This window comes from Gallinula chloropus (genome assembly GCF_964237585.1).
Source record: "Gallinula chloropus genome assembly, chromosome: 17".
NCBI lineage: Eukaryota > Metazoa > Chordata > Aves > Gruiformes > Rallidae > Gallinula > Gallinula chloropus.
In genome coordinates, this window is record NC_140102.1 from 13,945,910 (window position 1) to 14,016,336 (window position 70,427).

Consider the following 70,427-nt stretch of genomic DNA (forward strand, 5'->3'; position numbering starts at 1 on the left):
GAAAATGCAAGGATTCAGCCAAGCCCTGAGCTGGGGAAGGGAGGAGCCTGGGGGAAATGACTCCCATTGCCCAGCTCCTGCCACCTCTGCTCTCCCCCAAAACACCAAAAACGCAGAGGATCACAAGGATGGTGGTTTCATGCAGCTGCAAAATGCCCTCATGAGAAGGAGAAATGTGAAGTTCCATTAAGAGCCACTGCGGATTACAAAGCCATCGTACTTCAGGGGGGAAATCCAGGGAAAGGGGGTAAAAAGAAACGGCCACAGGACAAGAGCAAGAGAAAGAGGAAGAAAAGGAAATAAAAATCATCATCATCATCATCGGGACACAACGACAGGACAAGAGACAGAGCGCTTTCCATGGGCAGTTCCCCGCGGAAAAGGAGCCGCCGTGTCCGTGAAATACAAAACCCAGCGCCCTCCGGCTGGAGGGGCAGCAGGTGCTGGGACTGGTTTGGCATCCCCTTGGGGTGAAGGGTCCAGTTAGGAGCAGAAAACCCTGCAAGGCAAAGGGGAGAAAGGCTGGCCTTAGAAGGAGCAGCGAGTTGCGTCTCGGACTAAGGGCTTCCGCAGGGATCATGTTGTGGAACAAGAATTTACAGAGCCCTGGGCAGCTGGGGGAGGTGGGCAGGCACGTAACCCTTCTCCTGACCCAGAGATGGGGAACTGAGGTGCTCTGCATGCAGTGCAGACCCTACAGCACACATTGTGTCAGAGAAAAGCTCCTACCAACCCTCTGCTATGTTGGGAAACCCACTCCAGGCCAGCTGGGCACAGCCAGGAGAGCAGGGAAGGGATTGCACCCCAGGCTGCCCAGGGCCAGGACAAGGAGCGAGATGTGTGCTCATCCTTTATCCTAAATAATCCTTCTGCTCAGCCGGGGGAAATCCCACCAAGGCAGAGCTGAGCAAATGGCAGGACATGGTGCAGCAGAAACAAACATAGCAAATGTCAAGGTTTTCTTACTTCTTATGGTTGTTTTGACAACAGTGGAAAGAAAAGTCTCCAGATCCTTCCTAACCGGGTGTGCAGCAGCCTGGAGACCTCCGCACGCTGGGGGTACCAGCCTCCTGCACCCAGCCAACTCCCCCACAGCCACCCCTCGCCACGGCACCTTCCTGCCCCTCATCCCCTAGCACACTGGCAGGGGGGCAGGGGCAGGCATCAGGCAGGACTTGTGCTTTGCATCACCATCTGGATGGGCTTGTCAGGTCTGAGCGCAGCGGTACAATGGGTGCAATAACCCAGGAGGGATTTGTCCTAGTGAGGTGGCAGCTCTCACAGGGACACTGCCAGGCAGCGGGCTCCATGGCCAGAGCAAAAATCAAATGTCTTTTCCCAGCCCCTGCTATAAGAAGGACCCACGTGTGTGCACAAGTCAGAGCGCCCTTCCCCAGCCCACAGCCCACGCGCCCGGAGACAGCCGCAGGGGTTAAAATAAACATGTCAACTCACTCATCCGTATCTTTTTTGCTCTCCTCAATGAATGCAATAGACTCGGATCTAAGGCGGTTAGTCACTTCGTACGTACGCAGGGTGACTCCAAAAATATCCTCGTGGTACCGGCTGTCATCCTGAAACAGAGGATGGGAGAGGGGCAGTGAAGGGGGGGGGAAAGTATTTACAAGCTGCTGTGGCACCAGAGAGCTCTGGTGCTGTGGGTAGGTACTGAGTACACAGCACACGGGCTGGGGTTGGTTATGGGAGCTGGTAGGATGGGCAGGGTGGAAGGGCAGGAGCAAGAGGGAGGTGAAGTGACCTTCCCAAGGTCACGCTGGGGGGCGGTGGCGGAGTGGCTTAGTGCATTAGACCTCCTCAGGTGGCGGCAATCCGGGCAGTGCCTGGCATTCAGGGGGACAGGTAGCCCAAGGCCAGCTGAATATGTGGCTCTGGGCTCCCTTGGCTCCAGGATGGAGTGTGGGGATGTATCAGGGTGGAATGTAGTCCCGTAGGGATCAGGATGAGGTGTCCTCCTGGGCAGAAGCAGAGCCCGTGTCCCAAGCTAAGCTCCCTTCTGCTTCAGCTGCAGCACCTGCAGCAACGTGTCTGCCCAGGAGCAGAGTCCAGCAGAGGGATGTTGGGATGGGGACCCACAGACCGCCTTGTTAGCTTGCTGTAGTGATGGAGGGACAGCGGTGACTTAACTGGGTGCATAAGCCCTGCCTGGGCTCCCCGGGGCTCCCAAAAGAGCTTGTAGTTCTGCTCGGCGCAGCACCAGGCTCACCACAGGAGCAGAGGTCCCACAAAGCCAGGTCACTTCCACTGCACGCCCAAAGCTTTGGAAGATCCTGCTCCTGACCTTGCCAAGGTGCAGGCAGTGTGGGTGGGAGCTGCAACCTGCCCCCCACATTCCCCCCAGCACCAGTCTCCTCAGTGCTGCCCATTCCGCAGGAGGAGGCACCAGGTGCAGCGCCCGTGGCAGAGGCTCTCGTGTGGTGTCGCGTGGTGTCTCGTGGTGTCGCGTGGTGTCGCGTGGTGCGGACGCCACTCACCCGCAGCTTGCTGATGAAAGCGCCTGCCTCCTCCACCGACAGCTGGCCCTGCTGCTTCACGATGCGCTGAATGGTCTTGAGGACGTCCCCGGCCATGGTGACATCCCCGCAGACGTAGATGTGGCCTCCCTGCTCCTTCAGCGCTTTGAACACCGTTTGGGCCAGCTGCTCCTGTAGCACGTCCTGCACGTATTTCTGAGGGAGGAGGAGGAGGTGGGAACCAAGATCAGCTACATCCTCTCAGCCCCATCCACCTGCACGCTGTGGCCACCTTTGTGTGTGGCAGTGCAGTGCGACCGCCCCTTTGGGGGAGCATGCCTGCATTTTGCAGCACAGAGAAGAGACGGGGAAAAGCAGCTGTGCATCATTGAGCATCCACACCCTCTCCATAACTCCTTGCCAGGCCTGTTCAGGTGGAGGTGGGGATCTGGATCAGATCTTCATGATCCACCTCTGCCCACCTTCTCAGGAAGATGTTCCCTTGCCCTCCTCGTGTGCTCCCAGCTGCTGAGGGCAGCCCCAGCTCCCCAGGGTGATGTATGAGCCGTGTGGTCACATGTTGAGGCTGGGGCAGGGATGGGAGTTTGCCCCAGGAACGGGGCAGCACTAGGACACACTTGCACAACAGGAGCACCCCAGGGTGTGAGTCACTGTGGCTGTGCCAAGGAACCAACATCTCCACGTGGTGCCGCGGGCGCCCGGGGCTGCAGCGATGCCTGGCACCCACCTTTGGTTTGTCCGGTTCCCGCGAGTAGGCTGTGTACAGCTCTCTGAAGACTCCTTGGGTTTTGGCGAAGAGCGTCTCCTCTTTGTAGATGTGGTCGATCCTGGACTGCCGGCAGCCAAAGACCAGGACCATAGGACAGGGCTTCAGACCTGAGGGAGAGACGGGGGCGGCAGTTAGCCCAGGGACCACCGAGACCCGCTTTCGGCCAGCCATTGACCTCCAGATGTGGCAACAGCCCCCACACCCAGCGTCAGGCTGGCAGGAGCTTCCCTGGGCCAAACTGGGATGGGGGAAAAAAGGGTCCAGAAGGAGGTACCACATTGCCTGAGCCAGCACAAGGCCTGGGAGCACATGGCAGGGGTGCTGGTGCCAGGTTCTGGGGAGAAATTAAACCTTTTTTTCCCTTAAGTGGTCTAAATCATCAGTGGAAAATGCACATTTTACATAAATTTGCATTAAATGTTCTTTAAAAGAACCAACAGCTTCAGCTCTGCAGTTCTGCCATAAACACGTGGGAAGTTCTACAGGAGGGTTTTCAAGGAGAGTCTGGGCCGACCTCCGACCTTGCGCTTGGGTCAGCCGCTGCTTCGAGAAGCCCTTTGCCTCTGCTGGGGAAGCCTAGGCAGTAGACTGCCCCCCCACCCCACCACAGCCCCAATTTCCCAGGAGGGACAAGAGTCGACCCACCTTTGTGCTGGATTTCAAAAAGCCGCTGCTGCCAGAAGCTGCGGAAAGGGGCGATGCCGGTGCCGGGGCCGATGAGGATGCAGGGTACCTGCGGGTCCTGGGGCAGGTGGAACCCGGGCGCGCTGCACACATCAGAGACGCCAGTTAAACCTGAACAGGGTGCTCCCTCCCCTGCCCCTGCCCATGGCAAACTGCACAACCACCCAGAGAAGGAGGAGTAGAAAATGGGATGAAATACCAAAACCCAATGTTTTAGTGCAGGGGAACTGCACCAGAGGGGACCCGTTTGCTCACAGATCCAGCCCTGCTTTCTCCACACCCTGACTGCTTTGCAAAGAAGAGCTGAAGGCAAAGAGCTCGTCCTGCAAGGGGGCTCACCCCAGTTTTTCCACCCCCTGCCTTGTGTGGACCACTTACCCTCTCACAAAACAGGGCACTACTTCATCCGTCTGTATCCGATTGAGCCAAGAGGAGCAGACTCCGTGGTGGATTGGTCCTTCTCCATCTAGGAGGTGAGGGAAGGAGCTCTGTACCTGACACACCAGCCCATTACTCCGCTTGCTTTCCTTTCTGAAACCCTCCCTGCTACCTCCCACACAAAGCCCTCACTGAAACATCTCTGCACCCATGAACTTGGTAGAAGTTTGGCTCTTAGAAGGAGAAGTTCAACACTCTCTCTGTGGAGCTACCCAAGTTCATCCAGGACCCGGTCCTGGGATAGTTGGACCTCCACGATACTTAGGAAGCTCCCAGCTTCTCTTTGTTCCTTTTTGGCAGAAGCAGCATCATGCTGTGGTGCTTCCAGACACAAGCCCTCCACAGCAGCCCCAGATGAATGACCAGTGTCTTCCCCTGTGTCCTGCCCAATGCACAAGGAATGGGGCTGTGTCCACACACACATCATGGACACATCAGTGCTTGTCCAGGTACAGAAACCTTCTAGCTCTGGCAACGTGGACTTTGGTATGAATGGCCCTCACAGAGGTTGGAGTGACCGTTGCTGGTCTGTTGCTGGTACCTGAACCAGATCCAGCACGTCTGCAATCCGTGTGATGGGTGGCCATGGTCCGTAACATGGGACAGCAGTGTGTCATGGGTTCAAGGAACCCAGTCACTGCAGCAGGCAGAAAGGCCTTAAAATAACATCTCTCTCTCAAAAACCTTGTGCTAATGCTTCTTCCCTGCTCTCTTCACCAAGCCTGTCTCTACTGACCCCAGCATGAGCATGGTACCTCTCGTGCGATAGGAGACCACAGCCACGGTGAGGTGGACCTCGCCTGGGTACATCTCTGGGGAGGAACTGATGGAGTAGTAGCGTGGTTGGAGGAGGGGGAGTTGTGTGAGCAGCAGCGTGGAGGGCATCTGCACTGAGGGGAACTCCTCCAGCACCTCCACGATGGTGGGGTTCTTGGACCATTTCCATTCCTCATACTCCTGCAAGCCCTGCAGCCAGGGAAAGAGGGAGGGAAGGAAAGATGGAGGGAGGGGAGTGGTGCAGCACTGACCTCTTCCAAGCCAGATGCCTCTACAGATACCCCACCAGGCTTATGGCAAAGCTGGGGTGGGTGGCAGTGAAGGCAGGCAGGAGGAGACTTGCTGTCATGGGTAGGGACTCAGACTAACCCCAGTGGGGGATGAAAATGCCCTGGGGTTGTGGTTGTCCCCAGGGTCTTGAGGAAATTAGGGCTTGGGGTCTGAGGGTTTACCTTGCTGAGGACCTGCAGACGTTTCTTCTCCTTGTCGCTGGTGGCCAACAAAGCAAACTGCTGCAGCAGCAGGGGTGTGGGAGGGGTGGTGATGTCCAAATAGTACTTAAAAGCCTGGAAGATGGTGCATGGTGGGACACGGTTCTCATCTGTCCAGTTACTGATGACACCTGCCAGGAGGGAATGCAGCACAACCATGGGATCAGCTGAGCATGAGAGCCAAGGTGGACAAATCCTGGCTTTCATTCCTCCTTACCAGCACTGATCAAGAATGATGAAGAGCTAGAAAAAGCCAATGAGATATCCTCATGCTACAAGTGCGATGCTGTATGGTGAGCACAAATGTGAATCTGATACTCCACCACTTCCCTCACTCTGGGCTAGTACTGTTCTCCATCTCCTGCTGCACTGTGTGGGGCAGTCAAGTATCTAACTTATCCCCAAAATATGTTGTAGGTCCATCAAGATCCCTTAACTCTTCTTTCCAGTCCTAGGCATTGCTCTCTCCATGAGAACATAACCTACACTCTCTGAAGGACGAGGAAACATCTCCCCAGGGCCCTTCTCACTCTTCAAACCCTTGCTGTACACCCCCAATGCAGATGGCCAATGTCTGTGGGCAGAGGAAGGAGATGTTCCCAATCACAAATGCACCAGTGAAATGGGAAATTATTTACCCTGAGGGGCCACCTACTTTCCTGAGGAGCTACAAGAACCACTTTCAAGGGATGGGTGAGGAGGAGAGAGGCCACCCCTGGTTACCTAGAGCTGTGTTCCTCTCCTCCAGGAGCTCCACTTTCACCAGCTGGTTGGCTGGAGGGGCATCTTCAAGCCGGTCTATTAGGGCATTGACCAAGTCTTCATGGTTCCCTGGAAACACTCCCAGGTGGTCCCCAGGCAGGTACTGCAGCTCCTGGTGCCCGTTGGTGTGGAGGCGCAGGAAAATGGTCAAGCGACTGGAGGGACAGGAGAAAAAGCAGGATGAATGCATGGGGGTGGTTCTTCAGGGAGCGCCTGGGTGTGCTGGACAGTGGGAAGGTAGAAAGGACACTGCAGTGTCCACCTCCCCTTGCTGCTGACTCCCCTGCAGGGACCTTTCAAAAGGGAAAGCCAGCTTCACCTCTTGCTTCAGCAACCCTATTCTTTCCTTGCACACACCCTGCCACTCCACCTTCTCACCCTTGCAGACAGCAGGTTCATTTACATGGGGACAGGGATTTCACTGTCTGAGGTGGCCAGAAACCCCCTTCCCTTGGCTAACGTGGCTCCCAGCCTTGGTGAGGATTTACACAACAGTGGTACCCACATGGGATGTGGCACGTGGACACTTGGGCACATCATGAGCACGTTCAGCTCCCACAGTTCCCGGGGCAGCTGCATCTCCTACCTGGACTTTGGGCTCTGCAGGTTCTGGCGTGTGATGAGCCGGGCTGCGTAGACACGCTTTTTGTGGATGCTGTACAGCCCTGCAGAGGAGAAGAGCCAGTGAGGCAACGCAGCAGAGCGTGGCCGAGCCGGGCGGCTTCCGGCTCTTGCAGGGCTGTTGGCCATCGCCGCGGGTTCAGCCCTTCAGATCAGAGCTGCTGACACCAACCGCAGCGAGAGCGAGCTGTGGGCTCCACCGCCTGCCTGCCTCCCCCTCCTGTGAAGCTCCAGCAACCCCAGGGGATCAGAAACCCCAGGGAGGAACCAAACCTGTGTCCCTCCTGTCAGTGAGCGGGGAGGACCGCAAAGCCACCTGCACGTGATGCGGGGACGTGCCCTCACCTGCAGGCAGGCGCCTCTCGCTGCCAGGGCCACCTGGCTGGTAGCAAAGCGCCCGAGTTTGGGAAGAGAGGAGGCAGTGCGGCAGAGCATCAGCTGCGGGAGCCGTGCTGAGGGGCCAGGTGTCGGTGGGCTGGACCTGCCATCGCACCGCAACGCTCGGCAGAGCGGCATTTGGACAAAGCCAGCTTGGAAAGCGCCCAGGTTTCCAGCTCTCTGCTTCAAAAAATGGGGTCAGGAGGAGGGAGATCAGATTGTAGCCCAACATCTCTGCTGCAGGTACAGACAGGGATCGGGCAGAGGGGCCTGAGACCATCACAAACTGCTTCTTCGGTGTGTGAGGGAGGGGGAAAGCGGGACTGAAATGCTGGGAATTTAGTACAGGGTAAGGAAGGAGATCTGAGCCCGCTGTGTCTTCTGCTCCACCTGCCCCACATCTAGAGCCACTCGGGGTGACCTCGTCCCCATACCTTGTGTGAGTTCTGGGGCTTCAGCCACATAGGTCAGGCGAAACTTGCTCCTCTTCCAGCTCCGGTCGTTACTGATGAGGGAGTTGTTTGCTTTCTCGATGTTGACGTCATCCCCCACACAGAACACGTCACACGCTGCCTGCAGCATACACCAAGCTCTCAGGCATCTCCCTGTCACCCCTGAGCTTTCTGACTGAGCCCCACATCACCCTTTTCCCACCCCACCCCAGCCAACACTCGGAGGAGGTGGTCCCAATGGTGTAGGGCTATGCGAGTGGCCATGAGGATGTCTCATGTTGCCCTCCTCCCCCAGGCATCTGGGATAACAGGAATTCAACACAGTGCTCACCCTCTGGCACTCAGCACAAACCAGAGTGTCAGCTCCATTGAAATATGGAGAACCTCTTTATTGTGGGCCAGGGTGATGGATGGATGGATGTCCCAGTGTAGGGAAGGAGAGGTTGGGTTTCAATCCAGCTCCAACCAACAGCATTACTCTGTCTCTGTGTCCTTCTCCCCCCTGGAGCACAAGGGAAGCGAGTTACCTTGAAGACCTTCTTGGCCCAGGTCCTGAAGGACTCCTCCTGGCCACAGAGCTCATCCCCTTCTCCCATGCGGAGGATCCTCTCTCCACCCAGCTCCTCCAGGAGAGTGTCCACTGCCCGGGCAAAGGCGCAGAAATGGGGGTAAGCACGTGACCCCAGCCCAAAGACAGAGAACCTGCGGAGAGGTGGCACAGCTGTGGCTACTGAGCCAGGACACCGACACCTCCCTCCACAGCATCAGCACGAAGGAGCACGTTGCAGAACTCCATCCTGCTGTAGGTGAGAGCTGTGGTGGGAGGAGGGCTCTCTATGCATCAGCCTGCTGCTTCCCACCCCATCCTGTTTACCTGACGTTGGCCAGGGGCCCTGTGCTTTCAAAGTTGTCCCTGGAGTCGGGGCCATCGCTTGAGGATTTCCGTGCGTCCGAGTAAGAGGAGACGCTGTTGAAACGGACCTTGTAGCTCCTGTGAACAGCAACAGCATCAAGTAGTGATGGTGATGACAAACGTGTGCAAGGTTCCGCCCGGGCTGCGTGGTCAGAGGGGACCAGCCTGGGGGACATCAAAACAGTGCAGGCTCAGACTTGGCACCTCTGAGCCTGTACTGTGACCTGTGGCTAGAGCAGAGAAACATGCTCCCCCTGCCCGTAAGCCACTGCAGCCTGATATGGCATTGGCCCAGTTGGACCTGGTCTGCTCCGTGGGGTTCTCCAGTCACCTCCTAGTTGTTGCCCACCACATTATCCCCAGCAGTGCAGAGGTGGTAGGACCTTTGGCTTTACCTCTCCATCCCTGGCTGCACACAAGGTCAGGTACACACCTGAACAGAGATTCTGAAGGGTTTTCATTCATAGGAAGCAAAAAAATAAAATAAAAAAACCCCAGTGAGAGCAGAGGGGCTGACGAGGGGGGAGAGAGAGAAGGAAAAGTCTGACAACAGCAGAAGTATTTCTGAATTGAACCATCTTCAGAAATTGCTCTACTCAAGAGTTTCTAAATATACTGCCGGAGCAATGAAGCAGTGGTGTGTGGATGAGTCACAGCAGACCTCCTGCACACCACGCAGAGGAGACAACCCCCGAGCAAAATAGTTGCCAGGGTCACAGAGCCCTGTGCTCCACCTCTGCTCCAGAGCCTCGCCCTTTCTGCATGGACCTCTCGCGCTCTTCTGCTTCACTCCACCTTGATGGAGCCCCTTCTTTATCTCCTGTCCCTGGGCCATGTCCTCACCCCGGGTTACATGATGAAGGCAGGGCACTGGTTGAGGTGGGTGTGAAGCCCAAATTCCCCACTTGGGTGCTGGGCACAAGGTTGGGGCACCAGCATCTTCTGCTGGAATGAGAGGTCCTTGTAGTGTGGGATGGGTCTTAAAAGGTGAGCTGCTTCTGAACAGTGGGTCCTGAGATACGGACCCCTTGGAAAACCCTTGCTGTAGGACACAAGGGACCAACTACACAACCATAGCAAAACCACCAGGCTGTGGTGGTACGAAAGCCCCAGCTGCAGCACCCTGGCAGGTTCCTCAAGACACTGTGACTTAGAGAGGCCACTGTGGGGTCTCAGCCACCCTCAGCATCCCTTGGTGGACATGGAGCTGGGAGCCCGTGGAGTACATGGGCAGGAACTGTGCTCCCCAGACCTTTCCTACAGATGCTGGGCTGACGGCTCCTCTTCCCTAGAAGGTCTCTTCCAGGACACCTTTACTCATTGCAGATGCTTTTTTTCATCCTTAACATCAACATCTCTCCCTGCTAACCAGAGCCATGACCTTGTGGCCTGTCCCAAGGGGGGGCACAGGGAGTAATTTATTCCCTCCACCTCTGCAGTCACCTTCTCCATATGTGAAGTCTGCTACTGCACTGCGTTTCTGTCTCCTTCAGATAAGATAGCTCTCATCCTTTTGATCTGTCCTCACAGGTCACTGTTTCCAGTGCTCTGACCACTTTCACTGTTGGGCAACCAAGCCAGGGGCCATCCTGGCTCTTAGAAACTCCTGCCAGCCCCTTAAATTACATTAGAGGCAGCTGGGGTGGCCAGCACTGAGCTTTTGTCCTCCTCAGATCCACCTGGTTTGCCAAGGGTGGCACCTCCACACCCAACCAAACGTTGCATTGAAGACCCTTGGGGTGAGAACATTGCACAAAATGCCCCTTCTCCTACCAGACACCTCCAGGGCATCCTGTGTGTCCTGTTTTGTCAGCCATGCCAGTTAAGGCACGAGGCCATTGGAAACCTAACAGGGGTTTGGCTCACAAGCCCCATGGGGATCCAACAGATGACTTGGCTACGCAGCAAGGAGACCAGAACCGCTGTGTCACCAGCAGCGAAGAGGCACGAATCTGCCCCTGCCCTGCCCAGCAGTGTTTGCCGCTGCTCTGCAGCCCCACAGCTCTGCAGCCCCACAACCCCACAGCTCTACAGCCCTAGAGGTCCACAACCCCACTGCTCCACAGCCCCACAGCTCCACAGCCCCACAGCTCCGCAACCACACCAATCCACAGCCCCACAACCCCACAGCCCCGCAGCCCTAGAGGTCCACAACTCCACTGCTCCACAGCCCCACAGATCCACAACCACATCAATCTACAGCCCCACAGCTCCACAGCCCCACAACCCCACCACTCCGCAGCCCCACAGCCCCAGAGGTCCAGAGCCCCATAGCTCCACAGCCCCACAGCCCCCTGGCTCTGCAGCCCCACAGTTCCGCAACCCCACAGCCCTACCACTCCACAGCCCCACAGCTCCACAGCCCCACAGCCCCACAGATCGCAGCCCCACAGCCCCTCTCTGAGCTTCTCAAGCAGCAAGCTGGGGCCATTAAATTGCACTGCAGCACTGGCCAGCGCTAATTCTGCCTTAGTGAAGGAGCAGCCTTTTGCCAGTTGCAAGTGTTGCTGTGTTGACTTGGGAGATGCTCCAGAGCACTGTCCCAATTAAAGAAAATACATGGTACTTCAGAGCTAAAATAAGCAGGGGCCCCAGATGATCGACACTTTGCTGGGTGCCCTCACTTCCCAGCCTCTGGGACGTGCACCAAGATGCTCGAGGCTCATCTGCCACCCATGGGGGATTTTCTACAACTCCAGAGCCTGTCTCCAAGGTACCAGACTCCCTGTGAGAAACATCACAGCCAGAATTTGTAACGGCTCTTATTTTCCCTAGAAATATTTTTCACACGATCCAAGAAGTTAAATTTGGTTCTCAAGCCCTCCCCCACCTACATCCACATAGCTGGGAACTCCCTTCTACCTCCAAGTCTTACTATTTTTGTGTCTCCCAGGCAGGCCCAGCTCTCAGATGTTATGATTTTGGAGGAATCCCTGCTTTTATTTGGGGTTTTTGGTTTGGGGTGGGTTTTTTTTCCATAGATGCCTCCTTCTTGTGGCTGAAGAGGAAAGCTTTCTCTCCAGAGAATCACAAGCTGGAGTCCACAGCCTGACCCAGCACTTTTGTCCTCACTGGGACATCCACCCACTCCATCCCCTGGTTCTCCAGGCAGGTCTCATCCCTTGGACCTTTACAAACTCGAGTCCTTGAGGACTTCACCCTTTGTTCTGAGAGGAGGGCAGCAGAGCAGCAGGGTGTCCCAGCTGTGGGGCTGCCTGCTTGCTGGGGCTATGAGTGGGAAGGGAAGGGGTTTGGGGTGCTCTTACTTCCTCTCCTCCAGGTTGGAGTTGGGATTCTTCATCTCCATTAACGCACAGCCAAATTTCTGTGGGGAAGAAGTAAAAAGAAGCCATCAGTGTTGCCAGTCTTGGCAGGAAATGGAGCTACAACCAAAGCCTGGGCTGTGGGTCTGCTCTCCACCTCACTGCTGTACTGGGCTGGGTGAGGTGGCAGCTCCCCAGCCATGGGGCCAGCCCCTTTGATGTGATGCCAGCATCACTTGAATTCAGCAACGGATTAGTTGCTTGTCTCAGAGCAGGAAATAAGTAGATATCCCTAGCTCAGAGCAGGCTGAAGGCAGGCACAGCACCAGGTATCACGCAGATCCTGGACCTGCTTTGGGCCACTCTAGCTCAGGCTGAGCAAAAAAAATGACAGTCTTCCCTGTTCCCCACCACCTCTCTTCTGCCCACGTCCCTGTGCTCTGTCCTACCTCTCCATTCTCAGGTGGGTCTCCATTCCCAAATGTGCTTGTGACCACCAGGACCATGGTTTCATGCTCTAGGTGCACAATGTCATACTCATCCATGGACATCACCTGGAAGCAACAGAGGTGTTAGCACGGGGCCCTCAATGAGGAGCTCTACCACCATCCAGTCTCCTGGGGATGGGAGCAGCATCTTCTTGCTGCTCCACCAGCAGGTATCTCTACACAGGGAGGATGAGATCAAGGGCCTCAAGGGACACGGTCAAACCATGGGGAGAGGGAAAAGACAATGCCTGAAGGAGCGTGTGCTAGAAACGCTATCCATAGGCTGGCTTCAGTCCAGACCCACATCTGGTCCATCCTGGGAGCTACTGATGACCCACAAGGTCCATCCTGGCAGCTGGGACACTCCACATGCCCACACAACCTTGCAGGGGCTGGGAGCTAGCACCATACCTTGGCATCGAAAGCGTGCTTGAAGATCTCACACAGAGTTTTTGCATAGACCTGCGACTTCCCTGTTTCGGTGGCGTACAGGATGGTCGCTTTGACCCTCTTAGCCATGGCCTGGCCCATCAGCTTGGCTGAAAACTTCACAGCCCTAGGAAGGAAGAATAAATCCCGGTGAGAGAGCTCAGTTCCTTGTCACTGCCACCAGCCTGGACTATTCACATCATTTTATTTGTTATTAATGAACAGCCTGCCTCAAAAACTTGCAGCAACAGGGGGTTTTAATTGTTATGTGCCAAAAAGGGAAGTTATGGGAGAGTGTGTTCATCTTGATGTGTCAGAGAGGAAGACTGGATGTGGAAAGGGTGAGATATGAGGAGGAGAATGCTAAACCAGATGTAGAGGTGGCCTTTCTGCAGGGACACCGAAGCAGAAGAAGAATCCGGGGCAGCAGTCCCTGAAAGCAGCGGCCAGATAACCTCAGAGGAAAAGCTGGAGACCAACCAGAGCCCAAGCTATGGGAGAAACAGCGACTTCCCCATCCCTTCGTGCCTTTAAACCCTACCTGGCTGCCTTTCTGCAGGAGGTGCCCAAGCTGAGCAGAAGCACCCAGGCTCCACACATCACACACAGAGCCCCGAGACACTGGAAGGTCAGACAGGGCTGTCTGTAGTCCCTTTGATTTGCACTCCAGCGACGTTATGAACTTTACTCAGTGGAACAGCCCTCCTGAGGCTGAGAGGCTGCACATTTATCTGAGTGTTTGCAGGGCTGTGTCTAGCCGGCTGCCTCCCGTGGCTCCAGTCATGACTGGATGCATTTGCTCTGGTTTTCCCCACTGGCTCAGCTCTGACAGCAGAGCAGAGGGGCCCGGAGAGGTCACCACACTCTAATCCTGGCCAAGGTGATGCAGCACTAGAAATACTGACTCCTTGTCTATGCTAATGCTGCTGGAGGGGTTGGCATCGGTGGGAGCACAGTGATGGGGGACAGGGAATTATTATTATTATTATTATTATTATTATGCCATTCACAATCACAGAATTTGGACATCAACATTATTTTTCCTAATTTTGCAGCACATCTTCACCTTTTCTAACTGGAGCATCAAGCATGTGTCCTAGTGACCCTGCTTTGGCACGGGGGTTGGACCCAATGGTCTCTCGAGGTCCCTTCCAACCCCTACAATTCTGTGATCCTGTGATTCTGTGAAATGGGGCCACCAGAAGGGCAGATCTGGATTTAGCCTGGTGGTTTGCAATAGGGAATGAGCAGTTTTCAGAGGCTGAGAGACCACAGAGCATGTCCGTGGCCTTTGCAAGCACCAGGGCTGCTTGATTCACTCTGACAGGGTGATTGGCCGCTGCCCTGAGTGATCAGGTTCAGCAGGACCCCTGCATCCCCTTTGGATGAGCTTTGGGGAATGCAGAGTGCAGCTGGACTAGTTATACTGGCAGGAGAAGAGAAACCCAGCATTGCCCATGCTCCAAGTTTGCAAAATCACTTGGGAAAAGAAAAAGGGGGAGGAAAGAAGTGGTAGATTCCCCCCCAAGTTCCTGCTATGTCCACACAGCTCGCCTTGGGAGCGTTTACATTTGCTGCTACACAATCACACCGGGTGCAGGGGAGGGAAGGGGCAGGACAGGCTGTGGGTCTGAGCGCTCTGATTTGGGCAGAACCAGCCCAACCTGCCTGAGCAGACATTGGGATCGTGCTGCAGCCAGAGCCAAGAGCCACGCTCAGGACTACAGGGCTCCATCCACCACTCGTTCAGCTGATGAGCTCAGACCACCCAGGCAGGACTAACAGCGACTTACAAGAATAATTCCTCCCCCCTGCAGCAGGAACAATGGACTTTTGTGGGTGGTTGTTTTTTTAAATTACCTGCCATGCTCCCATTTTTATAGCATTGTCCATCAGTCACACACACACAAATAAAAGCATTGTTTCTCCTCACTCAAGGGCCTGATCCATCTCCCTGTGCTTTCCACCAGCCCCAGGTTGCAGCCCAGACCCAGGCACTGGTGTCAGCCTGAGGAGCACATTCATCAGCTCCTGATCATGTTTATGGATGCACTGTGGAAAATGGATTGCAGGAGGTGACAGCTGAAGAGTGGGAACAAACTGATAGTAGGGACTCAGGGAAACTGAAGCGTGGGGAGATGCTGTGAACAGCACGAGGCCACCTGGCAGCCTGCCCACAGATACTGGGGGCAGACCCAGCCCTCTCCGGTCTCACTCCTGAGCTCTGCTGCCATGGAGCCAGCAGCATCTTCAAGAGCCTCCCTGCCAATGGCCCACAGGGGAGAAATTCAGGCCAGGATCAGCCAAACAGTCCAAAATACACTTCATTCCTACACCCCTGCCAACTAGGACCTTTGGCAGGGGAGAGGAACTTGTGTGGTCCATTACTAAGGGTCACGAAGTGCAAACCTCAGCTCATCCCTGATCCACCTGCTGCCTGTAGGGAGATTTCTCTTTCCTACCTCCCCCTCCTTGCACAGTGGGTGTTCGGAGGTGCAGACACACACCAGAGACAAGTGCTCATCACGTGGCTAATGAGTTTGTGAGAAAAAAGGGAATATGGAAAAGAGTTTCACCTTGCTTGTGCACCAGGGCCCTGAGCAGTGCCAGGTGATCCCTCTGTCCCAGGAGGCTGTGAAAGGAGAAACGGGGAACACCCTCCCCAGAAGCTAGAAAGCCATTCCTGAGCATTGAAGACCACCCTACTGGAGAATGAACCAGCTTGGGAGAAGAGACTATATGCAACACATGGTATTCCCCTGGTCACACACCTTTTGGTGGTCTGATGGGGTGTTCAAAGGACTGTCTGTTTCTCCAAATGTCCCTCTTGGCTGCTAAAGCCTTCAAGTGGCCTGAGATCCAGGCTCACAACCCGTGATCCAGGCTCACAACCCGTGATCCAGCCTCACAACCTGTGATCCAGCCTCACAACCCGTGATCCAGGCTTGCACACATCCGTAGGGCAGTAGCATCAAACAGCACAGCAAACTGAGCTGTCCAAAATCAGGACCAGCCCCAAACACCCCAGGACATTGCAGAGCCCACCAGTACTTACTTTGCTAACTTCTTGAAGCCAATGGCCCTCTTCTTGGTAGGTGTCCCATTGACCCCTTTCCAGACATGGGTGTTCCAGGGGTCAGGCTAGGAGAGAGAAAAGGAGCAGCAGCTGATGGGCAGTGCTTAGAGCTTTGAGAAATGCTGTATCCATGGTGATGAGCCTTGAATTCCTCTAGTCAGGACAGGGAGGACTAGCTGACCTCTTCACAGCTCTTGGTCTCTTGTAAAGGCCCCTGCTCCTTGGAGCCCTGGGGGGTTCTTGGGGCGGTTGAGCGATGGAGTATGCTCAGAAAAATTGCAACATAATCAAACCTTGCTGGCTTGTAACAAGCATCTGGCCAAATGCCTTCTCACATCTGATTTGGGCGTTAATAGACCAGGAGAAAAAAGCAAGGAAGCAATGCCAGAAGGGGAGAGGTGATGGAAACACATCCTTCCCCTTCCCCAGCATGCAGGATTTTTTTCCTAAGAGGCCCTTTGGGAAGGGGAGGCAGCTGAAGCAAGGAATGAGCACGCAGAAGCTAATTCAGTGCCTTCGCTGCCTGTAATCAGGGCCAGGAACCATGGGGGTTCCTGGTGGGCTGGTTATAGAAATTAACAGACTGCTCCTGGTTTGGGATTGTTCCTTAAGGGCTCTTGACTAAAGGTCACATTGTGTGAAAGCCACAGGAGCAGGGATGGTTGGCTAATGAGGGTGTGTTTGCTTAGGGCCCTTTTTCTCATGGTCTGAAGTGTTAAATACTCCAGCACCAGCATTTCAGCCTGCTTGTTGGCCTGCTGGGCAGGAGCTGCTCCATCAAGCTGTTGGGGCCCCAAGCTGGCAGGAGCCATCCACTCAAACCTGCAGGCTGGAGGGAGGAGGGATGCAGGGACTACCCTGTCCCTTCCTCACCAGCCCATCCAAGTGCAAAATCAGGCACTTCTGAAGGGTGGAGCTCTGCTTTGTTCCCCTACCAAGGGTAAAAGCTGGGACCTCAGGTGCCCCATGTTCTCATGGAGGGTCAAAAAAGCCATCAGCCTGGGAAAAGGTGAAACATCCAGGGGCTTATTACACCACGTGAGAGGGAATCATCAATTACAGGAACCTCACAAACTTCACTGCTTCAGGGGGCAGCTTGTTGAAGGCATTAAGTGGTGTATCCTCTCCTTCCTGCCTATCCAGTTCCAGCTCCTGCTCTTGGCTGTACCTTGGGCACACAGCACTGTTGGGAGGGTGGGGAGAGTACCTGGTACTCAAAGGAGGGTGTGAGACGGTAGTTGAGCATCTCCTGATGGAAAACCGGAGTGATGCTGCCAGACATGGGTGGGACAATCCACACCCAGTCAGCAGGACAGCCTCCACGGCATCGGTACTCATTCTCCATGTGCTTGATAAAGGACTCAGTGGCTGAGTGGTGATCCACAATGGTCACCTTGTCACTCTGTTAGAGGGAGAAGACAGCAGAGCCAACAGGTGTGTGTTAACACTCTCCAGAAGACAAAAGACAAAATTTCACATTTTGCAGCTGTTTGACCCAAACATGCCTCACTCCCATGGTCTTACAGGATGGCACCTTTGGAGATGACACCAGCTGGCTGCTGACCCTGGTGTTCCCAAGGAGCACAGTAATGCCATCTTCCTGTCATTTTTCATGGGCCAAACAAAGACTAAGATGGCATCAACAGCATGGAGCATCCTCTGCTCAGCCCCTTGGGGAGCTTTTTCATGGTTTGCACAGACCAAGGAGCAGTTCTGATCCAGGGCTGGGAAGGACTCCCACCCTCTGGAGCTGGACTGCCAAGGACTCGGTTAGCTTCTTCACCTTTAAGTGCAAGTGGAAGGAGAAGCTGGGTCAGTTCTTGCATCACAGATGGGACAGAAGGGCTGGATCTTGCCCCCTCAGGGCACTCCCTCTGGACCAGCAGAGCTCAGATGTTGGTAGCAATGTCTTTGCAACAACCAGAGCACAGAGATCATTACATTTCCCTGAAGAGCCCCAGAACAGCCCAAAACTAGAAGGCATGGCACAATTTCAGCTGAGGTATCAGCTGCTGCCATTGTCCTTGGGCAGATGTCTCCATCCTTGTCCCATCCAATACTCATGTCTCAAGCCTGACCCAAACCCAACGGGTTAGGATGCTGTTACTCAGGTACCTGGAAGCTGTACAGCACAGCAATGTTGATCTCCACCAGGGCCTGGTCCTTCCACAGTGAGGAGGTTTTCCTCATATCCAGATTCATTTTCTTGGCCACTTGCTGTAACAAAACACGGTAGAAGGTGAACACTTCTAATGGCCAAGAACCAAGGACTGAAGATCTCTGCTTGGGGAGAGAACCCCAGCAGAGGGACTCACGCCCACACAAGATCCATAAGGTGCTTTGAGAAGTCTAAGAGGAACTCAACAGGCACCACACTCACCCTGCTAAATACCAGCTGGCCCCATAGGACACAAAAATCTTTGGATTCCATCACACTCTTGGCCATGTGGCTCCAGGAAAATGTAACTGCCCTACCTAAGAGAGACTTGGATGTCCTGTACCCTCCCACTCTCCCAGTGTCCTTTCTGCTCCCCAGTAACTTCACACACCCGCTGCACCCGAGCAGCACTTGGCCTCCTGGAGGAGGTGGAATATATATATATATATATATACACGCACACATACAGATATATATACACAGAACATACCTCCAGTATGTTGTAGCGAGAGTTGTCACAATAGTCCCTGACCCCGATCTCTGTGCCCATGTACCAGCCACTGAAGGGGCAGGCAGAAAACTCCAAGCCACCAATCTCAAGGAGCATGTTGGAAACTGCTGGCAAACCATACCACTTCAGGCCCAGGTCCTTAAACCATTCAAACCTGCCAGGATACAACAGGGTGAGGCAATCGATTAGACCTCCCCTGCCCAATGCAGGCTGGGGAATGGGGGAGGTTTCTGTGCTACCAGCCAGCAAGCTGAAGGACATGTGAGCAGAATGGTTCTTGGAGGCAGTGTCTCCCTTGGGAGTGGTTTAACAGGGTGGGAGTGGTGTATCAGGGGCATTGCAGAGTAAGCCCTGGGAGACTTCAAGGAAAGGGAAACCAGCCCTGAGACAAGGACACAACCAACCTGTTTATCACCTCCAAGTGCTGCCAGATTTATACATCAGAGTGGAGGGAAGCCCTGGAAGAGGTTCTTGGCTAAAGCACCCAAGCCACGGCAAGGAAAGGCCAAGCACACAAAGTGGTTTAGGATGAAACCAGATGAGCTGAGCCCTTCTGATCCCCTCTAGCAGTTTTGGGGCTTAGTCCGACTTACTTGGGGTGACGGATGGGCACTTCCAGCACAAGCTCTGGGGGAATTTCAAAGAGCTCTGGATCATTGCCATTGGCTTGGAGGAGCAGAGGCAGGATATCGAAGCGCCCGTGCGGTGCCTTCCACCCTTGCTGAATGCAGATCTACAGGCAAAACAAAGGTGGGGTTTAGAAGTCCCAGCAGACCACGTTTTCTTCCAGCATTATGGGAACGGAGCAGTGTCTCCTAACAGCATCTCTGCTTGGCCCTTATGGTGGAGAAAGAACTTCCATCCAAGGGATCTCCCCCGCCCTTATCTCCACTCCTGAGCCTCTCAGTATCTATTTGTTTCCCTGGTTCAGCTGAAAAAGGGAGTGATAGAATGACTTTGGTGGGCGTCTGGCCTCCAGCCAGGGTCAACCCCCCGCAGGCATGGAAACAGCTTCTATTCCTGGGGAACTCTCTGAGGGGGAGACAATCCCAGCTTCACTCCGTGACACTGCAGTGGGTGGGATACGCCTGCTTGACCTAGCATGCTCCTCACTCCGGGGATGGCCAGAGCTTCTGCATGCCCCCACAAGCCCCATGGCTTCAGCAGGTACCTCAGTCAGCTCCACGTTTGCAGGGTCTCCCAGGATAGTGCCATCGGGCTGTTTGTAGCCAGCGTAGCGGATGAGCTGGGCGTTCCAGATGCGGAAGTCGTGCTTGCTGTCCGTCCGCTGCGGGAAGATGGTTATGGCAGATCTGGAAGGAAGAAGCGCTGGATGGTGAATGCTGAGGACATCACAAGGGCACAGGACAGGGATCATCACAGGAACAGCAAAGTGTGGCCAGGGAAAGGTGCTGCCCCTGTCTGCCACCACCCTAAGCACCACCCTCTGCTTGTGCCTTGGACAAGCCACAGACTATTACATTTCTGTCCCCAGAAGAACTCATGGCCAGGTCCATTCTGGCTCTGGAATTTTGGGTGTTCCCAGCAATGCAGCTCCAGACAGAAGCTGGTTGCTAACTGGGGTTTCAGATAGCTCTGAAGAGCAGTCTCTGCTCTGCATTTAATGCAGAATATAGGAAAGGAGAAATAATCGGATAATTGGAAAATCTGTCCTTTGAGGTCCCACAGAGAGCAAGAAGAGATATTCTTGGGCCAGCAGGATGCCCTCCCCTGATATCAGGTCCCTCTAACACTCCCCAGGGCAGGTGCTGGCTACAACCACCCTGTTGTGCAGCGGCTGCTAAAGGAGACAGTGTCAGCAGAGCCCAGAGCTGGGTTCACACACATCCAGAGGTCGTCAGATATCAACCCTGGTGACTGACTCCCTGGTGGCTCACCTGAGGTTCCCTTTGTTGGTGGCATATTTGATGTGGTTGCAGATATAATTGAACATCCCATGGGCTGTGGTGCAGTCCCGGGCATCAAACACCTGCAACAGTGGAAGCAATTGTGATTGTACTACAGGATGCTCCAACTCCTAGGGCAGAGCCAAGCAGAAGAGACACAGCACAGGGAAAGCCATAGAGGCCACTGTGACCTGTTAGGTGTCCAAAGCTCCATGATTATGTGTTTCCTGCCTTTAGTAGATGTCTAACCCAGCTGCCCCTTCCACTTTGGGGTGAGTCATGTAAAACCTTCTCAATCCAGTGCTCCCAATCTGTTGCTGCTCCTGGCTTACCCACCAAAAGTTGTGGCTTCTACTCAAAGAGCGTTTTGTATGAAAACTCAAAGCTGAAATAGAACATGGGTCAGTCTGGTCTGATGGACACTGAGAGGAATCATAGACACATAGAATGGTCTGGGTTGGAAGGGACCTTTCTAGGTCACCTAGGCTACTTGCAATGAGCAGGGACATCTTCAGCTCAATCAGGTTGCTCAGAGCCTAGTCCAACCTGACCTTGAACGTTTCCCAGGGATGGGCCATCTACAAAAGGATAAGGAAACCTGGAAAGGAGGTCAACAGGAGGTTTGCAGGCAACTTCTTGCAGAAATGGTTCCCCCTCAGGGTTCAGATATGCCAAAAGAAATGGTGGAGGAGGACAACTGGGGGCGAAGGAGGTCCATCTTTCCATCCCCAGGCAGTGCCCAGTGTGAAGCAACTGTGCTCCAGGTTACAGCAGGAGACTTCATCTTTTGTACTGAGAGACTCCACTAGAGATCACTAACTCAGATCCTACACTATGCTTCCAGCAAGTCAAAAGGGCACTGAGCCAAATCTTCTCCTGCCAGCACATCTCTGTACCCAAGGGGAGTGTGTTCTGTTGCCTTTCTTCAGGCAGAGCAGTAACTTTGGAAGCAGCATGTAAGGTAGTGGAGCAATACCTGATTTTGGAAAATCTTCTCTAGAGCCCTAGTCTCCAGTATGCCCCACTCCAGAGAGAGACACCTCAGCTACACCTACCCCACAGCTGCTTCTCCAGCTCCTGCTGACTTCCCAGCCTGTGCACCCACAATGCTGTTGAGGAGACCGTAGCTGCTGTGAGCTGAACACCCTCAGCTCCACCTGCACTGTATTTCCCCAGCTATTTGAAGAGTAAGCTTTGCCTCTCCAAAACTCCAGTGCACCCTTTGGCAGGCAACCTGCCAGTTGTCTGATGTGGAGATGGTGCTCACCTGCAGCTTGGACCACTGAATCCTGCCCACGCAGCGCGCTGCATTTCTCCAGGCATGCTTGGCTCCATAGATCAGCTCTGTGTCCCGCAGCTGGTAGGTATCAGTGGCTTCAATCTCCTTGGTCACTTCCTCCAGCCTTTCCATGTGGGCCTTGGAGCCAGATCTATATGTGTGGGGAATGGCAGAGATGGCAGTCATCAATCTGGGCGCAGGGCAGAGGGAATCCTGCTGCTCTGCACCTGGGCATGAGTCCTTCCTTTCCAAAGGATGTGTGTGCACACACACACACACAGACACATGCTTTGCACCAGTGGGAGAGGTCAGTGGGTTTGCACAGAGGCACATAACAAATGCTAGGAATGAAACTCCCCTGAAGAAGCAGCTGGATGCAGAGCACCACAGTCTCACCCTGCTTTGACTCACAAAGATGAAAAATTAGGTGATGTGACGCCTCAGTTTAAGCAGCAACCAGGGTGTGTGGCCTTCTCCAGCCAATACTTACCTCTTTATGGAGGAGTAGTACTGGTCAATGAAGTCCTTAGCCAAGAGAAGCACCTCCTCTTTTGTCCTGGTATCTTCAGACTTGCGGACGTGCTGGCTTGGGGTCATCACTGAGCCCATGCAGATCTGCTCAGTGCATGCAGTGGCCTGATGAGACAGGAGGAGACAAGCATTTCTTGGGTTACTGCAGCACTTCTGGTTACATGAGCGGGGCTGGGGGGAAGACAGCACTCAGCTGTGCAGAAGTTGGTGGCATCTTTGACAAGAAAGGACAGTTCCAGCCTATTTGATTTCACAGCTCTCGATAACAGGGTGTAAGACAGCTCAAGCACGTGCTGCCACCCCTTGTCCCACCCGATACAACCGGGGCTTGCTAGGTTCTTCCCCCCCAACCCCTGCTTTTCCTGATTTATCACAGATGGGTTTCCCTCTCACCCAGCTTATTGAACCAAAGGTTTGAAATTCAGACCCCACTGGAGATAAGAAGACTGGCCTGAATTCATCGAGTTCTGCATTTCCAGGTAAAGCCATCTCAGAAACACCGTGATCCGCTCAATTATGCTCAGACAACTTTTGGCCAGTCCTATCAACACCACTCACCATCGCTGTCTTGAGGTGCAGAGTGTCGTGGAGCACGGAGCCTGTCTCCCAGTTCTTGATCTTGACAAACCGTGGGCATTTGGAAGGACTTCCATTGACTGCGTTCTTAGTTGGGGACTGCCGTCCGGATGGCGGTGGCTGGACAACAGTGAGGACCAGGCACAAGATTAGCATTCCTCAATGAGGTACAGAAAAAAGGTCCCAACACCAAGAGGCATCTTGTATTAGTGGATGCCTGTGCTTAAATCCTACTGATAATACAGTGAGACAAGTTATATGATCTATATATTTGGAAGCATTTGGGATCCTACAATAGGGCAACCAAGTCTCAATGCAACTGAGAAGTCACTCCTGTTTACAGGACAGCCAAACCTGCAGCAGATGAGTTAAAAGCAGAGGTAGAAGTGACTTAGGAGAACATGGTATTCAAGTTCCCCAGCGGAAGACTTACCTCTCTAAAATGTATTAGATGTTTCTTTTTAAGGAGCATCACCTGCTCGAGTTTCACACATGCCAAGCTCTGCCTCACTAATATGAGCACCACGAGACAGAGCTAACAGCCCCCCGTTCCTCCGAGCAAGGCAAAGGCACCTCTCCTTTGATATCGATGCTGGAAGATTGTCAGAATAAAGATGGACAAATTACACAACTGGGAGGGCTGCTGAATTCTGCATAGTTGGATTACCTCAGGCTCAGCTCCCCAGCCCTCCCTTGATACCTGCATCAGGGTGTGCTCATCCAGCACGTCTTGAGTTGCATGCCAACACACAGAAGAGCTTCAGCCAATGAGAAGAGCTGGCTGCAAGTGCTTCTCTTGGAGGTGTTTTCACAGGTAATATCTAACATTTCCACCATGACCCTTATTTGCCCCAAGCGCTGAAAGAGCAATCGATGTCTGCCAGCACACCATGGGGCAGCGAGATCCAGGGGCCCTGGAAAGCAGTGATGCTTCTTCTGAGTATCCAATGTTACAGGGTAAAATTCAATCACTGCAACTGCTGCAGGTTTCAAGGGGAGGCCCGCTCGCATCAGGCCAAAACCTGCTGATCTTTGGCACCACTTGAAGGCTTGCATCTCCATCTGGGTTTTGATGTAGTGTTCCTTCATGAATCCTTTCCTTGTGTCCCTTTCCAATCCACCTGCAAGGTTCTGTGAAGATGGCACTGCCTTCAGCAGAGCTGCACAGAGACTCACCCTCCTTTTTGGTGGGTCTCATGCCACAGCTACCGCTGATGGGCTGGCAGCAGTGGCACAAATCCAGCCTGAAGGACTGATGGAAAGAGAGCCAGCACGCAGTGGAAGAAGCTCTTGTTCCAGAACAAGCCCTTTGGCTGATGGGTGAACCCAGGAGGAAGAGCAATGGAGGCTACAGGGATGACAAAAGCAGAAGAGGCCCCAGATCTAACTTGTTTTTACACTGCTTTCCTGAAAGCATATGCTGGGAGCAAGAGACAGAGGATGGGGAGGAAGGGAGAGTTCTACAACCTGGCCCCTTGGTCGGACCCTCTTTGGTCCTCTAGCTTCCAAAAGCCGCTCTCTACACGCCCTTAGGCTCTGTGGCTACAGCTCTCTGTGACATTCCTCATGTCACAAATCCTGCCATCTTCCCAAGGAGCATTTTGAAGTCCTAGCCCCTGAAGCCAGATGACCACACAGTAGATATCAGTTTCCTCTTTCCCTGCTGTGGAAAACAAACTGAAGACCTCAAAACCAGTTGTAAATAAAAAGAACCCCCTAAACTTAATCCTGGAAAAGCACTAGTTTTAAGCTAATTTTAATTTGGGGGGAATCTGACCTGAATTATGGTAATTCTTAGTCTTTATTTTTTCTTTTTTTTTTACTCCTTCAAGAAAAGTAACTCATTTCTGAGCCACTAACAACACCCCATGCTCTCTGAACCAACCTGGGCCACCCTTACGACCAAGGGGGATAATCTGCCACCTTCATTCTGAGCATGATTGCTTACAGCAGCTCTATGAGATTGATAAAACAGGGCTGGAAACTGCTGCTCAAATCCACAAAGAAAACCAGCCCTCACCTGTACCTCCACTTGCCAGACAGAGGCTAGAAACACCAAGCAGAAAGTGTTTGTTATGTCCAGCACCACTTTTTTTACTCTGAACAAGTTTTGATTTGTTGAGGTGGCTTCAGAGCAGCTTAGGAGGTGTGCTGTCAAACAACATCTTGGTTGTTTGGCGGGAGCATGTCTGTGATCCAAGAGTGTGTTATCCAGACAGCAATGACCCCATCCCTGATGCAAGCGAACTCAGGGTTCAAGCTGGTCGACATCAGCTACTTAACATCTGCCTACTTATGTTCTACCTTAAACCTCTTTTAAGCTGCTCCCTTTCCCTCTTATCTTTTTTTTTTTTCCCCCTGCAAGAACAAGAGGTTGACTCTGCTGGGAGAGGGTCACAGTGCCCGAGTGTGCCCAGCTCCCCGGGGTTGCCATCCAGGCTGGAGAAGCAGAGGTGCCAGATGTGGAAACTGCATCGCAGAGCAGACATCCAGAAGATGGGGAAGAGCTCTGTGTGTGTGTGTGTGTGTGTGTATGTGCGTGCCTTCCCCGCACGGCAAAGCTGAAGCCAAATATTACCCCTGGTTCTGTCAGCGAGGTTGTGTGAGATCCTTTCATGTTTTAATTAGGCAGATGTGATATTAGCGACTCAAGAGCGGGACAAACGGAGAGACGATCGTAGCAGTCGGGGCGCACATGCATTATGCAAACATCTCTTCCAGGGGAGCGTGCTGGCACTTATCGTCAGCGCGCAGCTTGGCGAGCTGTCTGCAGCAATGATAGACGCAGTAAGAAACGCACCCAGCAGCGTCCAGGCGCCAGAACGGCAGGGACCATCTCCCTTTCTGCAGACCCAGGTGGGCTTTGCAGGTCTTCAGCCTTCCTCCTGCATCCCAGCCACCCTCCGGGCATCCCTGCTGAAACGTTATGGGAGGAGGAGGAGGTCTGCAGCGTTAGCCCAAGTCATAGATATATTGGCATGCTGACATTTCCTTCCAGACTGCATTAACCCCGCCAGCTCAAAGTGTGTTTTTCCCTTTTATAAAGCTGTAAATCATCCTTACAAGCATGGAGTTGGTACAATTCCCTTGCCCTGCTAGCTCCACGGACACACTCTCTCCCCGGTTCCCCTGGAGCTCCTAACAAATCAATCCATACGGACTGAAATACAAGTCAGGCAGGACCTGGGCTGGTACAGACACAGCATCTCTCCGTTGGTCAGGTTTAGAGCCAGGGGAATTGGGCTCTTGGGAAACAAGCAACACACGCTGCGTGATTTTGTGAAAAAGAAATAATAAGAGGGATAGGGATCGATGCCCAGCGGGTCTTTCAGCACCTTATTACGAGCCTCAGTGAGCATCTCCCACCTGGCCAAGTGAATCCACCAAATCCTGCTTTAAAGAACAGCGCCTATAAAAGCTGGCGCTTGGCTCGACTTGCCCCTGTGTTAACAGTATTTATTGCAGCTCACAAGAAGTTCAGTTGCCTTGACTCAGGGGAACAGCTGCAGGGAACATGGGGGGAAAAAAAAAAACCCAAACTGCCTCCAGAAGAACATGCATACCTACTTGAGGATAAGGAGGATAAGAAGAAAGCTGCACATCGAGTGAAAAAAAAAAAGGATATATTAAAGGGTTTAATAGCGGCTTAAGACTGGGGGTTTTGGCAGCCCTAACACGGAGAGAAATTAAGCTCTGAACACAGAAGGTTATAAAGTGCTTAGAGGAACAGGCACGTACACGCAAGGAGCTTAGCAAAGGAGGCAGAGAGACAGTGTCTTTCCAGAGCTGGGGCAAAAGGACCAGAGCAGTGACCTGTCCTTGGGCGAGATGGGCTCGTGATACCTGCCACAGTGCATTAACCACGCGTTGGGACATGGGGGTGCCCAGGGCTGTCTCTCCAGTGGCTGAGTGCAGCACGTTGCAGCTCTTGGATGCACCCATTCATGTGTGCCAACATAGGATGATACCCACTGCAAGCTTCTCTGTGCTGCTGGGAGACCTGCCCACCATCCTGAGCTTCAGTCAGGCAACCCAAGGATGGAAATCACTCCCAACTGCATCTAAGCACCCAACCAGCTTGGTTAACACCATGCAGCAAGTTTGGCATGGTCAGTAGCATCCCAGCCACCCTGCATGTGCATCAGCACCTGCGCAGTGGGTGATGGAGGTCCCACAAGCCTCCAACACTGCAACAAGTCACCTCCATGGGCATGAAGGGACCATGTCACCTCATGTGACCTCACCCCTGCTTCTGGCTTTGTGTCTTGCAAAATGCCCGTGGAACGAGAAAGCGTCTTCTGGCAGAGCTGTGGCCTGGGAGGTGCTGCTGGGCATCAAGGCCAAGCTCAACGCTTGGGCCTCAACCACATCATGAGTGGCACACCTGCTCTGTGGTGGTCTGCACGTGTCGTGTCAGAAAGGAGCTCATTGGAGCTGGGCAGAGGCATCAGTCCGAGACATCTGCTGAGGACACGCCTGAGCTGAGCAAACACCGATCTTCTCAGAAGTCTTCATGTGACTGCCAAGTCACTTTTCACCCCTCCCTTGGAAAACAGTCCTCACTATGTCACCCTGAGAACCACGGCAGGGCACAGAGACCAAATGGTCCCCAGACAGGTCCCCCGCGTGCTGCCCTGCTGCTGGGTAATCCCATCAGGGAGACACGTTGGCCCAGGGTGGCTTGGCAGTGCTCACGCATGTCATGTTTCCCCTGAGGTGATCTTTCTGGCCTGGCAGGGTCTGCCTGACGTCTCTGGCTCTGCTACAAACGTGGAGTTAATCCACTTTTGGCAGGGAAGCCTGAGAATTTATGTCCGTGGAGTATGAGGAGATGAAAAGGCACCGAACAATATATTCTCTGAAGTGCTCTATTGAATTACCATCACATGAATTGAAACGACGTTAACGATGCAACTCGGTGCTTTGTCACGAAAAGGGGCGACAGTCCCAAGGGAGGTTTCAGAGTCCTGGCCCCTGGCTGTGCTCCTGTCCCATGCCAGCCCCTTGGATGGAGAGCATCACTCTCCACTGACCTACACACTGCCTGAACTGCTGCCAGAATTCAGCTTCTGGACCAAAAGGTCTCCACACCCCATTGACTCCAGCTCTTGGGCTCAAAGGTCTTCAGGGCAGTACAGCTAGTCCTTGCAGGTTCTCTGCAGAAAATCCCATCTCCAGGATGGGTTACGTACTCCCAAGCCCCCTTCCCACCCAAAGCGGCATGAGTCGCTGGCTCTTACCTGCTCAGCTTCAGAGTAGGGGTTGTTCAGGACCACAGGCACGTTGCTCTTCCCCCACAGGTCACTGAAGACACGGTCGTTCTCCATCTGAGCTGGCAAGGCTTTCTGCAGCTTGTTTTCCCCTTCCCTGAAACTGAAGGGTTAAAAACCATTTGGGTCAGCAGGCTGGAGGGTGGCTGGATGCTGGGACCACGGGGCCAGGTCCTGGAGCCATCGCTCTTCCCGCAGGAGCACAAACTTGTGCATCACCACACGGGAGGGGACGAAACGCTCTGCCTCAGCCAAGGCAACACGTCACTGCAGTGAGGGCAACCCAAACACAACAGAAACAGCGCTGTGCAGTGCCTGCAAAAACACAGGAACCCCCTGCCCCAACACTGCCTCCAGTGGGGCTACATGCCAGACCCTCTGCACCCCAAAAAACACGCTGGAGCCCTGTGAAAGCAAGCATGGAGCTGGGGAAGAGAGAGCCACCCGCACTTCCAGCTGCAAAACCTCATAGCTAAACCTCATAGCTAAACCTAACCCAGCCAGGTTTGCAGAAGAGCTCGGTGTTTATAAGCAAAGGAGAGGGGAAAAAACCCAAGGAAAAAAAATAGGTGGCTCCCAGGAGGGAGAGACAGCTCTCTCTCCTCTCCCTGACCTTTAGAGATGCTGCAAATGCCGCCGAGCACAAGCAATTTTACTCAAGCAAACTGACAGATTGCCTCCACAGAGCCCGGGACGTTGGTAAGGCTGGGGGACTGAGGACATCGCTGGTGCTGGCTGCCCTGGCCCATGCAGCAAGACTGGTGTACCTCACAGTGCTCACACATTTCCCCCAGGGAACGTACCATGGGACGTCAGTGAGGCTGTTAAATCCCACCCAGGCAGGTGATGGAAAAGCACTGCCTCATGAAGGAGGAAAACAAAGGGGGTTTAGAGACATAATATTCAGAGAAGGAGGCTGCAGCATCCACACTGAAGGCACTGACCGCCCTGGTGAGGCCACACATGGGAAGGAGCTCCGTGGGTCAGGCTGCACAGGGCCACAGACTAGGACTGGCACGGCCCCACAGCTCGCAGCCACGCTGCCTTCGCCCTTGCTCAACAGCCCGCCGAGGTAATGTGCTCCTGGCAATTGTTTGGCTCCTGCTGTCAGTTCTTAAAACTCTTCCAGATGCCCACTGAAGTCAGTAATGAGCCTTCCCATTAACGGCGGCGGGCTTTGGGCACCAACCAAAGTAGGACACTCGCACTCGGGACATAATTTACACCAACACGATGCTCTTGACACCATCTCAGTACAAAGAAACCCAGGTTCACAACCCTCCTGGCCCCCTCAGCCTACATCTTGAAGTACAGCTGAAGGAAAATACTTCACATACAGACTGTCTCCCTGTGCTCTACATTTTCTGCAATTTTTCTGCTTTTTCAGAGCAACATTCAGCTGCCAAAATATGACACCAGGATCCTGGACACCTTCCAAACATGGGCTGCCTCGGGGTGTAAGTGGCCAGCTCGGTGGAAGTGAGCAGGTGCCATAGGGGCAGCTGTTACTGGGTTTTCTGTGCCCGCCCTCCACCCCACCCCAGGAAAAGGAAGCTGTACTTTTCAGACTTGGGATGTGAAATAAGGTTTCAACCTGATAAAACACAAGAAGCCCCACCCACTGCACTGCACAGCCACAGCCAAAGACAATAGGTCCCAGCTCTCTGCTACACAGTAACAATGGCCACACAGGTCCCAGGGCTGGGGACAATCCAGAGCCACATCACACCATCCAAAGGGGAAGCTCATGGTCTCTCACCAGGTCCAACCTGCCTCCGTCTAGAGGATTTCTGCAGCAAGACAGAGAATGAGCAGGATTCAATAAGTCCAAAACTTCACCCTAAGTCACAGCCAGCTGTTAAACCTCCCAGGGAAGAGGTATTTCCATGGCTGCACATCCCTGCCCTCTTGCCCTGAACCCCATCGTTTCTGGGAGAGTGGAGGCAGGTCAACACTGAGCCACCGAGCACAGGAGGTCATGTGCATACACAAACCATCTCCTGTAGCTGATGTGCCCCAACATGCTGCTCCCTGTAACTAGTCCAAACATCAAGATACAAGCGCTAAATCCATAAGGTGACAGAAGAAATCCCTCAGCTTTACTGGTGCCCAGGGGTTATCAGAGGGAACTTGCCTCCCTAGGGACCACAGTGCCTCTCCAGGGGCACAGATGTTGCCTCCTCACAACAGGAGAGGCTTGGGCAGACAGACCCCAGCATGCCAGATATCCCACAGGCACCTCCAAAATGACACTGAGCATCCTACTGCGGGTGCCTGGCACGACCCACTGCTTCCAGGAAGGTGTTTACAAGCCTGTCTACATGGGTGTCTGCCGGCACGAGGGAACCTTGGAGAGGAATCCATCACTCGGCAGCGGCAGCAGCTGGAGGTCTTGGCCAGGAGGCTGCTTGCATAATCTCATTGTCTGCACACCAGCAAAGCCATAAATGTTGTTACCTGTGCCAACAGCATGGAAAAAGACCAGATGCTTGAATTAAGTCATCGCCGTAGTTGGCTACTTACAAGTATAGCTGGAGCAGGTCTCTGCCTCCGTTCATCAGCCTTCAGCATAGCCCAGCAGCAAGACACCCCATCCTTAGGAACAATGATGTTTGGGCAGGTATTGGGGCTTGGATGCTCGGGATGCTCCTCATCCTATCACAAGTGGGGCCAAAATGGGTTGCACGTTGCTCTTCCTCCTTGACAGCCTAAACGGCTGCGGAAGCAAGGCAGCGAGGCGCTGCCCTCGCCATCACTCTCAGCTATAAAAACCTGGTCGAGTGCAGCTGTGACAAAGCCACAAGGCTGAACTCGTGGTGGCATCTCGTCTCCATGCCTGTGTCGTGCTGCTCGGTGTCAGGGCAGGAGGTCTGGCCCTTGCAGGGCAGCGGGTGCGTGCCCCTGCGCTGAGCTAGCGCAGACCTCTCCCGGGTGAGGCTGCCCAGAAGTATCCAGCTCTGTCTTTTTGGAGGAAGCCAGGGAGAGAAAAGCCCATTCAGAGCAGCCACAGCCTCAGCCCAGACTGGGGGGAGGAGAGGGAATAAAAGAAAATAAAAATCAATTGCTTCATTTTACAGATATTTCCTGCCCGATTCTTGTAACTGCCTTGTTTGTGAGCTCAGACAGGAACAGGGGCTTTGGGTCAGTTATTTTCCTCCCTTGGCCTGGCTTCCCCAGCCACCAGCAGATGTGGGGTGCCCTGCTGCCTTCATACCAGGATGCTACTCACACAAGCAAGGAGACTGGCCGGATGATGGCCAAAGCACCCAAGCTCAGCCCCTACATCAGGTTTCCAAAAGCACTTTTATCAATGGGAGAGCTAAAAGGGCTGTTCACAGGGGTCTATGGTGGGCAACAGGGGGGCACAGGTCCCCTGAGGGGGATGGCACAGGACAGCCAGTGTCTCAGCACTGGAAGGAACACTGAAGAGCTGTCCTTGGAGACACTTGTTTGGCTGAACTCTCCCGAAGCTCCGAGACCCAGAGGTCCCTCTCTGACCCGATCCCACCACCAGCTCTATTAAACACTCTAAGCAAGATCTCTTGGAACCAGAGCAGGTTTTTGGGAAGGGACCCTGTTTGAGTTCATCTTTTGTTCTGAAAGCAAAATTTGATACTTAACAAAGGAAGGAGGAATCCTGCCCTCCCCCACTGGTGCAAAGGCAGAGCCTCGGATGCTGCCTCACCTCGGGAAGAGCATCTGGCTGTTTGGAGAAATGAGAGGCACCACTGTTTTCTTTTGATTAATTTGATGATGTTGCAGTGCTCGGAGTGATGAAGCAGAAGGGAAGTTGCTGAGACAGCCATTTGAGAAATTTCTCCAAAGCTTTTCCAAAAAGAAAGAAGAGGGGGGAAAAAAGATTAAAAAAAAAAGAAGAAGGAAGTCTGTCACTTCGCTCCTTTGAATGTGCCTGGCAGAAGGAGCTCTCTGATCTGCCAGGCAGTGAGGAGAGGTACGACTAGCTGCTGCAATCCTCAGGGCTGGTTTGGATGATGAGGATGTGGATGATGTCCGCTCTCGTGCTGTGATGTCGGCAGCAGCCACGCTCCAGGCTGCAGCCACTGGGATTTGCAGGGAGCAGAGGATGGAGCAGAGCTCAGGAAGGAAGAGGGAATGTTGGAAGTCAGAGGAATCGTTCCAAAAGGTGAGATGTGCTCTCTGGAAGCAGGGCCAGAGGGTAATTGCAGGGCGATCAAAGCAAGAAGCCACTTCCTAAATGAGAAAGGGGAGCCTGAACAGCACTGAAGGAAGAGGACAAAAGCCACCAGCATGGCTTGAAGAAGGTCTTGTGCCCTCAGAAGGTCAGAGCATCGCTGGACTGTACCCAGTGCTGGGATTAGGGACTAATGAGCTGAGCAAACTACACCGAGCCCATGAAATACAAGGTTGGTATGTGGTGTTGATTTGGCATTGCCAGATAAACACCTAGGAACTGACCCAAGCAATTCCAAGGTCCTGTTGGCATCAGATGCAATTTGCAGCCACCATGCTCATCCTTTCCCAGCCGTGCCTGAGAGCACCCAGAGGTTTCCAGCCCACGGGTTCGTCTGCTGGAACCAACTACAAGGAGAATGGAAACAAGAAACAGCAGTAGCAAAGGGGAAGGGTGCTTTGGAGACGGGTCTGAGGGGCTCCACGGAGGTATGTTTGGGCTGAATATGCTGTTTGCAGGCACAAAATGCCTCTCTGGATTAGACTGATGTGGTCTGAATGACGAGGAGGAAGAATCCACCCAGGAAGAAGTGATGGGCTGCTCACTGCCAAAGCTCTCCTGCGTCACCGTTTTGGGGACCGGTGGTAACATGATAGTTTCAAGGCACCTTTTCATTTCAGAGGTTTTAAAGTTGTGTGTCCAAGTATGGAATAACGAAGGCATCAGAAATGCAAATGAACTGTTTTGAGCAACACAAAAGAGATTTTGGCGGCGGCGAAGGAGGTGGGAGGAAGAGAATTTTCTCTTCGAGAACTGCAAAATTATGGGGTTTGTTCCAATGCAGGATGGAGCCTGAAACCTTGAAACCCTTCATAAACAGAGTTCCTGCTCTCAGCACACTTTTCCCTCTCCAGGCTGCTGATGCTGCTTGTTGGACCAAAACTGCCATGTTTCCATCATGCTGTTCATGTTATGGAATAGACCTGAGAAGGAAAATAAATACTGGCAACTTGGTGGCGGGGAGAGGGGGGAGAGAGGGAGGGAAGATGGGACATGACAATCTCCCTAGAGCTCAGAGGGAAAAACAGACCTAGGTTAGCTGGCAGTGAGTGAATCAAACTCTATTTTTGTTTTCTAGCCCACGGTGAGCCTCATGGCAGAAATGCCAGCTCTCATCATACCTTGCGCCCCACTTCCGTGCTCTGCTTCATGATCGACTCCATCACAGATGGCTTGAGACGAGTAGCAGACATCCAGCCGTGGTCACAGCCCATCCCATGGGCACACACCATGGTCCCTGAGCACCTAACAGCTGGAAAGCAGCAGGGAGCGAAAACCAGGTCGTTGTAGGGGCAGCTCCTGAAGAGCGCAGACCGTGGGGGCAAGGGATAGGGATACACTGGTATTATTTTTCCACTGCACACCTAAAGTTCCCTGTTTTCCTTGCAAGTAACATTAGAAACATGAATTGCTTTTGGCAGAGTCCACCTTGAACAAGAAGTGTTCAGCTCCTTGTGAGCATCCTCGAACCTTTTTAGCCCGAGGAAAGCTGTCACAGCTCTGCGAGCCGGACTGGCTTTGACAAAGTGCTGCAGGCTGTGAAGGTCAGCAACAAGAGAAGATGGGGGAAGAACAGGATTGGTCCCTAAATCAGCATCACCAGCCGGATTGATGGTTGAGTGGTCCAGGCTGCAGCTGCCAAGCTCAACCTTAAGTGAGGTTTCGCACCCTCCTAGGAAGAGCTCTATTCCCCTCTTGACTGATGCCAGCTTTGCTTGCTTGCCCTCAAGCCTGGAGAAGTCACAGCCTCCAGCATAAGAGCTGCATCAATCTGACAAGGCTTGCTTATTTCTGGGGGCATTTCTTTGGCATCGACCAGCAGTCTCCACGGTTATCCGCTCCCCATCGCTTCCCGACCTTTCTGAGCTTCTCCTATGGACCAAGAAAACTCTCACTCTAAAAGACCTTCACGATGCCCCAGCTCCGTCTCAGACCAAGCAGAGGAGATGAATCATCTCCAGCGTGTCGCAGGAGTGGGAGGAGAGGTGGCTCTGAAATGCCCTTTACCCTGCAGAGCGGCTCTTGACAAGTTTTCCCTGCAGTATATCTCTATTCCCACTTCTCCTCTTGATCCCAGGTCTTCTCCCTCATACAGAGCCCTGCCGCAAGAGTGAGGCAGCAGCTTTTCATTGAGCAGAAGATTGAAGATTAATTTTGACCAACAAGTGGATTTGCAGTCCCAAGCTACATAGATTTTTTTTTAATTTATTTTTTTAAAGGATATTGAAAAATAAAGTGAGTGGAGTTTTGGTGAAGTACCCACTTCACTAATATTCTTGCTGGCTTCTGGTCCTTCAGTATAAGTGAATTCAAAGTGTTTTGGCTTAATCTCTATGAGCAGAAGATACTCCTAAAGGAAAAATCACATTTTTCATCCTTTCCCCCCAGCTGGAGCAGAATTTTCTTGGAGAACCCACAGTGAGTGGGATGGGATGGGGACCTGGAGCAAGACAGTCTGAAAGAGGAGGCTGTACCTGAAATCAATGCTTGGGGTTGTGCCATGCAAGGGCTTCACCAGAGTACCACCCTCAGCTCCACCACAGCAGTCTTAGCCAAACCAGAAGGAACTTTTAAGCCCCCCTGCATGTTTTGCTGGACCTGTAGTCAACCCCTTCAAGGTCTCAGTTATCTGGTTCCTTAAATCAGGTTCCTCCAGGGATGGGTTCATGCTGGGTTAAAGTATGCACAGCCCAGGCAGGTAACCCTCAGCCTTCCAGGGAGAGCACTGGGCTCGAGGGGTTGAAATCCCGAGACCAAAACCAAGGGTTTCTGAAAGGAGACAAACATGCTGAGACCCCCAAGCATGCCCTATCCCACCACTCTTCCCCAGCCACCTGCCCCCAGCACCCAGCTGGGTGGCTCAGCTGAGCGGGACCACCCCAATGGGTCTCAAGGAGCTGTGTCATGCATGGGAGAAATGTTCAGGGGAGCAGAAAGGACAAAGTGAAAATAACTGAAGATAAATGGAAAGGAGATGGAAGGCACGTGGCACGGGTGCTGGTTTGTGACGGGAGTGATGGGGAGCTCAGCCTGGGTTCTGCTACCCAGCCGGGCTGGAAACCCACTCTAGGGATCCAGCTCCTCTGCAGCAGCAGCTCTGCCTTTCCCCTCTCATCTCCAATGAGAAAAACCCAGAATACAATTTTTTTTCCCTTCCCCTAAGGAAGCAGGTGCAGCAAAGGGCCATGAGGTTACAAATCCCTCTGTCACTGAGCCGAGATCACCAGCTTCAGCAAACCCTCCCGAGGAAGCCTCCCGGTATCCGAAGGCAGAGCCACAACCTGCTGCTGAAATGTGTTCAGGGACTTGGGGAAAGACGATGGGAAAAGGCAACTTATCACTGCTAACAATGGCCAGGAGGTGAGAGAGATGGCACTAAATAAAAATCATAATTAAAAAATGACAATAAATAGCTGCCAACAATGTTCTTGCAAAGCCCAAAGGGCCATGGGGAGCTGCTTCGGCTCCAGAGCGACGGGCTCCTTCCATAAACACCTCTCTGGGAAGTGCTGAGGAAGATCAGGGGGCAACACAGCGTATGAGGAGCCTTGCAGAAGCAGGTATCAGGAATGAAGCAGGTCTGTCTACCTGATGGGACTTCACCCGTGGGGAGAGCACCCATCTGTCCCCAGCCCTGTTATACACGCAGAGACAAATATTAGCTCTGCTAACAGTGGAGGGGATGAACGGGCAGCTCCGCATTTCGGCAAGGGATGGCTGCTTCTGAGCTCTCCATGGGGAACGTTCCCCCGCCCCACCTCCCCCTGGCCCTGTGCAGACGTGCTCTTGGCTTCACCTGGACTGGGGCTCCCCTGTCCCCTCCCCAAAGCCGGAGCCTGACTGCCAACACCACAGAAGGTTTTGAGAATCATTTCTCCTGGGAAGTGTCACACTCTGCCCGTCTGACCTTCCGTCTCCCTCGCCAGCAGGTAATCGATAGCGGCTTTCAAGGGGACAGCTCTGAAGCAGAACAGCAAGGGCAGACAGTGCCATGAATCTTATTTGGCAGGTGGGGAAACTGAGGTACAGGATTTTGTTTAAATCTTATGACAGATGTGATCAAGAACACTAATGAGAAGCAAAGCCCAGTTCAGCCTGTGATCCACCACATCATGTAGCCGAGTTTTCCACGAGACATCACTCCTGCTGTCTCCCCAATGTCCAACACTTACATCTTTCTCCCTTCCACCATCTACTCCCAATTTTTCATCACTTTTATCTTCCCCTCATTGACCTCTTCCCCCTTTTTTGCCTGCCTTCCTCACTGTCTCCATCCTCCTGTGCCAGGCAGGGGACATTGCTGCAGACACACTCACTGACACCTAAACCAGCCGCCTTGGGTAGCCAAACCCAGCACATTTCACCAAAGGTTAAGAAAAAAAAAATGTATTTAGGGACCTACCAGTCCACCTGGACTTCTATATCTCTTGTCTCTACCTTGGAGGGTGCATCTCCACCGCTGTTCTTACTGCTGCTCTTCAGGAGATCCAGGACGGGCTCAATTTCTTTAAGCAGTTCATTGTCTTCCACGCCACCGTTGAGGCAAGGGTGACGGCAAGCACCCTCCTTCCCCTTCCCAGCGTCCTGCCCTTTGCTGCTGGTAACCACGCCGTTAACGTGGACCATCGGATCCACTTCTCGCCCGATCTCCCTCGTCCACAGGGAGCCCATGGTGCAGTCGGCTGCTGGCAGCGGCTGCTCTTTGCTGTGGAGACTCGGGTTGGACAAGTCAACCGCCTTTGGAGTCGGGCAGAGGGGTCTGGTGACACGGATGGTTTTTGGCGTCCCGTCGCCTGCAAAAGTGGTCTCCAGGTGAGTGGTGAAGCCCTCGGGTCCACGCAGGATGAGGACCACGTAGGTCTCGGAGGCAATGCTTCTCAGTATCTCCAGCGCGGTCTCATAGCTCATGTCCACCAGCGGCCTGCCATTGACGGCTAAAATGATGTCCCCAGCCTGTATGAGCCCACTCTGCTCTGCAGCCCCTCCCCGGATCAGGTCCGAGATGATGACAGGCGGCTTGCTGACGCGCTCCTTCACCAGGAAGCCGAGGCCGCCCACCTTACGCTTGAAGAGCCTCACCGAGATGACGTTCGGCTGTATCTGCTGCACGCTGAACACATTCTCTTCCATGGCAGTGCCCCTCTTCGAGCCTGAAGACCAGGACCTCAACACCCAGAGAGAGCAGAGAAATTCACTGCCCCAGTTGCTTATCCACAGCCGGGGTGGGGAGGGGGAAACTCTTTGGCTTTGAAGCAACTGCCCTCACTGCAAAACTCCTCGGGGCTTTGGCTGCAGGCTGGCTCCCTGCAGCATGCTCGCCGCTGCCTCTCTCCGTAATGCAGCCTGGGGAGAGCAGGGTGTATCACGGGTGGAAAGCAAGGCTCAGGGCAGGGCTGGGCATGGCACGGCCAAGCAGAGGCTGGGAGAGGCACATGCCAGCTTCCAGTCAGCCTCTGGTCCTGTGATGCGCAGAGGCAGAGGGGCAGCCCGCTTGCTTCACCGACATCCCCACGAACGGTCCGTGAGCTTCTTCACCTAGAGAGGAGGAGGAGGGGGGAGAAAAAAGCCAAACAAACAGAAAACAAAGGAGGAAGAAAAGTGAGATAGGGCAGGCGTAAGTGCCGGCTCGGCACGGGGCTCAGCACGCCACAGACACCCACATGCATCAGCCCGTCCCCACAGATGTCATCCCCCAGGCTGCGTTTGGGAGACAGGCTGCAGCCTCCCATCGCTCTGGGCTTTGTTTCCTCTGCTCCCCCTGCGAAAATCGGCACCATCTGTTCGGCGGGGGCCGTGAAAGCGCAGGGGGGGAGCGGGAGAGCCCTTGGAGGGGGCTGCTGGGCAGCCTGGCACAGACCCTCCCCACTTCACCAGTGGGTCGTAAAGCAGAAAAACCCGAAAACCAACCCAAACCCCGTGGGAGCAGCCTGGCAAACGGGCAGAGCCCTGCGGAGCTCAGAGCTCTGCCGGCTGAGGATCTTGTCTCCGCGCATCTCACAGAGTATCCAACAACCTGACGGAGGAGATGGATCGGGGTACACGTCCCTGCCTGGGATGAAACCTGTTCCATAGGTGCTGTCACACGAGCTGCTTCAGTGCCTCAGGAAAACAAGCAAAACGAGGCAGGAGAGGAGGATGCTCAGCTGCCCATGCCCTGAGTTACAGCCAAGCGCTTACGATGGCAAGCGCTTTTAAGCCCGGCGACAGGGATCACAGCCTCAGCCTCGCTCGGCTCCTCCTCTCCCTCTCCCTCTCCCAGCGTTTCAAGGCTGGCACGATGTCCCGGGGATACAAAGCTAGCACTCCCCTGTGCTCAGCCCCGACAGCCCGTTCTGAACAGCCCCCGAACAAACTGCCTCCTCAGCGGACGGAAAGCCACGAGAGGAGAACATGCAATGAGTTTACCAGCTCTCAGGAGAGCTCATACAGCTGGGCGTGACTTTCTACAGCCCTCGGGTGGCTTGAGGAGCCATGTCTCATTGACTCCTGATGGGACCCTGGTTCTTACAGGCCTACGCTTGTGTTTGATGACTTCAGTTCCCAAATCCTTTCCGCGTTCCCTTCCCATTTCTCAGATGCTCTGGAGAACATTTCTCTCCGGGACTGTGCCCAGACATTTAGCAGCAAGCTGAAATGCAGATGCTGACTTTTCTGTTCTGAATCTGAATTCCAGGGAAAGAGCAGAGGGCAACAGATCTGCAGGCTGGAAGCAGCGATGTGCCAAGGAAACGGCTCTCCTGTGTCCCAGGGGCAGCATGTTCAGGGCAGCATTGGCACCTTTGGATGCCAAGCACGGAGCCCACCTTTGCCAGGACCTCGCTTCAGCCCTTGGATGGGAAAAAAAGGGATCGGAGGAGCAGGGCAGTGACATAAGCCCCGGCATGAACTCACTTGGGCATTTTAATCCTCGTGTGACGGAGGCTGCTGAGCCCAGAGTGACTCTATCCAGGCAAGTAAAGAATAAAGCAATTAGAGCCCAATAAACCACACCAACAGATTTAACCCCTATTGCCCTTCTCCTGCTATCACAGCCCTGCAGAGCATGTGCAGGGTTAAACATCACTGCAGTATATCAGTGGGGAGCCCTCAAGGGCTAATTAGCCTGGAGGAGAAAGGTCTTGATTGCTGGATGACTTTCCACAAGTGCCCCTGACTCCCAGAGCAGGACTTCAGCCAGTCTGTGCTACCTCACAGGGCCTGGGCCAGCAGAGCAGGACATCTCCAGACCCGCACGCAACCTGGAGAGGGAAAGGCACATATCTGGGGAAGAAGGAGGGAAGCAGAGATCTGCTTCTATGTGGAAGGTCCCATCCCTCTCCTGCTTCATTTCCAGCCCCTCCATCCCTTCCCCAGCCAGAGTTTGCTTTCGCTGGTGGCACAGGACGTGGTGGCACAGGTGAGACCATGGTCAAGCAGCAAGACCCCTTGAGTTGCCAAACCACAGGGCCAGCTTCTTTCTCCCTGCATGGGCTCTGTCTGTTCCTTGCCCTGCTCCTGGCAGCCCACCAGCATCCCCAGGAGCACAGCACGGTCTATGCACCCCCCAGCCCCTCCAAATAAGGTCACTGTCACCCCAATGTCTGGGTGAGCCACTGATTCACACAGGACTCATGTCTAATGTATTAGCTGATGCTGTCAGGACGAAGGAAGCTTTGAAAGCAATTTAAGTACCAGGCGAGTGTGGGACTGTCAGCTCCCCTCCCAGGGAACAACCCTGTTATTTGCTCAGGATTAGTCACCGGCTACACAGTGCTCATGAACCCCTCAGGGTGGGTGAAGGCTGCATTCGCATCGAACCCCTCTCAGTGGGGCCTGGGCCATCTTGGGGACTGTCCCACCATCACCACCACGCTGGCAGGCATCCCTGGAAGCTCCCACAGGCAAGATGCTCTAGAGCCAAAGGAGACAATGTCTTTCAGCCTGGTGCAACCCCTTCAAAGGAGCTGTAAAGCTAGCAGGGGAGCAGGTGGTGATGCTGAGCCACTGGAAGGACAGGGCACTCACTCACCCCAAAAAGCTGAGATACCCCGAAGTGTTTAGAGCCCCTCACTCCTCCCCCGCAGAGCCAATTTCCAGTTCTTTCCTCCAACAAGCTAACAGCAAAGCTTATCATTTGTTATACGAGTGCAGCCCCAGCCTGCAAAATCCAGGGAATATTATTTCTGGGTGCACATCATTCCCCATTCCCAAAACCCAACAACACTTCGGGATTCCCCACAAGTGGGAAGAAGAGAAACAGATTGTAGGTGATACCTAAGCACCCAGCCAGAGATTCCTCCAAGATGGGGCTAGGTACCAGCAGGACTCTTACAGACACAGGGCTGGTAACATCCTCCCAGAGCTTGCACACTGTCTCCCATGGGTGATGGGTGGCTGGTTTGACCCCTAGCCTCAGCAGTGGGCTCTGCAGTGGCAGCCAGGCACTGGCTGGGAGACAGGAAACGATGCTCTTTGCCTGTTCAAGACTTTTGTTCCCCTCTCTCAAACCTAAGCCTTTTCTTTCCGATTTCTCAGCTGCTCCCCAGAGCAAGGACGGTCAGAGGGAGCTGGAGAGCAGTGGTGCAGGGGAGGAGGCTGACAAGCATCGAGCTTGGAAAAAGACCCTTAAGACCACTGACTCCAACCATTTTTCCATCTACAAAATTTTGCACGAACTCAGGCTGTGGGTGGGAGGAAGAGGAAGATGTTCAGGGTAAAAGAAGGCAGCAAGAAACACCAGGAAAGGCGGGGAAGACTTCCCTGTACACCCAGCATGGGTCAGAGCTTCCCCCATGTCCAGCTCCCAGGGTGTCCCAGGACAACTCCAGGTCTGTTCCCAGTGAGAGCACCTTTCAGGCTGAACCTGAAGCATTCAGCCCCACACGTGGCAATGGGGACACGCTGTCTGCTTGCAGTGCGGGCGGCTGAGCTGCGCTCAGCTCTGCCGAGCTCGGTTCTCCCTCTGAGCATCATTAAGAGCCTGATTTATGAGCCCAAGAGCAGCAGCACACTTGCCAGGTCGTACATTTAAAGCTACTGGAGGTGTCAGGTCTAACTCCTTAAAGCCGGCGAGAGCAGCGCGGTGAGCAGGGTTTCACCGGGGTGAGTCCTGCTCAGGTAGAAACAATTCCCTCTTGAACGACAGCCAGGAGATGGCCAACACCATGGGTAAAAACCAGGTTCAGCTCCCTGCCGAGCAACAACAAACACCCACAGGCCGTGCTGCCCTACTCCCTGCCTCAGTTTCCCTTCCCTTCTAAAGCATAAACCCAACTCGAATGGCAGAGTAGCACCCAACCCCGCGAAGCTGCAAATTCGTGGCACCCCAGCCAAGCACTACGGAGAGTGTTCACTCTGATCTCCACACCCACCCGCGCTGACAGCGCTTGTGTGCAGCCTTTAATCAGCGTGGGGAAGAGCAGGGGAACAGGCTCCCCTCCGGCAGCGACAGAGCCAGGCGCTCAGCAAACAAGCCCGACGAGCAAAGCCAATAACAAAAAGCTCCCTGAGTCGCCAGATAGCATTTCAAGCACCAAACTCCAGCACATATGTTAATTGGATGATTTGATTTAGAAAGCAAAGCGGAGGAGAAATAAATCTTAAGAGCTTAACACAATCTCTTAACTCTCCCAGCCAGGAGCTGCGGGCGACGGGGAGCTGGGATGTACCCGACACCAGCCCTTCGGTGTGGGCACTTGGGTTGCCCTTGCCCTCACAAATTGATTTGGAGTCCTGTCTTGGTGGTGGTAGCAGCTTACATTGCTCCGTGCCAGCTTTAAATGGACACCATTGTCCTATTTAATTAGTTTTCGCGGGATTTATAGCACTCGATGAAGAACCCTGGGGCTGATGGATTTATGCCTGTTTAATTTTTACGACCCATGGAGCGTCAGTGAATCTGATGAGGAGCTATGGGTTGCAACATATGCACAGCTACTGTAAACCTGCATGTTTGTGCATCTGAAAATGGAGCTTTAAAGTGATTCACTGGCAGGCAGCTCGCTCGTGCCAGCAGTTCAGTTCAGGCCGATGCTGCGGTTGTATCTGTGGCCTCCTTCTAATCCTGGGAATACACAGACAATGCCCCCAGCTCTCTCTCATGACCCACCTCCCACCAACCTTGCCAAAATCTGCCTGGGAAGGAGCGAGCCCTTTTTCCTCCACAGCCAAATGACATGCTCCGCTTCTCCCTTCCCATCCCCACCACATAATGCCGGGAAGCGGCTCTTTCACCCTGGCTGCGATGCTTTTCTTCACCCCCAATAAACCCGACTTACACATAGGAGTGAACTAAGTAAGAGGCACTTCTCCATCTGCACAACCCCCCAGGGCCAGCATCCAGCGATGCCGCAGAGCCGCTGGACCACTCCGCGCAGCCACGGAAGCCAGTGGGATGGGAGGATGCTTATGAAGGGGTAAAGTGCCAAGGTCCCAGCCCCCAGGACCCTCTCACTTCCCCCACATCAGCAGTGTGTGGGTGTTTGCACTGGTAAGAGAGCCGTTAATAAGGTAAATGCCTGCTCTCCAATGTAAATAAATCTACCCCCAGTCCAGAAGCGAGTTCATTTGCCTCTAATAAGGGGGTTGTTTTCTGGGAAGCAAAATAATGCATCTTTGCTCATGGCCATATCATCGGTCTGAAGCTGCCCCAGAGCCCCAATGACCAGCACATCTACCCAGCTCTACCCCAACTGCCTCTCCAGGGAATTAACCAGCCATGGAAAGCCTGGTCTGGCCGGAGCAAGCAGCCACCAGCATCCCTCCTGGACACCTCCCAGGCAAGATGATGCTGCGGGTCGCTTCCCACTGAAATACCCTGTTCTATTCTATGCTAACCACAAAGCAGCAGGGTAAGAGGAGGCAGAACCACGCCACAACTTTGCCGTAATTTAATGAAGTCCCTCATCCCTCTCCCCTTCGCCCCATCCGATGGGAGCCGCACCTTCCCGAGCAGACTGCAGGCGATGCATTTTAATGTTGCCAAGACAACTGTGTTAACAAAATTCCCCTTTTTCCCTTCTTTCTTTTTTTTTTTTCAGATGACAGAAACAGGGTTTTGTTTTAATTTGGAGTTCAAGGCTTAGCATATCTCCACGGCACTCCTGCCATTCCTCTTCTCCCGGTTCGCACAATATTTTCTTGGCGCCTGCGGTGTGCGGCTGAAACCCAGTTTAGATAAAACCGTCAATTGTGCTGCTAACCCCATCTAAAACTGATGTTCTTATTAGGGCTCGGCCCATCTGTAAAACATAAATTTCACCGCCATCAATTTGCCAAGAGGATTGGAATTACACCAGCAACTCCCGGCTGACAAATGGGGCCGGTGCTAACAGAGCACCGCTCCGTCCTAACTGACAAAATAGGTAAATAGGAAATAAATGAGAAAATGCCACTTGATAGATGGGCTCAAAATCCAATCCCTGCATGAGGGGGGGAAGCGTGGCTGGTTTAGGAGAAAAAAAAGGGATATAAAAAACGCAGCAGGTTGGCTGGAGCTGTAACAGCTCCAGAGCCATCAGCCGGCATCAATAAAGTCAGCGCAGAGCTCTCAGCTCCGAGTCGGTCTAGGAATTAAACTCCCAGCTCATTTCAGCAGCTCGTCCCCTGCTTTGCTGCTGACTCCCCAAAATCCCTGTGGCACAGTGCTAAATTTCCCTACTCTAACAAGCCGGCGGGAGAAGTAGCCCAATTAGGACACTAAATAGCAATAAACCTTATTGTCACCGACTCTCCGAAGGAGTGACTCACATCACTATTTAAAAACCCCGGGAGAGCAGCAGGCTCCTCACAGCACCAGCCGGGCTTCCTCGGGCTGGAGGCAGGAGCCTCCTGTCAAAATCCCCATGAAAACCTGCTGGGGAAAAGGCTGTGGGGTTTTCTCTGCCCCCCTGAGCATTGCTACCGTCCCTCTGCGACACCAAAAGGTGCGGGAGGACTTAGAGGCACCATTCCCTGCCGAGGGATCCGGCACGCGGAGCTCTCACCCTCTTCACACCAGGATCCTCAGTGACTGCACGAGGCAGAAAGCAGAGAGAATTTGTTCCCCTGAGTTTCTTTCCACACTTTTCCTACCGTTTTGCATTAGCACTTGTTGCCATAGTACCAACAGCAGCGGCAAAGTTCTCCGTGGGCCTCCTGGGACCTGTTCCTTGTCCCACGAAGGGCTCTGGCTCCAATTCGGGCAGGAATGGAGTTAGGGGTAGGGGGGGGTGGGAGTGCTGAATTTTCTGCTACCAACTTCTTGCTAAAGATGCTGCCTGTGACAGCAAGGACGTTCCTTAGAGGCAGCATCAGCCGCATCATCCTCACCCCACCAGCACCCCTGACCACAGCCCTGCTTGGGGCATGGTGGCCAGACAGCCACGAGCGCGTGAGAGCATGGAGTGGGAAAGGTCTCCAACGCTCATCAGTTCCTGGGGCTTTTCCCCTTCTCCCGTGGCACAGTCCCACGCTAGGGACACCGTTGTGGCCAAAGCAGCCCCAGCTCCTACCTTGTAAACAGAGGTATTTTATTGCCATGCCAGAGGAGAAGGTTTTGGCTTCCCATGCCCCTGCTTCTCAACACCAGCACCACAGGGAGAGGCAGCAGTGGGGCTAGCTGTCACACCAGGACAACAGTCCCAATTGACCCCAGTGGGATTTGAGCCCTTGTCACTGGTATTTCCAAGGATGTGTTCGTTTTGATGCCATTTGGGGATGAAGGATGGGTCCTGCTCAGGAAGGAGCGAGCTTTCGTGCCTTCCCAGGCGAGGAAGAGCTGCACGTTCCTGGCACGTCCGGAGACATAAGCCTGAGACTCTGCAAAATGGGATTAAGAGAAGCCTACCCTAGAAGGGCATGGCAAGATTTTGTTCAGCATTTCAGAACTGTCACTTAAAAGAGAGGCTGTGGAAAGAGCCGCCATAGCATCAACGCCTCCAGCGCTCCCTGTACACACACACACTACTCACAGGTCTCCACACCCTGCCCATAGGACCACTGTACATATATCACAGGGGCTTCCCAGACCACACGTTTCTTGTGCCCACAGCCAGACCCCGAGCACTCACATGGCATCACATCGGTACTTCTGGGGTGGCAGCCTGGGGTGTGCTGGGTCGGGTATCGCACACAGCCCATCGCAGAGTTAATTCAGAACAAGCAGCTGGAAGTCAACACGCTTTCATCCAGCTTCAGCCAGACAGGGGCTCACAGATCCTTCCCTCTTTGGGGGACAATAGGCTTATTTTTGGCTACACACGAGGGGTCAGATGGCGTGTATGGATTTGACTGAATGCACAGAGACAATCAGGACGGCGCTAGTAGAGCAGAGGCATTCTGGCTCCATTCAGAGCCTCCTCTCAAAACCGGTCCCTCGCTGTCGGGGTTGTATTTCTTCACTAAAGATTGATGGGATCAACAAGTATCAGACAATATACTCATTACTCAGGAAAGGTAAATGCTAATCTATGTGAGCCGAGCTCACGTGACTTATCAGTTACTATATATAGTTGTTTTCAGGAGCTGATTTAGGCAATCTGGCAGATTTCCTAAGCCTTTGTACAGACACGCTACTGAAACAGGAAATACAAAATACACAAGCAAAGTGGGGGGGGGATAATAAAGCTGACAGGGCCAGAATGTCCCTGAGAGTCAGAGAGGACCAAGTCCCCCCCTCCATCGGCAGGCACACCACACTAATTGCAAGTGAGGCTTCAGCCCAGACCCCTCTAAGATGGCCTCTCCCGCACTCCCTGATGATCGCTGCACTGACAGAGGGAACAAACACAATTCAAGGGGCACAAGGACTTGTCTGCTCCCCTTTGCTCACCAGGGAATGCAATGCTTCTCCCAGCACAGATACCCGATCAGAGAAATATCCCCCCTCCCCAAAAACCCAACCCAAACCCCCACGGCTGCGTAAGAAGAGAGGCTGTACTGGGAGTTTGTTTGCAAACACACACACACTTTAGAAGCAGAGAGTCTACGACTGAGTTTGGAGCATCCCTAAGAAAATATTCTGCATAATAGAAGCCAGAACAAAATAAGAGAGAGGGAGAAATTGCTGATGCAACCCCCAAACTCTTCACCTCTAACAGGAAAGGCACGGCCACCCAAGGCGTGCAGCTGGAGAGCTCCAGGAGAGGGGTATTTTGTTGCCCCAAAAGCTTCCTCACAGCTCTCTGGTGATCCCCCCTGCAGATGCCCGAACCATCAGCATTTAGGGATGTGGAAGAGGAAGAGGAGCTGGCATTATTTAAAGCAGTCGAGCCTCCCCCAAACCACTGCAACTGCCCCCTGCAACCTCCCAGCATCTCCCGCCCCAGCCAGCCGGTGCTCCCGTGGGAAGGAAGAAGACACTTCCCCTCCATCTCAGTGAGAGGCGGATCGGCTCCTCGGGGACTCAGCAGATGATTGTCAAGTTGCCTGCCAGAATTTCCTCCTGACAGTCAGAACTTGAAAGCACTGGGAGAAAATGTCTGCACCTGGGCTGCGGAGTCAGACGCGCTCCGGGAGTGCGGAGCCGAGGCGGGGAAAGACTCTGCGGGACTGGAGCTGGGTGGGGTGATGCACAGCCACCCCAGCACCAGATGTTCCAGATGTGCCTGTACAGAGGGCTCTTTTTCCTCTGGAAAAAAAACCCAAAAGCTTTCTACTATTGACAGTGAGCCGAGCCAAGAGCAAGACGGTGGGCAGGGCAGGCAGGGTTCATCACCTTCGCACCCTGCGACAACAGCTCCCTTCTGCCTCTCCAGCCCACCCAGAGGGCATTACCAGGGGTTCTTGGTCCGCGGGTGGGGGCAGAGGGAAGGGGCAAGCTCCGAACTGCCCCCCCCCCCGCTCCCGGCTCTCCCTGAGGGGCAGGAGCCAGGCGTGAGTGGGACATCCCGGGGCTTCAGTCGAGGGCTGGAGCCGCACCTCGTTGTCCCTTCCCCACCCTGGACCGGCATCTTGCTCCCTCCCCACCCTGCTGCCCCGGAACTCCACGGCCCGGTGGGACCCGTGGAACAGCAGCGACGGGACCCGGTGTGGGTCATCTTCCCAGCCCAGCACCGGGACGGGGGGTAGCAGCTCCTGCAGCCCCGAGTCCTCCCCGCCGGTGCTCGGGCTTTCGTCTGAGAGGAATGGGGGATCTCGGGGCTCCGGTCGGCGCCCGCAGCGTTCAGCACCCGGGACAGCTCCAGTACAGCCCTGCCCCACACGGACACTGCCCCCTCCCCCGCCATCCCCAGCCCCCATCGGGCAAGCTGCTTCTCCCCTATGAAAGCTGCTCCCTTGCCCTGCCCAGAATCTGTAAACCCCCCACCGGTAAAACTGCCCAACCCTGGGCAAACCGCCCGCTGCCCCAGGCAGGCCGATCCCCCGCCCCTGCCCTCCCCGCATAGATCGCATCCGGCTCCCCCCCGCCTGCCCCGGCCCCTCCCTGGGCAAACTGCCGGCTGTCCCGGGCACGCTGCCCGCCTGCTCCCGCCTGCCTTCCCCCGCCGAACTGGCCCCCTGCCCTCCCCACGTACGCTGTCCACCTGCCCCTGCCTTCCCTCCCCGGGCAAACCGTCTCCCCTCTCCCCGGAAAAGCCGCCCCCCCCCCCCCCCCCCCCCCCCCGCCCCATCCAAACTTGCTGCAAAGAGTTGCGGGGGAGGAAGACAGCAGCCAGCTTCGCTCCGCTCCCGCAGCTGGCTCAGCTCCCCCCGCCCCTCCTCAGCCCCAGGGACGCGGGGGGAAACCGAGCACGGAGGCGGTGGAGCAAGTTTGCAGCGGACCCCTGGGGCACGGAGGGGCAGGGGGGCGGATGGGGGGGCGGACACGGAGGGACAACGGCCGCGGCGTCCGGGCGGGCAGCACAGCCCCGGGGCGGGGGGGATGAAGGGGGAGGCCGGGTGGAAGCCGCGTCTCGGCGCGGCCACCCACTGCCTCGCTTGCCGGACCAGCAAAGCGGCTTTAGCCGGACAGATCCCACGCGTGTCCCCCGCTCCGCTCCCCTCCCCGCCGCAGGGCCCGGGGCCGGCTCAGGCACCTCCGCCGAGCCCCAGACTCCTGCAGCCGGAGGCAGAGCCCGGCTGCCCACACCAGCGGGGCTGGGGACCCTCCGCTGCTCCCCCCACCCCGCAACACCCCACCCCGGCCAAGGGTGGAGCGGCGCAGCCCCGCTGTCCCGAGAAGCCGGCGGCGGGGAGCGCTTCCGACGGGCGCCCGAGGGAGCGCACGGTCCCGCGGGGCTCCGCATCCCCTGCCCCGCCGCAAAGTTTCCCGGAGAAGCGGGGCCGGGGGCAGCCCGCCCGCCGCCCCACCACCTACCGTGCGGCGGAGAGGAACCGGACCCGTCCCCGTCCCCGCCCGGCGCATCCCTCCCGGCGGCTCCGGGCACGGCGGAGGGACGGAGCCCGGCGCGGCTCTGTGCTCGGCTGGGCTGGCAGGGAGGGAGCCAGTCCTCGCTGCGCCCCTTTATCCCAGCATCACCGAAACGAATCCGCTTTGACGTCCAACCAGGGTTTTTATGGGTGTGGAGCGAGCCGGTGCAGCCAGCCCTCATTAGGAGACACTCTGCTCTCCAAATCATACATCTTTTATATAACCTCATTTCCAGCGTGGCTTTTCTTCCCCCTCCCTCCCCTTGACAGGGAGCATCGCCCCCCCCCCCTCCATTCCCCATCTCCCCCGCCAATTAAAGAGCCGAGAGGCAATCCCCCGGCCCCCACTTGTTGCCGGGAAGCTCCGTTCCGCATCCCGCTGTCCCGCCCCAGCCAGCCCCGAGGGAGCGGGGGCTCAGCCTGCCCTGGCCCCCCCCGCCCAGCCCCGCTCCACCGCCAGCTGCCTCCGCACCCCTGGAAAGGCACAGCCCCCCCTCCCAACACCCCCTTCCTGCTCCAAGTTGGGTTGTACTCTGGGGGTGCTGCAGAAAAGTGCCCCCCTCGTCTCTTTTTCTGACAGCACGCAGCCCCCTCCTGCCCTCCTTGTGCCCAGGGCAGAGAGCTCCAGCTCTGAGGATGCCCCAGTGCCCCCAGCCCCGGACTGGGCAATGCCGCAGGCTGGGGCAGTCCTGTCCCTCTCCCAGCAGAGCCCAAGCTCCACATGGCGGGGGGGGGGGGGGAAGCGGGGGGGGGCAGGGAGGGGGCTCCTCACCCTGTTTCCCTTCCTGACTCTTCACCTGCCCCTGCTAAGGCCCAGTGCAGACCGAGGCTTGACATCAGCCTCCAGGCTTCGCAGCCATGCTCATTCCCATGGCAACAACAAACACACAATTATAGATATATATAATATTATATAAACCCAAGCGGGCTCTCGGGCCAGGGTGTAAGGTTCACCTGCTCACAGCCTCCTCCCAGGCCCAGGAGGCAGCTCCCACCCTGAGCACAGAGCAATGGCCACAGCTGAGTGAAGATGCACAGCCTACAGCTGCCCAGCAGCCCCAGGAGCCGGCCACCCCAGGCAGCCTCAGCCTGCCCCGCTGCCTCTCGGGGGGCAGGCAAATAAAGCACAGTGCAGCAGGCGATTCAATTGCTAAACTTCCCACAGGGAAGAGGAAACGGAGCCGCCCTGGTCCCCCCACCCCCCCATCCCCTCCACCCGCCCCCACCCCCAGCACACAGCAAGTTTGGCAGAGGTGGTGAAAGGGGAGAGGACAGGCAAATGCAGCAGCAGAATTAGGGCTGGGGCTGCACCCATCATACTCCCCCCCAACCTCACACTACTCATACATCAAGCTGTAATGCTCTGTCTGGGGTTAATGAACAAATAATTATGCTTATTTAGATGCAGGAGGACTAATGTAATAGTGAGCTACCCAACGGCATCTGCTCTGATCCATTGGGCAGGGAGACCTGCCCCGTGGAGGGACACGCTGGTAAATGCTGGCAAAGAAGGGCCTCATAACCCCAGCACAGGCTGAAATGGTCAGCTTCAATCCAGGCTAAGAAAAGCCCAGCACCTTCTCCTCTCAGGGCTCACACCTGGGCTAAGGAAACTGGATCAGCCCCATGTCTCTGCCCCTTTGGACAGGGGTGCAGACAGGCAGGGCTGAGTGCAGCACGGCTGGAAGTCCAGCTCACACAAGGCTGATGTGTGTGAAGGCACACACGTGGTGTTTGAGGGGGGTCTGCACTGCCAAAGCCACCCTGACACCAGACACGAGCTCCTGGTGCCTGCACCACGCTGCTTCGCTGCCCACCAGCCCTCCTGCCAGGGACACGCACCCATGGCTGGCAGATCTATGGGAGGAGGAACCGTGCTGGGGAAGCAAAGCCCTGACTCCCAAGGCACTCAGATCCAGGTATGTGGGGCTCTCTGTGCCATGCCAGGACCCAGCTTTGGCTGGGCACCTCACCCAGCCCAGCAGCACACCCTGCACCCACACCCTTGGCCAGATCCCAGCCCTCTCCACTATCCAGCTGTGCTCATCCGTGGGCCAGGTCCTCACCAGGGCGCAGCAGCACTTCCTTCACCTACAGAAAACTTAATGGGACGATGCTCATTTTTGCATCATCCAGAGCTTTGCAGAAGCCCATAAACCCAGGCAAGGCAGGAGCAAATCATCAGCTTGGGAAGGGAGCTGCTGGCCTGTGAGTGTCCTGTGCATCCCTCCCCCACCCGAGTCAGAGAAAAGCCCCAGGTAGCCTTTCCTTCCAGCCACTAGCCGTGAGTCAGCCGGAAAGGAAGGCTCAGAGGTTCACAAACAACTAATGAGACAGATGTTGGTCTGCAAATGGAGAAAGGTGGAGCATGACCCTCCCCAGCCCATCTGCACCCAGTGAGCCTGTTCCCACTAAGCTCCGGGTGTGACAGCAAATGCTTGTACCTTCCTTCCTCCAGCCAGGAACATTTGTGAATGGAATTTCTCTGTGGGGAGCACGTCCTTGTAATCCTGCCTCCTCCTACTTGGGTGGCCAAGAGCCCCAGAGAAGAGACCTCCAGCTCTGGAGAAGCCCCCCCACCCCGCTTCCCATGCCCAGCGCTGCCGAGCCAGCCTCATCCACCAAAGTCGCTTCCCTCCTTCTCACAGCCGGGAGCAAATGCAAGGGGCTCTACCGAGCAAGTCATCTCCCAAAACTGCCCAGGAGAGGGAACAGCCTCTTCCCTGCCCCTCGCACAGCTGCTCCCCGGTCCCCCCTCTCCTCTGAAATCAGCTCAGCGCCGCTTGCTTCTGGCCATATGCTCCGGGCGGTTAGAGAAGCCAAATATAAACACAGCAGCTAATGCTCACCCAAGTTTCCTTTCCCTCCCCGCCCTAAATCTGGGCTCTTTCCCCTCTCCTGCTGCCATTCACCCTCACCCACCTCTCTTTCGGGAGCCGCCGCCGGCTGTGGGCTCCAATGGGGAAGTCGGGTGCGCGTCAAGACGCCGGCGATGGGTGTTTCTCGGGGCGGAGGGGGTGGGGGGGGATGTCCGGCAGCCGGCTCTGCTGCCGGGGCTCGCAGCCTGCCGCCGGGAACGTGCCGCTCGGGATGCTCGGCTCTCTAAGATCCTTAGCGAGCCGCGGCCTCGCCCGGATCACACACACAACATCCCCCGCAGCCGCAGCTCTGGAGTTATTCAGCTGCTATTTCTATGCAACTCAAAACGTGTCCGAGGGATTACCGCCCGGGAATAAAGAAAGGGCTAAACATATTTATACTAAAGCTTAAGGAGCCTGTGTAACGGCGCACACACACACACACACACACACACACCAGCTGATGGGGGGTCTGGCACAGAGGCTGCAGTGATTTGGGACAAATCCCAGGATTGTCTCTCTGTGCTCTAGTTTAGAGCAGGCGCCGATGCTGGCGCTTGCCTAGAGGTGGCAGTGAGCCTTCGCTCTTGTCCTCTCCCAGAGCAGAGCTGAGGAGCGGGGAGGGGAGCTGGGAAGTCCCCAGCCGAGCTGAGGCTTTGCACTCTCCCCTGGCTTGGCCGCAGGTCGGGGTGGTCGCTGCGGCCACCGACACCCGGCACGGGGATCCCACACCCGGCACGGGGCATGGCAGCTCCCGGGTGGGATCCTCCAGGAGCCCCGCTGCCTCCTGCATCTCTGTGCATCGCCCACGCCACTGGCTCAGTGGGTGCTTTGGCATCCTGCTCCCACCCCCCGGCGAGGTGCATGGGGAAAAGATTGGGCTGTGGTCAAACGCAGGCTGCTTTCAGAGCCTGGGAGGATGCAGCCGAGGGAACTCACTGTCGGACGCATCCCTGTGCCAGCACCAGGACACCTCTATGGGGGTGGTGTGGAACCTCTTTGCTCCCCACTTCCAGGAGCTGTACCAAGTCCTGAGCTGCCAGGCAGGGATGTGACACCGTGAAGGCTTCCAGCACAAACACCTCCACCAGCTTTTCCCTGACAACTACCCTCCTTTCCAACGAGTCCCACCGAAACTCGACCAACGTGTCCTAAACTTCCCTGCACCGGGGGTTATGGTTGGGAACGTGCTGCTGGAAGGATTCTTTTGGAGCACGCCTCTCAGCTCCAGGGGTCTGAGGTGGGTTATAAAGGGCAATCTCCCTCTCACATGTACGCATGGGCGGGCACGCACACACAAAATCTAATAAAAAAATATTAGTCGAAGAGTATTTGGCTTCTGGCATTGAACTAACTCCAGCTTCATACAGACACCAAAGAAATGAAATTACAGGAGCACACAAACAAGAAATTCCAGGGGGATGATTTAATGTTTCATCGCTATGACAGGGCAGAGAAGTACCTGTCTGTCTTCCCTCATATTTCTTCTGCTTCACAATGTGAACCCACTACCCCTAAAAGCCAGGCAGCAAGTTTCCTCCTGCCCAAGCCGTACCACCTCTCCATCAAAATCCAGATTTTGCTTTCATTGCCATCTTTAAGGACACGTTGGGGGGATAACAGCTACACCGAGGTTCAAGGACTTCTTGTAAATCCAGGGTCTCATTTAGACAGACTTAAAAAAAACCCCTTCTTAAAGGCTTTGCTTCAGGAGCTGAAAGGAGTTCGAGTTACTTCTGGGTTATTCAGATGCAAACGCTGCTTTGAAACACAAGTGCCTGAGCCATCCACCAGCAGCTGTAAGTTTTGGGGCAGATGCTCAGCAGCGGCAGAGCTCCACGACTCCACTGAAATCAGCAGAATCGAGATCATTAAAGCCAGCTAAAACCAGCCAGTTCTCGGTGGTTTATACCATCTGAGTCCCTATTTCAAGCCCGTTCCTTTCTGGGGGGATCTGGGTGCCAAATTGGTACCTTTCAACCTTCGGATCAATTATTGGGGTGAGAAAAGTCACCGTTGTGTCAACCTTCATCAGCCCACTCAGAGACCTTTAATATATTTTCCTTCTATTAAGCACCGTGTTTCAGAGGGCTGCTCGCTGGAGACTCTTTCAGAAAGACCCACATCCCTAATCTCCACGGGAAAGTTATCACCGGAGGACCTGGGGGTGGGTGGTGACAAACACAGGAAAGGGCCCTGCGTCACCCGGTGCCCTGGGTAAATAGGGACCGGGAGGAGAGCGGAGCGCTTGGAGCAGCCTGACAAGCCTGATAAGCCAAATCTGCAAAGCATTCATTGCGAAAAAGAACACAAAGCAGACCCAAAAGCAGCGAAACAGCTGCTGTTGAGTCCTTAATTTCTAAAAAAGAGCAAGAAAGGGGGGAAAAAATAAATATAAAAGAGCCAGAAATACTCTGCTACCCATCAACGGAGCCCCTCGGGTGCCTCCCTGCAAAGTGGGTGCAGAGGGAGGCTCCAGCATCCCCCATCACCCACCCCTTCACACCCCCCCAAAGACCCACTTAAGTGAAGGGGCATATTTGGGGCACCCCACGAGGAGGAGCTGTGCAACCCCTCCATTGCAGGGACCCCGGTTTCATTTGTCAGCAAAGCGGTGCAGCCCCAGTTGCAAAGACCCAGGGGAAGGTGGTAACATGGATGGCGGGTCCCAGCCCCCAAATTAACCACAGCCCCAGCAAAATGACTAAATATATATATAAAAAAAAGAGAAGAAAAGCCTTGGAGGATGTGCAAGTGTAGGGGGATGCAGAGATGCTGGTCACCCACCTCTGAGTCAGCACCATTTGGCCACAGCCAAACACTGACCCAGGACATCACAGCCCAACCACATGAGTCAGCAGCTCCCCAAAATGAGAGAGCAAACCAGCAAGTAGAGAAGCAGAGCTGGAGCGTTGTTTCCCCACTCCCTGCCCTCCCTTTTCTTCCACCTAACAAAAGAAAGACGGCGCTCAGCCTTCCCCACCAACTGGGGAGAAGTTTGCAGAAGCTATGCCAGGAATTCAGATTTCTTTCTGGAATGGCTTTAATGGGATATTGAAACACTGCTGTAATTTGAAGGTATTAAACAGCTTCTAGTTAAAACCGAGACAAACCAAACCCTTCCACAAATCACTTTGCTTTGAGCCAACAAACACCAGCCGGGCCAGGAGAGCTCAGCAGCCTGACGCAAACCCCAGCAACAGGTTTGAACATGCCAGACCCCACGTTCACAGGGAGGGGGTGTTATTTTATTTAAAAAAAAAACCCAAAAAAGCAATTTACAGCTTTTTTGGCTACCTCCAGACACAGCTCAGCCCCAGTGATTCACCTACCTCCAGGCTGCAAGATGCTTCCTGCAGCTGAATCCTGGCTGGCACACAGTCCCCCAGGTTTCAGGCTCTTGGAAGCAGAGCTGACCCCACTAATGAGGGGAAATTGGGGCTGAGCAGCTCATTGGTATCACTTGTGGGAGCTTCAAAGACCCCATCCCCAATCAGGGCTGATGTCAGCTTTAATAAGGCTGGTGGAGACTCTGCCTGTGGTTGAAAACATCCCTGAGGTTCCCTTGCGAGATCACCGGTGTAGTGTGGGTTTCAGCCCAAATCCAGCCCCACCCCCCCTCGGCATCCCGCTCCTCTCAGCCACCTGGGACCCATTTTCATCTGCCTCAGGAAAACATCCTCCTTCCGAGGTCTCAACCCTCCCATTACGTTCGGTTGAAATTAGCTGGATTTGTTAGGACGCGGCAGGCGGATAAACCGGAGCACAGCTGCGGTGCTGAAGGTACCCCCAAACCCAAAAGCTGGCACCCCCCCATCCTCAAGCCTCCCTCTGTTCTGGTGCCACTGGAGCAGGGAAATGGCACCTGTGTTTAAAGGCTGAGGGACTTCCACACCTCCACACCTCTGGTAGGTGAAGGTAACTTCACAGAAGGCAGCACTGCTGACCACAGAACCCAAACCAGCTCCTTTGGAGGCTAAAACCACATTGCCCCCACTCTCTGGCTGGAGTCGCCCACCCCAGCTGGGCCATGGATAAATCCTAGGTCAGGAAAGGTTTCCTGATAGGCACACACAGACCTCCCTCATTCCACTGCCTGGACACAAGATCCTGCCCAGTTTGTAGAGGGAGGAGGTGAAATCCCAGGAGATCCTGGCTCTCCGTGGCAGGGAAAGGCTAGAGGGGCCCCAGCTGCTTTTAGTGCCAGGCTCCTGCATTCCCTGCAGCACCTTAACATGCTTTGTCTCTTCCGAGCCAACTTGGTTCAGTCTGGATTAAGATGCTGCTGTGACATTAACGTCTGACCCAGGGTGCTGCCTGCAGCCACCGTGTGCTTTTGGGCTTTGCCTAACGAGCTCAAAGATATCCTCACCTTCTTGTAACACTCTCTGCAGAGCTGGCTGGTCATCTGTCTGCCAGCCCAGGGCTTGTGGCTGTAGGGCTCTCTGGCTCCATCTGGTTGAGCTTCGGCTCCCAGCCCAGCTCTGGCAGCTGGGGGTGACGGGTCCCACCTCATCCCCAAAGCAATGGGTCCTGGCAGGAATGGTGCCACCATCACCCTTGGGCTCCTCTGACGGTCGCTTCAGCACAGGGGACGGTCCCTTGTCCATGGGGCTGCTGGCAGGAGCCCGTCAGTGGCAGAAGTTGGGTTGTGGCTTCACCTCTAGACTTCCTCAGTGTCTCTACACAGGGCTGACCCCTCTCCACAGCAGATGTGCTGAGCACCCCTCTCACCCCACCACAAGAGGCAAGCCCAGGGCAGGGAGATGGAGACCCCCAGGCTTCGCCCTGACACTGGCCAAGCACCACAGCCAGTGGAGGACACCCCCAGCCCCACTGCACCCATCTGCACCCCAAGCAACATCTTCTGCCCTGCTGGGACCAAGCTGCAGTGGACCAGGGCGGAGGAGAGGAGTTCAGGAGCTACAGGGAGAGCTGACATCCAAACTGCTCAGGGTTTTACTTTATTTTTAGCAGCATTTTCCCATCCTCATCTGAGGGATTTTTTGCAGCGAGAGCAGCTGATGGCCTGGAAATTCTGAGTTAAGAGCGGGAGGCACCCATCCACACAGCCTCAGAGAGAGCTTTGAGGCTAAAAACACAGTAAACAGGAAAAACAGCCCAACAGATGAAGAGGCCACCTCGGACCTGCAAAGCACTACCCCATGAAATGCTGCAAATAACCACCCCTCTCACCAATCCCAAACAGGGAAACTGAGGCACGGAAGGGTCTGCAGCTGGCCAAGACATCTGCAGCACCCCTGGGGCTGAGTAAGATAGACTGAAGTGCTTTTCTCTTCCTCCCCTGCCCGCCCAATGGGATGCAGGGCACAGGGGTTCCACTGCACCGTTAAAGGACCATCAGGAATCCCTCGGACAGGGGACAGCTGCAGCCACAGCTGGAGAATCCCAGTGTGGGACCTGCCAACCCAAAAGCTGCTGTTTCCACAGAAAGAAATGAGGGAGTCAGGCACTCAGGAAGAAAAGGGGAAAACCCCCCAAGAAAAGAGCTGGGGCAAAACACAGCAGCAACAGGCACATCCCTCCCTGCCCCTCCGGCTGCTCCCAGCCCAAACTGCTGCCCAGCGGAGAGCCCATGCTGGAGCCAGGATGGAGCAGAGAGCCCAGCTGTCCCCGTGGGGCTGGCTTCTCATCCTGGTTTGGGAAGGAGGAGGGGAGGGGTGTGGTGCTAGCAAAGGATGTGATTGCACTGGGTGCATCACAGGTGGCCGAACCTACGAGGGACGTGACACCGACCCTGTCCCCAGGCATGTCCCCTGTGTCCCCCAAATTCCTGCCACCAACACCACCTCATCGGGGCTCTGCCGCTGGGACTGGCAGTGCTCCTGCAGCCCCTCACTGGGAGTCAGAGGGGCTGTTTGGACTAAAATATGGTGTTTTAGGGGGTTGTGGGACATGCTCTGCCAAGGTGCTGAGGTCCTTGCTGGAGCTGCCACCCCCATCATCTGCTGGCAGAGCACGGGGCCAGCAGTGCCATCCGAACAGTGGGCAGAGTCCAAGCCAGCGCCAAGCCTCCACCATGGGTGTTCACCCAAAAGCCCACGGGTCCCACACCTCTTGGTGTAATTCAGCTTTCCAACAAGGAACAGCTGCCTGCCCAGGGCACATTTCCTCCTCCCCAGCCCCACAGCCTGCTTCCTCTGCCCTCCCCAGCATCCCACTGCTTCCTGAAGAAGCCTCTCTCCTCTTCACTGGATTTCGGAGCGATATCACAGCCTCAGATGTGTTTTTCTTGCTCTCAGGGGTCCTATCACCCCCCTGCTGAGGAGGAGCGGGCAGCCCGGTGCTCTGAGCCGCCCTCACAGAGCACAGGAGTGAGCGGAACAACCAGGCACATCCGAGAGCTCTTCACATCTCCAAGACGATCGAGATGGACAAGAGACAGGCTTCCCTCTCCCCTTTTTCTTTCTCCCTCTCTGCTTTTTCTTCCCCCCCCCACAAACCCCCCTTCCAAACCTTTTATTCCCAATGGCCAAGAACATTTAGTCTGGCCGGGAAAAGGAAATCTCATTACAGAATTACGGTTCATTTAGCAGGTCCCACTGGAAGCCCTGCAATAACCACTGGCTTCCTAACAGGATTAGCCAGTGTCTGAACCTCCCGCTCTCGCTGCAGTCGTCTCCACTCCCCACAAACAGGCTCGAGGACCCCAGAAAACCCCAGAAACCCAACATGCAGATGGACAAGGAGAAGGAGCAACCGTGGAGAGCCAAAGGCTGAGGCTCCAACGGTGTGAAGGCGGGTGCAGCTGGCAGGGGATTCAGCAGACCTTGTCTTGGGGTCTCCAGCTACAAATCCCACCTTGCTTCGCTGCCGTGGCCTCTTCCAGCCAGACAGCTCAGTCTCACCCAATGGCACGTGTTGGATCCCACAGGGCTGGGGCTGAGGATACTAACTTCAGAAACCCAAGGAAGACACTGGAGTCATAGAATCATAGACTGGTCTGGGTTGGAGGGGACCCCAAGGATCACAGAGCTCCAACCCCCCCCTGCCACAGGCAGGGGCACCAACCTCCAGGCCTGGAGATACACAAGTTTGTCCAGGGCCCCATCCAACCTGGCCTTGAACACCCCCAGGGATGGGGCACCCACCCACTCTCTGGGCAGCCTGTTCCAGCCCCTCACCACTCTGGAAAGAACTTCCCCCCAGTATCTCATCTCACCCTTCCCTCCTTCAGCTTCGCTCCATCCCCCTTGTCCTGCCAGTCTCTGCCCTTTAACAAGCCAATTCCCCTCCTGTTCCTCTGCTCCCTTCAGGCACTTGGAGGCTGAAATTAGGTCGCCCCACAACCTTCTCTTCTCCAGGCTGAACAAGCCCAGCTCCCTCAGCCTCTCTTCATAGGGGAGGTGCTCTAGTCATGCAGGAACATCATGTGGATGTTCTGCCACAGCGTTAAACAGGACACACACTGTCTGTGGCACCTGCACCAGTACCAAGGGACTTGTGTGAGTAGGTTGAGGGTCCTCCTGACATCAGTCTTGGAGTCTACGAACACAGATTGGTGCGGTTGGCATCTCGTTGCAGGGTAGCATGCTTTCCTGGGGTCGTTAAGAGGGTGGGAGGGTTTAGGAAAAATAATTCAGAGGAGAAGCAAATCAAGAAAGAAGACAAGTTATGAGGAGCCACCAGCACAGGCAAGACCAGGATTTTGCCTTCAGAGATGCCGAAATCTTCTTGCTTCTATCACCCCTGTCCCCACTCAATACATGGATGACCTGGTGACAGAGCAATCAATCCACTGGAACAGCACCGTGTATGAAGCCACCTCAGCAGTTTCCCAGGGGTGACCATCTACCCCTTGCCACAAATCCACTCCCACCCTTTCTTTACCATGCCAGAGGGAAAGCAAACCTGGTCCCCAGCAGTGGTGGGGAGAGATGTCAGGCTGAGGATGCCAAGCCCAGCTTTCCCAACCCAGCCGGGAGCCGGCCACGTGCTTGGCACTGAACCCCATCCCCAGGCAGAATAACTCCTGCCTGCCAGGACAGATGCAGGCAAGAGGAACTGCCTCAGTGGCATCCCTCAGGTGTCACCTGGGAAAGGAGGAGTGCAGAACATGGGCAGGGGATGCCTGGCCTGGCTGGCCTTCCCTTTGAGCAGGGAGAGGTGGCACAGCTTCCACTTAACCCAAAGCAAGAGGCGGGAATCTTGAACCATATTTGTCAAGACCACGGTCTCACCACTACCTTGTGCCATCACACATCTGCCACAGGGTGTTTTCTCCAGGGCAGAGGCCACGCCAACCACCACAGGGCACAGACATTGAAGTGCCCCATCCTTCCCCATAGCCCAGTCCCGCTGCAGTCCTTCTCCAGCAAGGGCTGGGAACCCTGGAAGGTGTTGGAGCTCACCCACAGCCCCACCTCCAGCTGTGCCTCTCACCTCTGACAACACGAGGAACTCACAGCTTTGCCTTCCACCTTTGATGCTCTGAGCCAGCTCAGGGGGCTGAGAAACATCATTAGTGCTGGAGGAAATAAAAGGCCACGAAGGGTTGTTTTTTTCAAGACAGAGCACTGCATCCCTGTCCCCAGAGCTCCCACGCTGTTCCAGCTCCACCAACAGATATCTCCATCATTAGCAAGACATTTGACTGGAGTTGAAGGGATGTGGTGGCCTTCACTCTGCTGCTAACGAAGCTGCGTGGGCAGGGGTTAAATGCTGGGGGTCAGCCCAGTGCCCTGACAGCAGCAAACAGAGAGGTCTGTGCTCCTGTGAAGGCGGTGGGGACCTTAAGGGTTTTACCTGACCAGCCCAGGGGACAAAGCACGTGGGGGGGAAGATGGAAGCTGTGGGAAGGGAAGAGGGAGGGATGATGCAAAGCCGAGTGGGAGAAGTTTTGCTCCTGCACGTACCGTGTAATTCAGTTTGCAGCATCTCACTGAAGCCAAGAATTGAGTAAGAGGCTGAAAGGGATGAGGTGTTTATGTGGCTAACGAGAACACGCCGGCTGCCAGCAGCCCTGCCAGGGAGAGCGCCCAAGGAGGGTGTGGACCCCCCACTCCCGGCCTCCCACCAGCCTCAGATCACTGGGAGCACATGTGGATCCTGCCTGGGGAGGGGGGTGATGGATGGCCTGTACCTGGCAGTCTGTCTGACCCAGGTACTGACACAGCAAGGTGCAGAGGGTGGGCAGGGGGAGGCGCTGCCTGCACCTCACCAAGGATGCTCCCGCTCCCTCAGTGCAGGAATAGGGGTCACCTCGGCTTTTGGGAAGAGTTTTTAGCCCCTTTTGGCTGCAGACTGAGCTGGCACAGAGGGGTAAGCCTTCCTGTGCCCCATCCACAGGGACCCCTGAGCACCATCCCCCTCCCCACCACTGCTCCCTACCGCCGTGCAGGACACAGATGTCACTTGGTGAGCTGGGAACGAACAAATCTGACCTGGCATGGCCACCTACAACATCCAAGAGCATCGGCCACCGCAGAGGAGGGGACACAGGGCCTGACCCAGGAAACCCAGCTGGCATCAGGTCTTGCTACAACCACACACCAAATGCTGCCCAGAGCTTCCCCCCCCCACCCTCTTTTCCATTTTCTCTCCCTTCTCATCTGTTTGTTTGGCCATTCAAGCACTTAGCAGCAGCAACAGGGTCTGGCAGCCCAAAACTTTCCCTAGGGAAGAAGTTTTGGCATCCAGCAGCCAAGTCAGGAGACTCTGGAAAGTTGCTCCGAGCCTGTCTCATCTCATGACTTGACATATCACCGCTGTCCATTTCCCTTCCCAAGGAAATCTGATTTGTTCCAAAGTTTATAGTTTCAGTGACCTAATCCCAGCATAGTTGTTCCTGTTTCCCTTTAATTTACTGCCACAGCTCGTATTAATTGATGTATTGCAGAGGGCTTGAGCCAAGCTAATTGTTTTAGAAAAAGAAAAAAAAGAAGAAAGAAAGGGAGATGTGAGGTCCCTTAGTGGATTACGAAGGTATTTGAGCAGGGAAACAGCAGCCACCAGAAAACAGCAATAGCTCCAATCAGAAGCAACTGCCCGCAGAGGTGGAGGCTCCCCAGGCTGCCGCTCACGACGTGCCAGCACGCTCCCCGCAAACAGAAATACCTTCCCTGGGATGACCTTGAGGAGAAAGGCAAAGTGGGGGGGATGAGGGCTGTAGTGTCCTCTCTACTCTGCCTTCGTCCCTCCAGCTCTGGCCTTAGCCAAGGGTGTCATGTGTTGCCCAGCAAGGCCACTCTGGGGAACCACAGGCTGCTCAGCTCACCTGAGAAGGTGGTGGAGTAAATCCTCTCATAACTGATTCCACCCATGATGGAGAAGAAAGTCATTGGGAACATTCAGCAGGGATTTATCAGGCATAAACCATGGCCAAAGGACCGGATCACCACCCAGGGCAAGATGATTTGCTCTGTGGACCAGGGCAGAGCAGTGCAAGCTGTGCAACTTCACTTTAGTGAGGCCTTTGACAGAGTCTCCTGTAGCATCTTTGTGGCCTCATTGAGGATAAGCAGATAAACCAGGAACAGGGTGCCCTCTCGGTCATTTTGAGAGGATACCAGACAGGGAGAAGCAGTTGACATGCTGTCAGGCAGGGCTGCTATCCAGAGAGACCACACCAGGCTGGAGAAACAGCCCAGGAGGAGCTGAGGCAATTCAAGGGCAAACACCAAGTCCTGCCCCTGGAACCAGCTCACTCCAGGCAACAGGATGGGCTGGGTCCAAAAGGCTTTGGAGACAAGGCTCTGAAGGTTCTGGTGGACAAGAGGAGCCATAGCTCAGCTTGGCCAAAGACAAGTCTTTCCCTGGGCTGTATCGTTCCCCTCTCTGATTCTTGGAGGTCTGGACAGTGCCAGTTCTAAGCTCCCCAGGCTAAGGGATCCATGGGCATGCTGGAGGAAGGCCAGTGGAGACCTCCAACCTGACCAAGGGCTGGGGCAGGAGCACACAACACACAAAGAGGCTGCTGGAGTTGGGCTCTTTCTCCACAGAGAAGAGGGAGAGAAAAAAAGGCCTAATCACTGTCTGCAAGCACCAAACCGGAAGCTGGGGGAAAGGCAGACAGAGGTCACCAGAGGCAGATGGAGATGACACGGCACAGGTTGGAACATGTGAAACTCTGCCTGGCTGTTGGGGAGGGGGAAAAGGTTCCCCATTAAGGTGGTGAAACACAGAGACTTTTATCCTCAGAGTTATTAGAAACTTGGCCAGATCGTGCTCCTGAGCAACCACCTCTGGTCCTCAGCAAGGATGCCCATGGTGCAAGGCAGAGCAGAGAGCGGCTCGTACAGGCTGCATTTGGAGACCTCACACTCAGTTTTGCCCGTTGGTTTTGAGCAGAAGCCACGAAGGAACAAGGCAGAAGGGGAAGAAGCTTCACCCCACCAGCTTCACCTGACCTCACAGTGTTCCTGGGCATGATGTGCAACACTGTGCTCTGGGCCAGGTCTGAAGCCCCAGATCCCTGCCCTCCCTCATAGCCCTGCTCCCTGCCCTCCCTCCTCCGTCTCCCCTGGGAGAGATGAGGCCAGAAGAAACCCCCCTGACGCTTGATCCTTCCCAGGGGGCAGCCCAGGAGCAGAGGCTGCACATGGCTACCAGCAGTTTTGGGGACAGGGATGCACAGAGAGGCACCCCACCATTGCTGGCAGACCCCCAGAGTAAAGCCTAGCTCTCACGAGCCCCCAGCCCCTCCGAACAGCAGCACCATCCTATTAAAGCACTGAAGTTTCCCAAGCAGGAACCTCTCTCCTTGGCATCCCCCCCCTTCACATCAATCAGGCCGGGCTCTTTCAGCATGGCTCTCACAGAGAGGTTGATTTATTCAGGAGCAACACAGGGAGTTTCCAGATTAACACTAATTGCTCTTCCAAATTACTTAATAGTTTAAATTGCAGTCCTCTCTTTGGAAATCATCTCAGACAGTTCAATAAAGAACTATCATCGAAGAGACAACTGCAAATTGATAAAGTCTTTGAGATGAGGCTAATATCATTGCTGTCTGGCAAATTTATTCATCTGAAACAGCACGAGGAGCATAAACACCCTTCCTCAGTGAGGAAGACGCCGCCTGCTACTGAGTTGCTCAATTTTCTCTCCCAGAGATGCTCTTATTACCTGGAGAGAGACGCGACGCCGCTGAGAAAAAGGCAACTGACTGCAACGCCTGCAAACAAGCAGCACCAGCCTCTTCCTCACAGAGAAAAACCCAAATCTTCAATAAAAATAATAATAACAACAACACTGCTGTGAATGTTTGTGGTAGCTGTGGCAGGAGGTGGGGGCTGGTGCTTCCCTCTGGGGGTGTTGGGGGCTGGTGGGGATGCAGAAGCTGGCTAGCGGTCACCAATCTCCCACAGGGTTGAAATTGTCACCCAGGAGGGGAGGGGAGAACTTGTTTCATTTTGGCTGTTTCCCAATTTCCCGGCCTCTCTGGGAGCTAGAGATGTGATACGGTTAGCAGAGGGGGAATGAAGGGAAGTGGGGGGGAAAGGGGAGGCCAGGGCAGGGCAAGGATGGGGGGCACACAGGAGAGAGGGGGATGTGTGTGGGGGGGACTCAGCATCCTCCTGCTGCAGGAAAGAAGGGGACCCCTAACAAGGACACAACCCCAGCAAGGAGACATAAACCAGCCCAAAGGCACAGAGCCAAGAGCGGGGTGCAAAGGAAGTACTGGGGGGGGATTTGGGGGAGGAAACTGGCCAGGCCAGACACCACTGGCACCCTGGGAGCACCCCTCCACTGTGTGACAGTCTGGTACTCACTGGAAGCATCCATCCACTGTGCAATAATCTGGGGCCACAGCACAGTCCAAGGCAGCACATACCCAGGGGCAGGGGAACCCCAGCTCAGCAGTGGCTATGCTCACCATCCCAAGGTGACCCCAGTTGCCACCAGTCCCCTGGGACCCTGCTCCCAGCCAGCCAAGCCCTCATTCCTCCCCATGGTACCCACAGTGCCCTGAGACCAAGTGAGTTGCTCATTTCCTCTGTTTTTAAAAGCATTTTAGGGAGGTTTGGCTGGAGGTTGTTGGGGGAACGGAGCCTTTGCTGACACCAGCTGAGAGGCAGCGGCTCAGCCCCATTTGCCTGTAACACAGCCTCATCTACGATCCCCTCCAGCCCCCAGCACAGGGCATCACACAGAAAACTGCCACATAAAGCTTCTCAGCAGGTTGGGGAGGGGGCTTAGAAGCAACGTGCCCCAAGAAGAGGCAAAACAAATCCCCCCTCAGCTCTTTCCCCAGAGCGTGGAGCGGGAGCGAGGGGGTTACCAGGAGCCGCTGCCCAGCGCCGTGCCAGAAGCCACGGGGATCTGAGAGAAAGCCCGGCCGATGGCTGCCATCTGCTCCTGGCACCTCGTGGCACCGCCGGAGCCCGAACACACGCGAGTGCAGGGAGGAAACAAACTGCAGCCAGCCCAAAAGCAGCCAGCAGCCCCGTGAGCCCGCGCTGGTGGGCTGGGTGTGGGCAGGGGGGCACAGCCAGGCAGCGAGAACCAGCGGCACGCCCTGCTCCAGCCCTGTGGTGTGTCTATAAGGCTATAAAACACCAGCAGCAGCTTCACAGCTGGGGACACATCTGTCCCCTTGGCCCTCATGGGATGGCCATGCAGGGGGGGGCTGCATGGGATGGAGAAGCAAGAGGGGCAGGGGGTGCTGCGGGGTCCCCGAGGATGCACTGACATTACTGGTTCTCTGTGCTGCTGCGGTGGGAACACCCATGTTGGGAGATCTCCACAAGGAAGGGGCTCATCCTCCCGAGGACACACACAAGCTCCCGGGGCGGCTGCTGAGGGAGGGACACACGGGATGCGATGTTAGACCTCACGCCGAAGGGCACTCGCACGGCGACCTGCGGGGCCACAGCTTTGATGCCCCCCCGGGCCATGGGGAACAGCGGCGTGGAGATCCATCCCCATCCCTCTGGGAAGGCATCCAAGGGAGCCGGCTTGGCAAAGCAGCCAATTAAAGCAAGAAACAGGCAAACGGCAGCGAGCGCCGGCACGAAGCCTCGGCCACCGCGGCTGGGCAGCCTCAGAGCCATGGGGGAGAGCGGCCGAGTTTCCTGACCCACATCCCAAACCCCCCATCGGGGCTCAGAGAAAGAAAAAAAAAAAAACCCTTCAAAAAAGAAAAAGAAAAAAAAGTCTCATTCATCATTCAGCCTCTGTTTGTTTTCTGCACTCTGCTAAGCTCAAACAAGCAAAACAGATTAGCTGGGCTCATTTGTTTCCTACTTAATTACACCTCTTCGGCGCTGATGTAATATTTCAAGATTTGGGTTGCTAGGGCTGTAAAATCCACCTGCCCCCCTCCCACACCCACCTTGGCTTTTCATTCCCATAATCAAAAAGCCCAGATGGATTTTGGTGGTGGGGTTTTTTTTTGAAAAAAACCCTCTAATTATTGAGGAATTCAACTCTCTGAATTCAGAAGCTGCCAGCGAGCGCTCAGGTTGTCAGAAGCAGATGGACGGCAGCTCCAGCTTTTGATCACAGTCCCCAAACCCCTCCCCAGAAAAACAGGGAGAAGGGAGGGGGTGGGTGGGTAAGGACCCCACATCTGCAGCCTCACGCGGCCCTGGATAACTTTAGTTGGTTCCCCCCCCTCCCTCCTCCCCAAGGATTTCTTTGGCATCAATAGGACTTCCCAGGAAGCCGGAGCAGCTGCGTGCCGACGCAGTTTGCAGGATGAGGTCCTTGCTGGAGGAAGGAGCGCACGCCTCCCTGCAGAAGTTGCTGCGCAGGCTGGAGGTGCCTCCCCTCCCCTTTGACTGCTCTTCTTCCTCCCTTCCCTCCCAGGGCCCCATGGCCACCCCCCTGCACCCCACATCACTTCATCCACACAAACATGCCGCAGAAAATGTGCTGTGGTTGATTAAGCCGAGCATGCCTCGCCAGCCTGGGCACAGAGGAGAAGACAGAGGTCCCAAAAGAGTGGCCAGATGCACACTGGAGGGATTTTGAGGGATTCCAGGGCATAAAAGGGTCCTGCAGACCCCAGCCCATCGGCCCACTGAGTCGGGAGGGAGCTGCCGACATCCTGCCCCAGCCAAAGGAATGCTGCAGGCAGCGCTGGCTCCCAGCCCACTACAAAGGCCAGACACGTGCACAGGGGTGTAACAGGTAAAGAACCTTGAGTGCTGGGGGCAAGGTGTGACTCCCCCCCCAACACACCCTGTGGCTCCCAGCCTAAGGGACCAGGCAGGCAAAGGAGAGCCAACCCCCACGATCCAATCCCATCCCAAACCAGCAATGAACCCCAAAACCTGGTTGGGTGGGACACCGAAATGTTTGCACACACATACACCCCCCACCCCAATTGTGCAGAACCACCCTGAGCCCCCCCCCATACTCACACACAGACCCCTCAGCCCTCCCGCCCCAGCCTTACTTGCATCCAGAGAGAGCCGGGCACCGGGCATCGCGCCCCGCTCGCCGCCGATGCTGCTTGGCCGAGGCCCCACAAACCCCCCCCCGCCCCGCCTCGCAGGGTTTCAGCCCCAAAAGAAAGAGCAAACAAAAGGCACACACCGACTCCATCGCTCCCGAGCCGTCCGAGAGGCCAGGGGCCGGCTGGAGCGGGGGGGAGAGAAGGCGCTGGGCAGACAGGGCTCTGCGTGCGGTGGAGCAGGCGGAGGGGACGGTGGAGCTGCGGGAGGGCTGCGGGCTGCGTGCGCGACGCCGAGCCGGCTGCGCGGCCACAGACAGCTTTCCCACGGTGGCATTCGCCCTCACCGGGGCCCAGCAGCGTCCCCATTCCCATCCCCTCCCCAGGCCGTGCCCAGCACCCTGTAGCTGTCCCAGAACCCGCTCTGCCCATCGCCCCAAACCAGGGCACCCCCTCGGTGGGCACCCCAAGCTTGGGATGGGGAAGGGGCGGGGGAAAGGGGGGTGGGGTGGGCATTGTTTGTGGATTTGGGTGACCAAAACACCCCAGTACCAGCGCAGCCGCAGAGTTCCCGGCAGTGGCCGGCAGCTGACTGACGGGGGAGTTTAGTTATTGAGTAACTTTTAACCTCCCCGGCTGGAAGCTGTTCCCAGGCTGCTCCTGAGCTGCTTTTCCTAGCTGATTTATGGGCATTTAGTGGCTCAGGGTCTGCCCCTCCCTGGTGCAGACTGGTGGGCCTGGGAGGAAGGGGGACAAGGTTGAGAGAAAGCAACAGCTTTGTGTCCAAAACACCCAACTAAAGATAAAAATTAGGAGAGAGCTCAGCGGCCCCTTGCTGCTGCAGAGGGTTGTGCCCTGCTTCCCAGGAACATGCACGTGGGGAATAGGGACCTTCCCCTCCACAAAAACACCTTTCCCAAAGCAGATCAAGGTGCAGACACAGGGAAAAGGCTGTTTGCACCCCACAGCCTGGCAGGTTGTACCCATCCAAAGGAAAGAGCTGGTGTTTGCTTAACCCACTCCCAGCAGAGCACACAAGGAGCGCTCGCCCTTGGTGCAGCATGGGGTTGTGTTTGAGCTGCACCTCCCCGGCTCGATTGGGAGATAATGGGTCTTTCCGGGCATCTTGAAGGGTTTTGCATCGATTTTTCTCAGCTACGAGGTGAGAGCAGAATGGGGAGTGCAGGCTGCTGGCTGCAACTTCAGTCCCCTCCCACATGCTGCCAAGTCAGGTGTGCCTGGACAATTAGGACACGTCCGAGCTCTGCTGTGCTAATTGAATTAATGTCCTCTGAGATTAAATCATCACCAAGGACCCTGGTGTCCCCTGCCCCCTTCAATCTCCCTGTCCAACAGCCACCAGCTATGGGAGAGCCATGCCCTGGCTCAGCAAAGCCCCTGGGCTTCCCTAGCTTTAATTTTAAGATGCCTTAACCCCAAGCAAGAGCCCTGAGCTGGGAGGTGTGTGCTTGACCCAGCAACAGATGCACATCACTTGCTCAGAGACCTCTGCTCAAACCTTGTAAAATAAGAGTGGTTTCCAAGAGTCACATCCTGCCCTGCCAGCACCTATGGGTCAGGTCCCTGCTACGCTTCACACAGCCTTTCCCATCCCAGGGTGACTCAGATGCTGCTCTGGAGAGCAGAATCCTTCTCTAGCCACTTATGGTGTGCTTGCAAATCTCCACTTTCCTCTGGCTGTGAGCAATTTAACCTGGTGCTTTCCAGGGCCAGACCCCATTGCTCTGCACTGGCACCACGACACCAACAAGTCTGCAGGAGAAAGACTTTGGAGCAACCCCCCCTTTCCTGCCCTAAGCCCCTGGCTGGGGCTTCACGGCTCGGGCTGTGGGAAAAGCAGGATCCATCCCTGCTCAACAGCCAGCTTCAGGCAGAAAGGAGGTAAAAAGGGATCTGTAAGCTGATTTACAGGCAGGTTTTGATAACAAGCTGCAGGCACTCGGCAGTGCAGCCTCCCAAGGCAAGGGTTTGCCTTCCCCACCTTGCTTCTACAGGTAAGAGCATCACGAGCCCACGCAACAAGTTTTCCCTGTGCCTCTAAGGAGCCAAGCACTGCCATCCCGGCCACTCAACCCCCAAACTCCCCCCCACACACATGTGACAGGCACCCCACAGCAGGACCCCATCCAGCCCCTGTGCCAGCCCTGGCATGCATAGACCCAGCTCAGGGTCTCAACCCAGCAGCCCCAGCACAACCTAGGCTTTGCTCACCACTGGGTCCGAGTCAGCCACAGCCTTGTTCCCCTGGGAAAACTCAGGAATGCTCCCTGGGAGGCCAGGGCTGAGCCTCTTGCCTGCACCCACCAGTTGTGGACAAGCAGCAGCCACAGCCCCTCTCCTGCCAGGTGCATTGTATTTAAGGTGTGGGAGAAAGCACTCATAATAGAGCAATCTATTTTCCTCCTGGCACCTGGGGCAGGTTTGCTTGGAGTCACACCTGGGGGCAGGACCCCAGGGAAACCCTGTGAGAGCATTTCCCCAGTGCAGAGCAAGGGATCCCCATGCTGAAACCTTCCCCTTCCCAGCACAGCAGCTGCAGGGAGAGTCCCTGCATCCCTGAGGATGCAAACAGGATCCATGATGCTGCAGAACCAGCTCCGTGGTTGAGCCGCTCTGCTCACATGGATGCGCTGCTGTGGATGCTGAGTGAAATCAGGAGCAGCTCAGGGTGTCGGGTTTGGGGGCTCTGGGGAGGGATTTGGGCTTGAACACTGTGTGGTGGGATGCTACAGGCTCATCCAAGGTGCAAATCCCCTGCTCAAGGGGTAAGCAAGGAGCCATTCCCACCCAGGATGCGGGACGAGGGGCTGCATGGAGCAAGCAGCTGAAAATAGGAGCCTGAAAGTTAGACCCTGGAAAAGACAGCATGGCTGGGCTGGGGAAGGATCAGCCACCCGTCACTCCGGGGGTGACTTTGCTGTGTGTAAACACCCACAAATGTTTGTACCCGCTGGATTTGCAGACTGAAAATAGCCACCAGCCAGTGAAACCCAACCCCGGGCACAGCCGCTCACCGCTCTAGTCTCTGTGCCCATGAGACTGGGGGGTGACCACCCCTCCTGTGCCCCCCCTGCACAGCCCCGGCGCCGAGAGCCTGTGGGTGCGATGTCAGCTGGATGGTGCCAGCAGACACAGTGGGACAGCCGGTCACCCAGCTTGGGGCATCCCCAAGGACCTGTCACTGGTCAGCAAACCCGGTGCCGGAAAAGCTGTGGAGATAATAGAAGTGGAACTCCTGTGGTTCTCCAGGAGACCTTCACCAATCCTCCCGTGAGCTCCTAGAGCTGCTGCACGGCTGGAAGGTGCTGGGCAGGTGGCATCGTGTCCCTCTGCTCCACAGAAGGGCTGAACTGCCCCACAGATCATGGGGCTTCCCCTGAAGAAGGAGGGGAGAGGTTGGG

The 70,427-nt window shown here is 55.1% G+C and overlaps 1 protein-coding gene across 2 annotated transcripts; it reads right to left on the minus strand.

Moving 5' to 3' along the window:
* Positions 1-1,451: 1,451 nt before the first annotated feature.
* NOS1 (nitric oxide synthase 1) lies at positions 1,452-37,608 on the minus strand (the record flags this gene model as incomplete). Of its 2 annotated transcripts, none has more annotated exons than XM_084271798.1 (27): positions 1,452-1,574; positions 2,493-2,687; positions 3,220-3,368; positions 3,907-4,028; positions 4,324-4,411; positions 5,139-5,349; positions 5,613-5,782; positions 6,375-6,568; positions 7,000-7,078; positions 7,847-7,985; positions 8,392-8,566; positions 8,739-8,855; positions 12,044-12,102; positions 12,490-12,594; positions 12,940-13,084; positions 16,013-16,098; positions 17,241-17,435; positions 18,149-18,250; positions 18,682-18,856; positions 19,296-19,435; positions 19,874-20,015; positions 20,601-20,692; positions 21,877-22,039; positions 22,379-22,524; positions 22,978-23,115; positions 28,236-28,362; positions 36,881-37,608. In XM_084271798.1, the coding sequence occupies 27 exons, from the start codon at positions 37,606-37,608 to the stop codon at positions 1,452-1,454; spliced, it is 4,305 nt and encodes a 1,434-aa protein (XP_084127924.1). The 2 variants fall into 2 exon arrangements, with proteins under 2 accessions (XP_084127924.1, XP_084127923.1); XM_084271797.1 differs by having other exon boundaries at positions 28,236-28,368.
* Positions 37,609-70,427: the final 32,819 nt, after the last annotated feature.